Genomic DNA, 71,564 nt, shown 5'->3' with positions numbered 1-71,564 from the left:
ATGGCCCAATAACATCCCCTTTCTACTATCTTCTGTCAATAAGTCTGCTTCATCTAGAACTTTAAATATAGGGCTACCAACTGCCTAGAGGGGGAAAAATCCTGACTCTTTAATAGATACTTGATGGGATATTATTTACCGCTATTCCATTAACAGCTGCAGCTAATTATTTCCACACATCAAGCCTCTATTGAAGGGATAGCACATTTTTCTCCAGGCCTCTTGGCAACCCTATTTCTAGGTCTTCTCAAAATATCGATCCACTTCCTCCTGTTTCATCTTTCAAGATCTTCCTTCTGCCTACGCGATTCAGCTCATGGCTCCTTGTGACCTAATCCCAAATCCATTTCAGTTCCTATAGCATGTGAATTAACAATAAGGAATTCTGTTCCTTTTGAGCAAGTGGTGTTTCCCCCTTACTACAGAGTAACCACAGCTAGCTTCCAACCTACGCATTGGGGATTAGGCAACAGGTTTGCAGGCAGGGTTGCCAACAGGCTTAACAGGGGGAAAAAAGTCTCACCCCTTAATAGAAGCTTACTGTGTGGAAAGCTTTTCAAGGCATAAAGGTAGTGTGTTGCCAGCTCCGGGTTGGGAAATACCTGGAGATTTTTGGGGTGGAGCCTGAGGAGGCCCAAAGGGGCCATTTTCTCCAGGTGAACTGATCTCTATCGGCTGAAGATCAGCTGTAATAACAGGAGATCTCCACCCACCACCTGGAGGTTGGCAACCCTACATAAAGGGAAAGGACATTTTTTTCCTCCAGCCCAGTTGGCAACTCTGTTTCCAGGGCAGATTTGGACTGGAAATTTCTCATTTTGGAAATTAAACATGAATCAAAGTTATCCCACGATTGCGTTTTTTCTCTCCGCATTAACAATACCATGGTTTAAAGCGCACATATCCTAGAAACCTAAGTGGACTTGGATCAGACCAAAGGTTCATCTTATCCAGTATCCTGTTCCCCACAACTAGATACCTCCAAGGAGCTATAAACAGGTTACGAAGGCAGCAGCATACCACTGATATTTGGAGGTATACTGACTCTGAACATGGAAGTTCCATTTAGCCATCATGACTCATAGCGGATGATAGATCTGCCTTCCACGAATTTTTTAGTCTTCTTTTAAAGCTATCATTGCTAGTGGGTCAGCGCCTTGTCTTGGGGCAGCCACATGTTTCAGGAGTTCAAAGTATTTTATACAAATTGCTTCAGTGCCTGTCTCAATAAACCAGACCAGTTTTATTGCATGCATTTTGGCACTTGGCTGAGAAAATAACGACTTAGGGCGTTCTTAGGTCATTTTCACATAAGAGGTTTAACCTGTCCTTGAGCACCTTTTATGTGCTGTTTACGTTAATGATTAATTCATTCAGTACATTTTTCTCTCCACCTTTTCTCCAATGAACTCAGGAAATTAATTTTCAAAACTCAGGGGAGTGCACATGGTTCCCCGCTCTTCCATTTTATCCTTTCAACCACCCCATGAGAGCTAGTGTGGTGTAGTGGTCAGAGTAGTGGACTAGGATCTGGGAGACCCAGGTTCAAATCCCTAATTCTAACATGGAAGCTTGTTGGGTAACCTTACACCAGTCACACATTCTCACCCTAACCTATAGGGTTGCCAGGTCCCTCTTTGCCACCGGCAGGAGGTTTTCAGGGCAGAGCCTGAGGAGGGCGGGGTGTGCGGAGGGGAGGGACTTCAATGCCATAGAGTCCAATTGCCAAAGTGGCCATTTTCTCCAGGGGAACTGATCTCTATTGGCTGGAGATCAGTTGTAATAGCAGGAGATCTCCAGCTAGTACCTGGAGGTTGGCAACCCTACTAGCCAACCTCATACGGTTGTTGTGAGGATAAAATGGAGAAGGAGAGAATGGCATAAGCCACACTGGATCCCCACTGGGGTAAAAAGTGGGGTATAAATGAAGACGAAGAAGAGTTGGTTTTTATATGCCGACTTTCTCTACCACTTAAGGGAGATTCGAACCGGCTTACAATCACCTTCCCTTCCCCTCCCCATAACAGACACCTTGTGAGGTAGGTGGAACTGAGAGAGCTCTAAGAGAGCTGTGACTGGCCCAAGGTCACCCAGCTGGCTTCACGTGTAGGAGTGGGGAAACAAACCCAGTTCACCAGATTAGCCTCCGAGGCTCATGTGGAGGAGTGGGGAATCAAACCTGGTTCTCCAAATCAGAGTCCACAGCTCCAAATCACCACTCTTAACCACTACACCACACTGGCTCTGTAAGTAAATACAGAGTTTTGTTAGACCAAGAGAGAATGACGGGCCTCAGGCCCCCCAGCAAGCCTTCCATGGAAGATTGGGGATTCGAACCTGGGTCTCCCAGATCTCAGTGCTCGACACTCTAACCATTTACACTATGCTAGCTGTCAGGTATGTCATCTGTGCAGAAAAGAAACCCAAGAGAGCTATTTATAATGTGAATAAGCATTCTGGCTAGCGTCGGCACATTTTAGCAAGTGATGGTGGGGCAAGAACAATCTCCAGCCTATTGAGTGAAAATGCCCTCAACCACTGGTTGTGTCACTCATACCAGTCCACCTACCCACATGTAAGAACATAAGAACATAAGAAAGGCCCTACTGGATCAGACCAAGGTCCATGATGTCCAGCAGTCTGTTCACACAGTGGCCAACCAGGTGCCTCTAGGAAGCCCACAAACAAGACGACTGCAGCAGCATTGTCCTGCCTGTGTTCCCAAGCACCTAATATAATAGGCATGCTCCTCCGATACTAGAGAGAATAAGTCTTCTCCGGGTGTGTATATGTGAGTGAGTGCGAGAGATGCCAGGGTTCAAATCTTTCAAAGTTACGTCCTCTAACCTAGGTCCAGAGCAACCAGTCGGGGGGGGGGGAATCCTGTTCCTTCAATGGGGGTTTAATGTGTAGAAATGGGCGGCTGACACTTTTCACGGCATGAAGTTCAATAACGTCCCCTGCTTACAGATCAAACTGATGTTAAAGAGATAGCTGGAGCGACTAGTTTAAAAGTGGGCAGCCCTACTCATTGGACAGAGCAAGAGACAAGAGAACTCTGCATGTGCTCAGACGCACTCTTATGGGCGCTCTCACACATGCTGAATAATCCACTTTCAACGCACTTTACGGCTGGATTTTACCATGCGAAACGGCAAGATCCACTTGCAAACGATCGTTAAAGTGCGTTGAAAGTGGATTGAAAGTGCATTATTCAGCATGTGCGAAAGCACCCTGTTATAACAACTTCATATGGCCAAGCTTGGGCCCCGTTGCTAAAAACGGGGTTTGGCAGCAAAGCCCCCCCTAGTCAGCCCAGCCTTTCGTCTTCCAAGCACATCCTCTTCTATATCTCCTCTATCAGGCTTTCCCACAACATTCCCTTCCACCTCCCCTTGCTCACATACCTCATTGCTGCTCGGCTCCTTTAACTGCCCAGCACTCGAGCCTCTTTCTAAAGCTTTATGAGCCTTTCCATGTGGAAGCGGGACTCATTTTTTCCTCTCCTTTGATGTGCTCAGTCAGGTTTAGGGTGTGCGGAAAAAAGCTGTTGGTTGGCTGCGGAAGTGGCCTGGGTGGGGGAATCCCAGGACTGAGGAGGAAGCCAGCTAAGGTAAGTACCCAGATGAGAACTGAAACAAAAACTTCGGTAAAGTGTAACTTTTGGCCAAGTTATTCTAGCGATCGTAGACTGTACGAGTGGACACCTCTGGATGAGTTAGTCTGAAAAATTATCGTTAGCTATTGCAGAGGACAGGCAGGGCTGCCAACCCCCAGGTGGGACCTAGAGTTCTCCTGATATTACCAAGTATCTCCAGACTAGAGAGATCAGTTCCCCTGGAGAAGATGACAGCTCCATGGTAGACCATAGATTCTAGGTGAAATCCCTCCCCCAAATCCCCTTCCTCCACAGGCACTGCTTGCAAATCTCCAGGAATTTCCCAGGCAAGAGTTGGCAGCCGTACAGGGCTTCCCACATAGGGTTGCCAACCTCCAGGTGGTTATGCCAATAACTCACTCTACTGTAAATAGTAATGATGCAAATAAAACAGTAGTAGGCAAAATTGAATGAGGCAATAGGCAATGGACAGCAGGCAGCAAAACAGCCGAGGCTGTAACTATATTACAAAGAAATTAATATCCAAATAAAGCTAAGCAACAAGGGTTACAAAGCAAGGAAATAACAACGTCAAGAAAAAAATCAGCTGGAGTTGCTGATAATGAGTGCGAAAAGGTTCATATAAGACATAGAGTCATATTATAGTCAATTTCAATGTCAATGTGTCTTCAGGCAACGGAGATACAGATGGTAACGTGGCTCCGGACGTATTCCAGCGTTTTCACTACAAAAGTAGCTTCATCAGCCAAAAGGCTTAATATTACTATTCCTAGGATTAAAGTGGAGCTCCCTGACGGGCTACTATCTCATTATCAGCAACTCCAGCTGATTTTTTTCTTGACGTTGTTATTTCCTTGCTTTGTAACCCTTGTTGCTCATTCAATTTAACCTCCAGGTGGTGGCTGGTAATTTCCCGCTATTACAACTGATCTCCAGCCAACAGAGATCAGTTCACCTGGAGAAAATGACCGCTTTGGCAATTGGACTCTATGGCATTGAAGTCCCCCCCCTTCTCCAAACCCCGTACTCCTCAGGCTCTCCCCCCAAATCTCCAGGTATTTCCCAACCTGGACCTGACAACCCTATTCCCACAACCTTCCCCAGCACCTGTGAGATCACACCCATTTTATTCCAAAAAAACATGAATGTGGAGAAAATACCGGCTACTCCAGTGAACATATGGTGCTGCCATAGACCTAGCATTGGTCCCTATATCTTATTGAATGGCAGAAGCTCACCAGCATCTCCAGCCTTTTCCCCACACCTTCTCCCTGAGATTGGCAACCCTAAACTGGACCCTGTAGCTGTGCTTTTAACACGACAACCCGCAGGCGTCAAATGCTGATTTCCGTGCTGTGAAAAGCACCGCATTTTGATTTGTGACTGTCAAGCAGGCCTTGAAACCACAACAGCGGGTCAAGCTAGATTTGTCCTCATCCCTTGGCAGTAGAGTTGCCAGGTCCCACCTGGCAACCGGTGGGAGGTTTTAGGGGCGGAGCTTGAGGAGGGCGGGGTTTGGGGAGGGGAGGGACTTCAACGCCATAGAGTCCAATTGGCAAAGTGGCCACTTTCTCCAGGGGAACTGATCTCTATCGGCTGGAGATCAGTTGTAATAGCAGGAGATCTCCAGCTAGTACCTGGAGGTTGGCAACCCTACTGACCTGTGTTTCTTCCACTCACACACACCCTGTAATGTCCTGACCTCAAATAAAGGCCTCGAAGCGAAGTTATTCACGAAAATAGGCAGGCGTCCCATAAAGAAAAGAACGTACTTTATGGGCATCTCTGCATGCCTCAACACAGAAGGCTACCAAACGGAATCAGCCAGCAAACGACATCAGCTCAGTGCCGAGAAATTATTGAGATAATAAATACTGTACAGGTATGCTGAGAGATGGCCTTTACCTAAAGAGACATTGCATCGCACACCCCACCTTCCGAGCTGGCTACCTTGATAAAAATATGCATTAAACACCTAGAGGACTGTTTTCTGTGGGTGCCTTGTACAGCCTGCGGTTGGAAGAAGCAGAACGAGACAGTCGCTGGTGGTGAATTTCACAAGCTGCCTCGTCCTCCCGTGCTGTACTGTGGCGTCATATGAACCAGTGGGACTCCCCATCCTGGCCAATTGCAAATTTCCAGGCACTACTAAAAACGTCTAATTTTCTAATGAACCGTGGAGAGATGCTCTCAACCACAGTGTGGTGGAAGTGGTGGTGATAGTGATGGTGATGGTGATGGTGACTTCATTCCAGCTCTGAAGTCACAGCCCACTGGAGCATCAAAGAGTTGCTTGTGCCGCTTTCTAGGACAGTGCATTTCAGATTATACTTCACACTTAGGGTTGCCAACCTCCAGGCAGCAGCTGGCGATCTCCTGATATTACAACTGATCTCCAGCTGACAGAGCTCAGTTCACCTGGAGAAAATGGCTGCTTTGGCCATTGGACTCTATGGCATCGAAGTCCCCTCCCCAAATCCCGCCCTCCTCAGGCTCCGCTCCCAAAACCTCCCACCGGTGGTGAAGAGGGACCTGGCAGCCCTATTCATACCCCAGAACCAGACCCATGGAAGTTCATATGTGCAGTGGCAGGTATTCCCAGGATCTCTGAGAGGCTGACAGAGGTCTGGGCCTCTTCCACCTTTTGAGGCCTCCAGTATATTAAAAAATGCTGTCAGCAGAGGAGGATAATACCACAACCACAAGTTTGAAGTTGTATGATGAATTTCTTCTTCTTTCAATCCTGTCAGGGCATCTCTGCGACGGTAGGCATAACCTCATTTGGAGATAATGCCAAATTTGGATAAGTCCAAATTTGAGATCCTGTGTGAATGTGAGGCCTTGGCCAAACGGTCCTCATGCGCAGTAGGCCCTGGGTAGGACCTGTTGCCAACCTCCAGGTACTGGCTGGAGCAAAAAAGGCACGTTTACTATAAAAGTCAAGCTGAGAGAAAGTATAGTAAGGGCTCTATAAATGACATACAAACTCTTATTCTATAAGCCAGTGAATTTAGTGACAAAAGTGAAAAAATTACATACAATCTAATAAAGGAAACTTATGAAAATAACTATGAGTACATGTGAGGCAATACAATACAATACAAAAATACAAAAATATATTTTTTGGGGGGTTATCTCATTCAATGACTTATTAGTCTCTTAGAATTTTGTACTGTTCATATGCTTATTGTTCCCTCAGGAACCGGGAGAAAGATGACAGACGATAGGTAGGGAGGAACGCCGTCCGGATGCTTTGCGTTTTCACTACCCCGTGAGCAGCTTCATCAGCTCTCCTTTCAATTGGAGTCAAAGCTCCTTCAATAAGTTACCATATTCATATAATCTCTCTGAGGTTAGAAGTTTCACGCGCCCACTGGGCTGCTCTGCTCTTAGCTGCTTAGCTGCTTAGAATAAGAGTTTCTATGTCATTTATAGAGCCCTTACTATACTTTCTCTCAACCTCCAGGTACTAGCTGGAGATCTCCTGCTATTAAAATTGATCTCCAGCCGATAGACATCCGTTCCCCTGGAGAAAAGGGCCGCTTTGGCAATTGGACTCTATGGCATTGAAGTCCCTCCCCTCCCCAAACCCCGCCCTCCTCAGGCTCTGCCCCCCAAACCTCCCACTGGTGGCGAAAAAGGGACCTGGCAACCCTAGCTGCCAGCCAGAGCACACAACACTCTGCTACATGGACCAGTGGTATAAAGCAGCTTCATACGTTCCTGTAAGAAAAAAACACACCACCCACTAGTGTTAGGCTAGAGGTCCGCCCACAGAAACTCTTCCTGTTTCTCCTGCTTAACGCTGCAAGACACGATAGTTCTCTCATTTCCTGTTATTGCCACCGTTTCCCTTAAGAACAGACATAATTTACTTTGTCCAGAAAAGACAAAGTCAGTAGCATTCCCATTAAGGCTGCCTGGTCCCCCCCTGGCCACCGGTGCGGGATTGGGGGTAGGGTTGCCAGATCCAGGTTGTGAAACCCTTGGAAATTTGGGAATGGAGCCCGGGCAGGACAGGGAACTCAGTGGGTTACAATGCCATAGAGTCCATCCTCCAAAGCATCCCTTTTCTCCAGGTGAACTGATCTCTGTAGTTGGGAGATTAGGTGTAATTTTGGGGGATCCCAGGTCCCACCTGGAGGCTGGCATCCCTAAAAGGGTGATTCATTACAGAAAAGTGGCATGTATTAGTACTTTACCATATCAAATTGGCTCTTGCCGTCAGAAGATGCTCAAAGCACACCCAAACAAAAAGTTCAAAATTGCCACTAAAAATACCTCTCAGTATTGTTCATCTCGAGCTATATAGATGGTATGAGGCAAACACGCATGATTGACCTCGGCAACGATGGATACAGAGTTAAGGGCAAGGATCAGCGGCGGAGCATCTGGTTTGTGTGCAGAAGGTCCCAGGTTTGATCCCCAAATATCCAGTTAAAAGGATCCAATAGCAGGTCACATGAAAGACCTCACCCTGATACCTGCTTTTTTTGATCTGCCCTCTGGGGCCATAGTCAGAACTAGATATAGATTGGCTATAGGGCAGCTGGAAGAATCGCCGTGATAATATATGCAAAGGGCTTTTAACACCGAAGGTTCTTTGAGCGCCTCGGGAGAGGATGGAATAGAAATGGGTCACGGGGCAAGTTTATTTATATTTTTTGTGAAGGCATAAGTACGTGCCCTAGCAAAACTAGCTAGAGAGCCAGCATGGTGTAGTGGTTAAGAGCAGCGGACTCTAATCTGGAGAACCGGGTTCGTTTCCCCACTCCTGTGAAGCCTACTGGGTGAGCTTGGGCTAGTCACAGCTCTCTCAGGAGACTCTCAGCCTCACCTATCTGATAAGGTGTCTGTTGTGGAGAGAGGAAGGGAAGGAGGTTGTAAGCCGGTTTGATTCTCCTTAAAAGGTAGAGAAAATCAGCATATAAAAACCAACTCTTCTTCTTCTGCACGTATGGGGTATGTGTGGATGACTGGATGCAACAGAGACGTTGGCAAGTATACAACAAGGATGACCTTGGACCAATGCACACCCTTTCAGTTTCGCCTCCAGCACAGGGTGGTTGTGAGGATAAAATGTAGGGAAGGAGAACAGTGTAAGCTGCTTTGGGTCCCCGTTGAGGAGAAAGGCCGAGCATCACTGAGGTGAATCAATCCGTACTTTTTCAAAACTTGGAGGGTAAATTTTCTAGAAATGTAATGCACATGGTTGCATTTCTCGTCTGTCGTGACACCGAGCATTGCAATGCACATTGCATTACCATGTAATGGCCCTGAAGCTTTAGTGCCGTGAACGGTGTACGATGTAGTTATTAAACTAAATTAGTAAATACAAGGCGACCCCCATCATTACATGGGAACTGCAGTGAGCCTCTTCACGCTGTACTTGTTTTGCCACACAGAAGTGATGAAATGCCGAGTGACCCGGAGTGATAGGGTTGCCAGGTCCCTCTTTGCCACCGGCGGGAGGTTTTAGGGGCGGAGCCTGAGGAGGGCGGGGTTTGGGGAGGGGAGGGACTTCAAGGCCATAGAGTCCAATTGCCAAAGCGGCCATTTTCTCCAGGGGAACTGATCTCTATCGGATGGAGATCAGTTGTAATAGCAGGAGACTTCCAGCTGGTACCTGGAGGTTGGCAACCCTACTGAGTGACCAAGTTAGAATGGCACCCCCCACCCCCAGGACTTTCTCCTGGCACTTTTTAGCTGCAAGAAATGTCCTCATGGCTGACTTTAGGAAGCCCCGAGGGGAAACCGATAACACTCAACACAGTTTTCCACTGCCCACGTGTTTCCTGTACTTCTCCTTTAGAAAAAGCCAGTGTGCAGTTTGGGACTTTTCAGCCTCAGTCAGTTATTGGTATACTGCGAGTGAGTAAAAGGGAAGTGAACGGGCTGAGCATTACTGTCACTCGGCCCACTTGGTGCCATAGCAGCCTTCCTAGTTGGTAGCTCGTGGCAAGTTGTCTGCTGGGCACGTTCTGTGTACTCATGTTAAACTAACCACATGAAACTCAATGTTGGCTATTATAACTGGCAGACAGGGTTGCCAACCTCCAGGTGCTTAGCAAATACAAAATAGCAGAAAAACAACATTCAATAAATGCAAAGTATGTCTTTGTTCAATTTGGGCATATAGTTAACATACAATGATATAATCATTGGCTGTGCAATATTATGCAGGATAAATCATAAAAAACTTGTAATTACAAATGTCTGAATCCCATTCAAAGAGTCTTTGTGCGAATATCTCGCCAAACTAATATTGCACAGACAATGATTTTATACACACACACACACACACACACACTTTGCATTTATTGAATGCTTGTTTTTCTGCTATTTTGTATTTGCTAACTAACTGTATAGCAGGCTAACCTTTATTTAATGAAACCTCCAGGTACTAGCTGGAGATCTCCTGCTATTACAACTGATCTCTAGCCGATAGAGATCAGTTCCCCGGGAGAAAATGGCCGCTTTGGCAATTTGACTCTATGGGATCAAAGTCCCACCCCTCCCCAAACTCCGCCCTCCTCAGGCTCCACCCCAAAAACCTCCCGCAGGTAGTGAAGACCGACCTGGCAACCCTAATGGCAGAGTATTAGAAATCAAATTTCCATTTTATTATTGTTCCAGGGTATCCAAATCTGGATACAGTGACAAACTAAGGCCTTTTATGCAGGGGTGTTTCCCCGTGGTCACCCTCGCCGACTGCTTCGGGGCGTCCTTTGGATTATGCGTGCCTTTTCCGCCCGTCAGAGGTTGCCTCGTGCTGCCTGTGCGTTTTGCCCACATATTACAGATTTTGGCTTAAACAGCATCTGGAAAACATGGGCAAAATGCACGGGGAGTGCTAGGTGACCTCTGACGGGCGGAAAAAGCATGCACAATCAAAAGGAAGCCCCGAAGCAGTTGGCGGGGGTGACCGGGGAAACGTCCCAGCATAAAAGGCCGAAGTTTACCAGTTTCAGTTCGGGTACCTTTACTGACATAACAAACATTTTGCTAAATACAGTAAAACACATAGAAAAGCTGTTATAAGGCAGAACGGACTGCAATCATACCAACAAGAAAGTTAGCCTCAGTTTCGATAATATTAGGGTCCTGATCGTTAAGAAGAGTGAGAACCATTAAATAATTAGGAAATTCCTCAATCTGAGTCAAGATAGGATTTAAAAGTTTTAAATGTAACGTTTGATAGAAGGGGCACCGGAAGAAAACATGTTGGATAGTTTCAACCTCTTTGTTGGAGCAATGGCACAATCGATCAGAGAGGGGAACACCAAGATAACGACCAGTTAATAGAGCTGACGGTAATACATCAAATCTGGCTAAGGAAAAAGCCCTGGCGTAAAGCTGGAGTATACAGTTGATGTAAATACAGGGCAATTTCACCAGACTTCGGAAAAAATCCATGATAAAGAGGTGAACAAGTCTTAGTGGCAGCCTCATATAACAGGTGCCTCTCAAAACGAAGTAGATCAGCTCAGATTCAGAAGCCAAAAGAAGGGAGTCTATGGTAATATCCAAGGACCTAACTTTAGATTCTATAAGGGAAATGCAATTCGATTCATTTGAGTCTAAAAGAAATGGAAAGAGATAACTAGAGGAATCTGAGTGAAACAGGAGGCGAAGCTAGTATTTAATGGCCACACTTTAGTTATCATCAGATTTTGACCACTTTCTAAACCAGGAGTGGGGAACCTTTTTCCTGCCAAGGGCCATTTGCACATTTATAACATCATTCGGGGGCCATACCAGGTGTAGATCTCCTGGCGGGGGGGGGAGAGGCTAGGGCTGCCAGGTCTCCAGCCACCACCTGGAGGTTGGCAACCCCAGGGGAGGCCACACAGAGAAGGCCTGCAGGGCGCCCCCCCTGCCCTCCTCCCAGGCGGGAGGGCAGCCAGCGGTGGGCCCCAGCAAACAAGGCGCCAGGGGGGCGCAGCTCGCAGTTGATTGGCAAAGGAGGAAGGGAGGAAGGAAAACAGAGAAAGAGGGAAAGGGAAGGAGGGAGAAAGAGAAAGGGAGAAAGAAATGGAGAGAGGGGGAGAAAGAAAGAAAAGGACAAAGGGAGACAAAGAAAGAGACAGAAAAAGAGGGAGAAAGAGAGGGAGAGAAAGGAGAGTGACAGAAAAAGAGGAAGAAAAGAGAGAAACCCCCCCACACACACGCCCGCTGGCCTCGCATGACGGCCCCAGCCTCCCCGCCTCCCCCCACACATGGTAATGCATGGAGCCCTGCGTGACCGGGCCCCAGTCTCCATGCCCTCCCCCCCCAGAGTCCACAAAAGCCCCCCCACAAAGCCCGGTTGGCTCCCACACGCATGCTCTGCCGCCGGGAGCCGCCGGCCTCTCCTCTTGCCGCTCAACAGCCGACAGGCAGTGAGAGGGGCTTACAACGTGCTGCGGAGTTCCTGCATGCCGCAGCTCTAGGGGGCAGCCTTGGGGGAAGCATCCCTCCCCTCTTCTCTCACCGACCAACAGCCGACAGTCGGTGAGAGGAGGTCCGAAGGGCGCCGCAGCGGCCCTGTAAGCCGCGGCCCCAGGAACACCCTCGGGGAGGGACGCCCTGCGCCCCGCCTCCACAGCAGGGCCCCGGAGCTCCCGAGGGCCACAAAAAATGTCCTCGGGGGCCGCGTACGGCCCTCAGGCCGGAGGTTCCCCATCCCTGTTCTAAACAGAGAGCAGCATAGGGGCACACATGTTGGAAAACCAAATGTTTTCCTCAAAAAAAAATGACTGAGGCTGTTCTAGAGACTTGTCAGGTGCCTGAATCCAGATAGGGGCACCATAAAATAGTTGGGACCCTACTTTGGCACTGAAGACTTTTAGAGCTGCCGGGATGACCTAAGTTTACCAACCCAGAACTGGCAACCCTAGCCCAGGATCACCCAGCAGGCTTTCAATTTTTTTTTTAAAAAAAAATCATGTAAAAAATAAGGAAGAACAAAACCCAAGCTGCGGGCACTTTGAATTTATTATATTATTGTTTCTACATTTTCCTCAGTATACATGGCATGTTACAGCATAACAGGAGGAAGGGGAGAGAAGGAATGAGAGAGAGAACAGGAAGAGCAAGTGGAGAGGTGGGTATGAAGACAGACAGTTCAAACATGACTGGGCATCTTTGTGGTCGAGGAGGAGGACTTCAAGGAAGGCAGCTGAAGGAGGTGAGCCAGAGGAAGCAGGAGGCTTTGCCGTTTTTGGGGTGGTTGAAGATGGTACAGTTGAGGGAGCAAAGGGAGAGGCATGCTAGAGAGGCATACAGGGAGCCGAGGCAACAGAAACTTTTGCGGATGAATGGGGAGAAGGTTTCTGGATCGTTGTGCCGAGGCGGAAGCGGCATCAGACGATGACTGCATAAACGGTGGTGACATCTGGAGTCTGAATGGAGGGGTATTTCCTTGGAGGAAGCCGCAGTTGAGCGTAATGAAGGGAGGCAGTTGTCTGGAAGGAGAAGGCAACATGAATTGAATTAAAAAAACAAAACAAAAAGGAGACTCTCTTTCTCCTTTGCCATGATCTCCCCCAGGAATGGCTCGGCCACTCTTTACCTCTTCCAGATCCTCCCTTTCCGGTATCTCCTCGTTCTGTCGCAGGAGAACGCCAGCTGGACTTCTCAGAGAAGCGTGATCTTGGGGGTCACAATGTCATGATGAGTGGAATTTTTTTTTAAAAAAATAGCAAGTTAAAAGGTTACGGTAATCTAGGAACAAAGAGACATGGCAGGCAGCTGTGCAGAATCTCAAAAGCTTTGAGCGAAGGGAGTGTAGTGGGACCACTCTGGAAGAGCCCTCAGCATGTGTGTGTGTGTGTGTGTGTGTGTGTAAAGTGCCGTCAAGTCCCAGCCGAATTATGGCGACCCCTTTTTGGGGTTTTCATGGCAAGAGACTAACAGAGGGGGTTTGCCAGCGCCTTCCTCTGCGCAGCAACATTCAGTGCCAAATGCATCTTCTCTTTTGCAAGGTCAAGCTCTGAACCTCCTGCAGCTGCAGCAAACACTGATTGGCTAGTACCTGTAACGACACCAAGACCCCGCAAATCCTAGAACAGTTTTGCAACTATGGGGGTTTCCGCACTTGTATTCCCAGCGATGTATTAAGAGTTTGAAAACGTTATAAAAAATACTGTTCGCACTTTGTTCGGCCCCTTTAGCTGTGAAGACGTCTTCCAACCATTTATAAGCCGTGTTATCCAAAAACCCTTTTAAAGCGATGTTTTTTATAACATTTTCAAACTCTTAATACATCGCTGGGAATGCAAAGTGCGGTAACCCTAAATGTTTCATATGTTTTTAGGGTTTGAAAAGGTGGAAGATCAACCTACAAACCTTGATGAAATGGATGTTTCATACATAAGGTTGCCATCCCCCTGTGGGTGGCGGGGGAGTCCCCTGCTCTGAACTCCCTCCCTCTGGCACCGTTCAGCTAGGGGGCAGGAGGACTTACTAGGTATAAATGGAGGCCAGCACCGACGTGTTGATGTCACTTTCTAAAGTGACATCATCATGTTGCTGACGACCATGGGGGCGCTCTGGTATACGATAAAGGGAAAAGATAATGGATTTGTAAGTATAATCTTTGGGACACACTTGGAACTCCCTGCCACATGAGATATATGAGTTATATGGGGCCATAAAGCCTTAGTGACCGGGCAAGAAGGAAATGTTTTCCTTCATTCCTTACCCATTTGCTTCTTTCTTCTTTTGTTTTTCCTAGAAAGAAATAGCAAAATTGTCTTAGGACAGAACTGTAAGTTTTGATTGACATGAGGACGCTGCCCAAAACAACACCCTATATTAAACCCTCCCCATCTGTACCGTAGCACATAAGCGTTTGTTGTGATATAGTTGTGAGGCATATTTCCCCACCCAATGATGTGCAGCAAGAAACGTCACATGAGGACATTACAACATGGGTGCCGTTTTCAGTGTAGTGGAGTCAGGTGTCCCACTTTGGTGTGGACCTTTTGTTCTGGACCCTTGGAGTCCTGTAAAATGGGAGGAAAAACTGGCATTGTGCCAATGCTGCAACACCCACTTCTGGTACAAACGTGGAAGTGACCTCATTGTGTCAAGGCAATGCTCTAGGATTCACCAGAAACACCTGCAGCATTTCCCCACCATAGTGATGCCACTTCTGTGCTCAGAAATGATGGTGCAGCGTTGGGTTGGGAAAACTGGAAGTGGCTTCATGATGTCAGGGGAGCTCTAAGATTTGCAAAAACTCTGCTGTTAAAACACAGAGTTTTGGGCAAATCCTAGAGCGCCTCCCCCCCCCCCAACATCAGCACACTGGCACAATGCTGCCGTGTACCCCCATTTCCCCCCCAGTTTCCTCCCACAAGTTTTTCAGCTACTGGTAAGCAACAACCATCCAGGGTTTGCAACCCTAGTCTGTACTTCACCCCTTACATCTCCCAGGGGTTGCCAGGAAATCCTATTTCAGTGGCATCTCTGTGTTGACCATATAAAGTAGTTTGGCCCACAGCTACCACAACACAGGACGTGTGTTAGTATAGAACTGTACGGGAAACTGCTGCTTTATGCCGAGTCAGACCATCTGTCCATTTAAGCATAGGGTTCTCCTCCTCGATTGGAATCGCTCTCCAGGTCCTTAGGCAGAAGTCTTCTGCTGCCCTGCTACCAGATATCCTTTTAACTTGAGTCGGTAAGGAAAGAAACAGAGACTGGCATGAAGACCATGTGCTCTACCATTAAGGTCTCAGAAATCAGGGCTGCCAAGAACAACCATGAGTCTCCTCTCCAGCAAAGGTTTTCTGTGCCCTTCTCTCCAGAAGAATGTACACAAGATGATTACCGCATGTCTGCTGCTATGCCCAGAACACCTGAGTTTTGAACATCTAGTTCCTAGGGTTGTCAGCACTGGGTTTGGGGAAATACCTGGCGATTTTTGGGGTGGAGCATGAGGAGGGTGGGGTTTGGGGAGGGGAGGGACTTCGAAGGGGTATAACGCCATAGAATCCCCCTTCCGAAGTGGCTATTTTTACAGGCAAACTAATCTCTATCGGCTGGAGATCAGTTGTAATCCTGGGAGATCTCCAGCTAGCACCTGGAGATTGGCAACCCTACTAATTGGCAACCCTACAAGCAGCCATGACTGAAACAGAGCTGAAGCCAGAAGTAGCTTCAGTGTGAAGACTCAACACCAAAGTAGATGTATGAATCTCCTACATCACGTCAGCGTTGACACCCAGTGTGGTAGAGTAGGGGTGGGTGGGGAGAAGGAGGAAGAAGGAGGTTGGTTTTTATATGCTGACTTTATCACTTAAGGAAGAATCAAACCGGCTTACAATCACCCTCCCTTCCCCTCCCCACAACAGACACCCCCGTGAGAAAGGGGGGAGCTGAGAGAGCTCTAAGAGAGCTGTGACGAGGCCAAGGTTGCCCAGCTGGCTTCATGTGGACGAGTGGGGAAACCAACATGGTTCACCAGATTAGAGTCCGCCGCTCATTTGGAGGAGTGGGGACTCAAACCCGGTTCTCCAGATTAGAGTCCACTGCTCTTAACCACTACACCACGCTGGCTAGAGTGTTAGACTAGGATCTAAGAGACCCAGGTTTGAATCCCCACTCTGCCACGGAAGCTTGTTGGTCAACAACTTGGGCAAGAAGAACCACTGCCATTCTGAGACACTATTGACTTTGATGGACCAAGGGTCTGATTCACTAGAAGGCAGCTTCATGTCTTCACCCCATTTTCCTCTCCCTAAACCCCATCACCGAAAGCACCTTGGCTCACCTGCCTGCTGATCTCCTCTTCCAGATGCACGCAACTAGGCCGAGAACTGGTACCAGAGCCAGTCCAGCCACAAGCAGCGCCCATATCCAGACTTTAGCCCATTTGGCATCCGGCCCTCCAGGTGCGGCTGCTGCAGTCCAAGAAGTGGTAGGATGGAACCAACTGGGGGAAGCTAAAGAGGTATAATTAGCAGAGAGGAATCTTCACGAAGGATTCGGAAGCTGATTTGAAATTAGAAATAAGAGGCACTTTCCTATCCCCCCCCCAACCTATTTGAAAAGAATAATATGTTTTTTTAAAACAAACAGACGAATAATCACTTTCCTGAGCAATACATTATCCAAAGAGATTCAAAGAGATAATTAGGGGAAGGGCCGTGGCTCAGTGGTAGAGCATCTGCTCGACTTGCAGAAGGTCCCAAGTTCTCCAGCATCTCCAGTTAAAGGAACTAGGCAAGCAGGTGATGTGAAAGACCTCCGCCTGAGACCCTGGAGAGCTGCTGCCAGTCTAAGTAGAGTAGACAGTACTGACTTTGATAGACCAAGGGTCTGGTTCAGTATAAGGCAGCTTCATGTGAGATGAATCGAATGACAATAACCCAGAAATGTGTATGCTGGTGAGGTGCCATGATTTCAGAGTATAAGAAAAGCTCATTTCAGAGCACAAGAAAAGGGTGGGATAGAAATTGAAAAAACTAACAAATAAATGAATAATGTTCAGGTCCAAGAGCCGCACAACAGACACAGTTCCATCTAGCAAAGCTTCTGCCATCGCTTACGCATCGAGTCACAATTGATGCCACACTCAGTAACGCAGTTACAACATGAGAACAGGCTAGTGAGCAGTCCATGTTGTTCCTGAGGAAGATTTCCCATAATCAAAACAGGTGGAAATACCGGATCCCTGTAGTGTTATTTATCTGCATACAGAGGACAGGAACCACGTTCGTCGTGCTCCAGATGTTCTACAAGTCATCGCTACTTGCTTTCTATATGGAGCACATTACAATATTTCCAGTGAATTTTGGAGCCATTGGCTCTATCGGGACATTAGACATTAGTCCTCTCTCTCTCATGGACTTGTTGCTCAGTTTATGTAGATTTATTTCGTATTGTTTTGTGTGACTACACTTTATAAATATTGGCTGTTTGGCATATTGCTGTTATTCTTCCACAACTCTTCTGTGCAGCTCTTAAAATACAGGGCCTGGCCTAAAACTAAGATTACCAACCTCCAGGTGGTAGCCGGAGATCTCCTGCTATTACAACTGATCTCCAGGTTTTAGAAATCAGCTCTCCCGGAGAAAATGGCCGCTTTGGCCATTGGACTCTATGGCATTGAAGTCCCTCCCCTCTCCAAACCCCATCCTCCTCAGGCTCTGCCCCCAAAAATGTCCAGGTATTTCCCAACCCGGAGCTGGCTACCCTACCTACAACCCAACAACATGAGTCACAACTTTACCTGCATCTTCCCTTGTGTGTGGCTTCAAGCAAATTTCAGAGACCCAAGTGGGATTGGCAATGGAACGACACTCCCAGCGTCCCCAAATGACTGGTCGGATGGGATGCAAAGTGATGTAAGAACCATAGTGACTCTTCTGAGCCCAGCGCCGCCTGCCCAGCCTCTCGGAGTCCAGCGTCCAATAAAAGCCACCTGCCGCCTTCACTGATAACTGGCAGGGATGGCAGCTGAGTTGCAAAGAGGACTGGTTGAGCCACTGTGAGGAAACAGTGAGATTGTTGTGGCATCCTGAGGGGGAAAAATGGGGAAAGGGAACTGTTACTAGGATTGCTTGGCTGTGAGTAGGGTTGCCAACCTCCATCTGCTCTTGTGGTGAGAGGAACGTAACCTCTCACCACAAGAGCAGATATAGTAGCTGCCTTGGATATTTTCTGATGAAGACAAGGGTCGAAACAGGGCGGTACCCGGACCTCTGTAAATTGTACACATCGGACTACACGGTTCGTGGAACCCAAGCTTTATGCAGCAGGATTGTGCATTAATCGGGATATTATTCCACGCATGCACCAGACAGCGAGTGGTGTACTTATATGACTCTGGACTTATTACCATGTTTGAATATGGACAATGACTCCAAGAAAAAAAACATGATGTCATAGGTAGCAATTTATTGTATGTTGTGGTTTGTTGTTAATGTGACTGTTCGCTTGTATATAAAAATATAGCACTCTTCGTATTGTGAATATTGGGCTTAGTTCTGCTGTTTGAATAAGTGTAACCTCCATGTACTAGCTGGAGATTTCCTGCTATTACAACTGACCTCCCGCTGATAGAGATCAGTTCCCCGGGAGAAAATGGCCGCTTTGGCAGTTAGACTCTATGGCCTTGAAGTCCCTCCCCTCCCCAAACCCTGCCCTCCTCAGGCTCCGCCCCAAAAACCTCCCACCGGTGGCAAAGAGGGACCTGGCAACCCTAGCTGTGAGAGAGCGGTTTCGCCAAAAACAGCAACTTCCTGTCTTGGCACCATAACATCTAGTGCTAAAAAAGCATGACGTGGCATCACTGTGTCCAGAATTTCTCCTCTCTGCACAACTGGATGTTGTTTGTTAAAAACTTGCAATGTGATGATATCAGACAGCGTGGTATAGTGGTTAGACCATCGGGCTAGGATATGGGAGATCCCTGTTGCAATCCCCACTCTACCATGGAAGCTCATGGGCCAACCTTGGCCGGTCACTGTCTCTCAGGCTAGGGTTTCTCCCAGGGTTTTTGTTGTGGGGATAAAATAAGGGAGAACTACGCTGGCAAACTGTTTTGGGTCCCACTGGGAATAGAAGTGGGGCATTATATTTTTCCCCCTATATCAAACTGGGACTTTATTCCATCTGCTCGCCTAGTTGTAGTTTTTATGCTTTCCACTCTAGAGGCACCTTGGGGAATTTAGGTTACTTGTTCTATGTGACTTTTTGTAGGGCTATTTCAAATGACGTTTTAATGGATTTTGTTGACTTAATGGGATATATTCTTCGTAAGCCGCTCTGAGCCTGGTCTTGGCCGGGAAGTGCGGGGTAATACGATAAATAAATAAATAATTAGGGTTGCCAACCTCCTGGTGGTGGCTTGAGATCTGCTAGTACAACTGACCTCCAGGCGATGGAGATCAGTCCTCCTGGAGAAAATGGCCACCTTGGCAATTGGACTCTATGGCATTGGAGTCCCTCCCCTTCCCAACCCCCCTTCTCAGGCTCCACCCCCAAAATCTCCAGGCATTTCCCAGTTTGGAGCTGGCAACCCTAATCATAATCTCTTAGGCCATTTACGCTTGGTAATTAGCAGGGCGTTCCAGGCTGAAGTGCCCCGCATATTTTTTTTATTTCTTCCCGCTGAACCGTCATTCCAGCCTCACTGCGAAGCCGGCACATACCTGCTTCGCATTTCTTAAGAGCCCCTTTAACGTGACCTTTCCTATTTGCTCTGCCCCCGCAATGAAGCATTTACTGAAGGAACCTTGAAAAATCACAGTCCTTGTCAATGGCTATACAAATGAAGGAGCAGGAAAGTGCGTGGGTGGTGGTGGTGGAGTTTCTCCTTTTTGCGTCGGGACCGTGAATAGGCCTTTTAAAGGTTGCATTAAAAAAAGAGAGCTTTGAGCGAGCATCAAAACTGACCCTGCATAAAGGGCCTTAGATACATACCTGTTGTCACTTCCAGGATGGTGCGAGTTTCTGAGCCGTTGGGGAGACGGCAGACATAGGAACCCTCATCGCTTGTAACCAGATTCTTGAGGACCAGTGAGCCTGGAGACTGGTATACCAGGCGCTGGTTGAACCGAATAGGGGTCACATTGTATTTGGTAGGGTCCCAGGTTATTTCCACACTCTCCCCACTGATGTTGGCACACCTGGGAGTCAGAGGGAACCAAAACCAACGTGTGTAAGGGCCGTCTTTCCCACAGGGAAGTAAGACCTGTTCCCCGGGAGCACGAATTATCCTCTCTTGGTGAGCAGCTGATGGAGAAGAGAAACAGAAATTAATAGGTCCTCAGCCCCCCCAAGCCCCGTTGACCCCTATCCGCTTTGAGTTTCACCATCGTGCCTGATTTTTTTCTGAGAGTCATCAGTTTTGCCGCCTCATACTCGTAGCCTTCTCTGTGCCCTGCTTGGCACTGGATTACTCCAGGCTAGTAATCTTCAATTTCCTCAGATCCAGGGCTGACTTTATCCTCAACCTCCAGAATAAGACCCATTAAAAAAAACATATCTGTGTCTCTCCACTCTGACATCCTGAGCCTTTCTCTTTATCTCGCTCAAATTTTAAAAATCCAAAACTCACACATAGAAAAAGAAAATAGTGACAACCGGAGCATTGGTTGGTTTGATCTACTTGTGGGTCCTCACCCATGAAGTGAAAATCTACTTCTGGGTCCACTTTAAAAAAAACAAAAACCTTTAAACCTCCAATCATCCCAATTTTTGGTCTCTTCAGTCTGAGTTATCGTACACCCTTGACCGAAGAACGGTACTCTCCTATCTGGGATGGGCGTCCTCTTCCACCGAGTGCACTGCTTCGGGAGGGACGCACATGGAGCGGTGAGGGAGGTAGGGGTCACCGGATCAGCCGAATCAGCCCTGGCGATCAATGGGGTGACAGATGTCACAGCCAGATCGCCCTCACATCCGTTCAGTCTGAGTTCATAAAGATCATTATTACCATGCCCTTTCTTCGTGGCAAATAAGTCCATCAGAACGCCGAGCAGACAAAGCGCCATGTTCTTCCACTTTCTATTGGTTCCTCACTATTCATTTTTCAAGAAATGACACTGCTCCTAGAAGAACCACATTTTTTTTGAACACCGAGCCAGAGTAATTCGTGAGGAAGTGTCTCTGGTTAGAATTTTTAAAGTCTCCATCAACAGAGTTGTTTTTTAAAGGAAAGACCTGTTTCTAATCGCTTCCCACCAGACAGAGAGGAATGGGATGTGGGACCTAATGGGGGAGAAACTCAAAGCTGATTCACAGACCACAGGATTATTTTTGTCTATGGCGTCTCTCGCTTCTAGGAACGGCAGGAAAACTGTGCTCCCTTCCCCAAGATATTCAAGGGACTACTCTGATGGAATCCTGCCCCAAACCGCGACACGGGTCCAAAATTTGTGACCAGTTTGAAGGTACCTACTGCACCAGTTGGAGAATACTCCCCTCCCCAAGGAAACATGATTAGAAGTTCCTTAACCAAAGGATTGTGTCCATGTAGCGAAATTAGGCTGATTGAAAGTTCCCACAATAGCAAGTAAAGGGGTTTTTTTTGCAAAGCTCCTGTGGGGACATTTTTTTGGGGGGTAGAGGTCCCAAATTTTCAGGGTAGCTTTCAGGGACTCTCCTTGCACACACCCCAAAATTTGGTGATGACCGGGTCGGGGGTCCGGTGTTATGGGCCCTGGAGAGGTCGCCCCCTCCCTCCTCCAGACAAGCATTAGCCGATTAGTGTACGAACTGAGAATCTGACTCACTCTTACCTTGTGTATGGAGGTGGGAGGAGGGTGACCTCTTCCAGACTCCATAACTTTGGACCCCGCGACCAAACCTTCACCAAACTTGGGGGGACTTGCAAGGAGAGTCTGCAAGCTATCCTGCAAGTTTGGGGCTCTACCTCAAAAATGCCCCCGCCCCCAGGATCTTCACCATGCCTGGGGAAAACCCCCCAAAAGCCGGAAAATTACCCATTTTTTCAGGAATGGTCAATTCAGCTTTGGCTTTCCCCCCAGGCTTTGGAATTCGGTAACTCTGAACCTGAAATTTACCGAAATGGCTTTCCCCCCTTATTTTGCTTCGGGTTTATGCACAGCCCTACTCTTGAGTGATAAACATTACAGTATGTGGGGCAGTTAACTTTAAAAAAAATCAATTTTAATTTTTTTTTTACTCCAAAGCATTTATGGCTCCTTCTTTCTTATCAGAGCACTTAAAATTTGTGCACGAGAATGAAAAAGTGAAAATTCTGTTGTAAAGGAGGGAAGGGGGTGGAGTGGAGCAAGACAGAATTAAAAGTCTTTTCATTATCGAAAGCTTTCCAGGGAACACTGATGGTGCTCAGTTTTATTACTACATGCATTTCATTATGCACATGGATGTTTTATTGCACTTAATTGATCTACTGGCTGTTAAGGCCCCAGAAAATTGCCTTACTAGATCAGATGAATGTTCGCCTAGCCTGGCACTTTGTTTCCACCAGCAGACAGTCAAGTGCCTCTAGGGGCGGACAAACTGGGCATGAAGACCACTCAACTGCAGGGTATTTTCTAGAAACATATATACAAGGCCTCCCAACACAGGAGCACAGACACATTTCCACCAGCACCCATTTTCCTTCATTTTTCAGCCCTTTACCTGTACTGTGTGTGTGTAAAGTGCCTTCAAGTCGCAGCCGACTTATGGCGACCCCTTTTGGGGTTTTCATGTCAAGAGACTAACAGAGGTGGTTTGCCAGTGCCTTCCTCTGCACAGCAACCCTGGTATTCCTTGGTGGTCTCCCATCCAAATACTAACCAGGGCTGACCCTGCTTAGCTTCTGAGATCTGACGAGATCAGGCTAGCCTGGGCCATCCAGGTCAGGGCTGTACCTGTACTAGCTAGCCGTAAGCACTTTCTTCTTAGCTCTCTGCTTATTTTGCCCATTTCCCTTCAGTAACCCAGTCTCATGGGATTTCTCCTCATCTGGTTTCTCAGAAGGCAGTGTGTCTAATGACAGAGTCACTTGCAAAATTTAGTGTTCCCTCACAGAAGTAGGCCAGCAGGTAGACCGGTTCAGAGAGGCGGGTTTGATTCCCCTCTCCTCCACATGCAGCCTGCTGGGTGACTTGGGCAAGTCACAGTTCTCTCAGAACTCTCTCAGCCCCACCTACCTCTCAAGGTGTCTGTTGTGGGGAGGGGAAGGCGATCGTAAGCCGCTTTGAGACTCCTCAAAGGTAGAGAAAAGTGGGGTATAAAAACCAATTCTTCTTCTTCTAGCACTTTACCAGTTTCCTTTGCCATGAGCAGCAAGAATGTTTGTGAGCATTCCAAGGTAACCCAAGCTCAGTCTGTTCACAAGGAATGTTTAGCTTCATACTGTCCACCTAAAGATGAAACCCAAATCTGCCTATCTCTAGAAGTCCACACCCACCCACCCCAGGTCATCTCCTTTCAAATGTTATCAGAGAGCAGTTAAAAAGAAAAAGCACACACCACTCAGAAAGTATAAAAAATACCATCTTTTATTTTGAACCCCCTACAACTATGGGGGGAAGGGTTCCTGGGATTAGAGGATAAATATTACAGGGGAGAGGATGCAGATTTACAGCGTGCAGGTGGGAGTAGAAGAGGTGGAGGTCCGACATACACACACACAGACACGCAAGGAAAGCAAATGCACTAGCCGGAAGGAAAGACATCAATGCCAACAGAGAAAGCTATGAGTGCGGCGTGGAGAAGTGGGGGGCAGTACTGCTATAAATGCCATGGGAGGTGAAAGTCATGGGGAGGAAGTGGAGCGCAGTGGGTCGCTTCAAAGTTCTGGAGGTGCTTCCGGGCCTGTGGGTAAAAGAAAAAAAAAAGGGGGGGGGAGATTTAAAAATGCCTTTATTTCACTGCAGGAAGTAACAACAGTAGCAGAAGAAGAGTTGGTTTTTATTTGCTGACTTCCTCTACCACTTCAGGAAGAATCAAACCGGCTTCCAATCACCTTCCCTACAACAGACACCTGTGAGGTAGGTGGCGCTGAGAGAGTTTGGAGAGAACAGTGACAAGCCCAAGGTCACCCAGCTGGCTTAAAGTGGAGGAGTGGGGAAACAAATCCAGTTCACCAGAATAGCCTCCGTTATTGTATGCTTGTATGATTCATTCCTCAGATCCCCCTGAGAAGGCGCATGTGAAGCGCGTAGGGGCAATTTAATTATTAAATGTTTTCCCCCTTGATGCCTTTTGTCTCTGTTTGGTTTGGTGCGGCCCTCTTTTCTTTTGTTTATTTCACAATGGCAATCAAATGTATTGAGGGTCTCTGTGTGTGTGAATCAAGGTGGAGAAACAGCTGATTTAAAAAAGGACAGACCTCCACCACTGCCCAAACCCACATAAGCGGTTAGTGGGAGAACCTGGAGGTGCTCTTGCTCCAGCGTGGTGTACTGGAACGGTGGACTCTAATCTGGAGAACTGAGTTTGATTCCCCCACTCCTCCACATGAAGCCAGCTGTCTCTCAGCCCCACCTGCCTCACAGGGTGTCTGTTGGGAGGGGAAGGGAAGGAGATTGTGAGCCGGTTTGATTCCTCCTTAAGTGGTAGAGAAAGTCAGCATATAAAAACCAACTCTTCTTCTACTTCCCTGGGCAGACTCCAGTTTCAGCCCACATGAAGTTACTTTCCAGCTAATGATTTCTTGTGGTGGGAAGCTGATGCTCACTACACACTGGGCAAAGAGCACATGAAGCGGGTTCCTAGCTAGTCTCCTGCAAGCGCTCCTCCTAGGAAGGGAAGAAATCAAATACTGGCAGTGGTGGTGATGACCTGTGTGTGTGTAGCAGATCAAAAGGATCTCCTAGTACAGAACCCCGTGTCAAACAGGGACCAACCAGAAGAAGGCCGTGGCTCAGTGATAGAGCAACTGCTTGGCATGCAGAAGGTCCCAGGTTCAATCCCTGGCATCTCCAGTTAAAGGGACCAAGCAAGTAGGTGATGTGAAAGACCTCTGCTTGAGGCCCTGGAGAGCGGCTGCCAGTCTGAGTAGATAATACTGACTTGGATGGACCAAGGGTCTGATTCAGTATAAGGCAGCTTCATGTGTTCAAGGCACTGAATACCAGAGCTGGGAAGCAACATCAGGGGAAGGCCTTGGCTTCAGTACCGTTTATTGGCCCTCTGGGGCAACTCACTGGCCACAAGATGTTAGACTAGATGGATCCCTGATCTGATCCAGTTGGGTACCTCTTATGTTCGCAAGAAGCAGAGGCCAAAGATTCCCTCTTCTGTCACTCCTCCCACCACCTGAAACTTGTATTCAGAAGATAATGTGGAAGTTCCTTCTAGCCATGTTTAATACCCACGAACAGGCACCTCCTGAATGAATCTGGTAAACTCTTTTAAAGCTACCTACGCGACTCACCCCATTCATTAAGAATAGCATTGGATGGAATATGGAAACCATGTATGGGGCGTCTTGTTCACAAAAATCACCACTGGGTTTGCAGAGACGGGGAGAGTAACCTGCAGGTGTGAAAGTGACCTCTGGAGCACTCACTTCCAGATGGTTTCAATTATGGCGGACTCCAAGCTTCTACATGGCTTGGGCAAGAGCAGAATATCTCCCTTTCCTTGGACTGAATTCCTTGGACCCCATTCCTGGATTGAATGCTATTGTGGGGGATCTACTGCCTTGGTGGGATTGAGCACCTGGATTAGCCCACGGTGTGCATGGAAAAAAAAATCACACCTTAGTCTAGACTCTTGGTTTCTTTAGCAGGGAATGGGGTGGTCGAATGAACTGGAACTAGAGAGGTAGCAAATGTCAAAGAGGACTCACCAGGAATAGTGCAAGCTGCCGTCTCCCTTCTGGAGTCATGTCATCCCCTGGTTTGGAGAAGAATAAGGGGTGAGATTAGAGGGTTGAAGAGGTAAGGAAGGTGAGTCCTAGAACCCATTCCCCAACACGGCCCCTGCTTGCCCTCTCTATGAAGTTTTGTAATGAGCTGTAGCTACTTCTTCAACTTGTTACCTAATTTGTGTGACCCATCTCCTTTATTCTAGAGACATGTTATCCAATCTGTTCTTCCCAAACTCTTTAAGGCACCAATACCGCTTGCTGATCCTATTTCCTTCTCATTCCTAATGTTATGCTTTCAGTCAACATCTCTCGATAGTATGCTTTCGGTCAACCTTCCCTCCAGACCTGATAATCACATGGCCCAACTGCTCTGTTCAGGACCCTCCAGTCAGTCAAATCCACACATGTCCAACGTTCTAACCACCAAAGAGGCCAATTCTCATCAGAGGCACTGACCACTCAGTCTCTTCCATATCACTTAGCTCCTATCCATCAGAGAGCTCTAACCCATAGTACTCATAGAATCATAGAATTGGAAGGGACCACCAGGGTCATCTAGTCCAACCCCCTGCACAATGCAGGAAATTAACAACTACCTCTCCCCACATCCCCAGTGACCCCAACCCTCCCCCCGCCATGCAGGATCCCACAATCAAAGCACTCCAGACAGATGGCCATCTAGCCTCTGCTTAAAGACCTCCAAAGACAGGGACTCCACCACCCTCCGAGGCAGCCCATTCCACCGTCGAACAGCCCTCACCGTCAGAAAGTTCTTCCTAATGTTTAGGTGGAATCGCTTTACTATTAGTTTAAATCCATTACTCCGTGTCCTAGTCTCTGGAGCAACAGAGAACAAGCTAGTTCCCTCATCAACATGACATCCCTTCAAATATTTAAACATGGGTATCATGTCACCCCTTAACCTTCTCTTCTCCAGACTAAACAAACCCAGCTCCTTAAGTCTCTCCTCATAGGGCATGGATTCCAGACCTTTGACCATTCTGGTCGCCCTCCTCTGGACACGCTCCAACTTGTCAACATCCTTCTTAAATCGTGGAGCCCAAAACTGGACACAGTATTCCATGAGTATATTGGACAAGGTATACTCATAAAAACCATTATTCAAGGAATCCTCTGGCTTCACTGGTCAGCGATGGGAATGGAATTTAGAATGGACCAATCAATGGCAAAAAAAAAATAGAAGGTGAGGAAAAGTTCCTCAACAATAACCAAACTAGATTGATGCTAGTACCCCCCGCATCTTACAGTTTTCACAACCAACAGTTCTCTGATGTTTCCACCAGCCAAAACAAGCCCTGCTGCTCACAAATGTCTACAACCCATTTCCATCCCTCAAGATTCCCTCCGGTTTGCGCCTCTTCCTCCAGCAGGGGGCTCACCAACAGTCCAGGGAAAAGAGTCGCCATGCTCGGCCTTGTAGGACGTCAACACGGATAGACACCAGTCATCTTCCACCTCATAGCTGCTGTAAACGGAGGCTGTGGAGACAAGGGGAGGGGGTTGGCAATGCATCCGCGCCTTGCGAGAACTGATTGGCTTGAATGCCACTGGTGGGGGGAGTGGCACTTGGTAACCATGTGGGCAAATTACCCCAACCACAAGGCACCACGTAAGTGCCTGTGGGGGATTAGGGGTTGTATGCAGGGGAAGGGGTGAAGAGGTGAATAGTAAAATGCTTTCTTGCAGCCAGTGCGGTGTAGGAGAGCCAGCGTGGTGGATTCTAATCTGGAGAACCGGGTTTGATTCCCCACTCCTCCACATGAGCAGTGGACTCTGACCTGGCGAACTGGGTTGGTTTCTCCACTCCTACCCATGAAGCCTGCTGGGTAACCTTGGGCAAAGTCACAGCTCTCTTAGAGCTCTCTCAGCCCCACCTAGCTCACAGGGTGTCTGTTGTGGGGAGGGGAAGGTGATTGGAAGCCAGTTTGATTCTTAAGGAAGTGGTAGAGAAAGTCAGCATATAAAAACCCTTCTTCTGTTGGTTATGGTTCAGTAGCCCCCTCTTTTCCTCCTTTAGACCCACCCTCTGAGCACTGCCTTGACCTGGATGGCCCAGGCCAGTCTGATTTCACCAGATCTTGGAAGCTCAGCAGGGTCAGCCTTGGTTAGTACTGGGAGAGGAGACCACCAAGGAAGTCCAGGGCTACTACGCAGAGGCAGGCAATGGCAAACCACCTCTGAGCATCTCTTGCCTTGAAAACCCAATGAGGGGTCATCATAAGTTGGCTGCAACCCGATAGCACTTTCCACCACCACTGAACACCGTCCGTCCACCTCAGGTCAAAGCAGTTTCTCGAGAAACCTATATGACGTAATATTACACCACCCAATGTTCTCTGAGCATGTTCTAAGTGCCTTTTGCCACGCCACTGTAGCCTGTCCTCAAATTCAGAATTAAGGGGCAGATTTCTTTCTGGGGTCTCTGGTCAGGCTTCCTTCACAAGCTTAAAGTCTAGCTTGCGTTACATAAAACATGCCTCGCTCCAGTTCCCTTGGCAGTTGTCTGGGAAAACAGTTTCACTGAAAGCAGAGGTGTTGAACTCATTTGTTATGAGGGCCTAATATCACATAGATGTCATTTGGTCGGGCCTTGTGTACCAGCCCAGATTGGCCATGTGTACCAGTCCGTAGCCTGCTCACCAGCCCAGATCGGGAGTGTGTGTGTGTGTGTGGTTTCCTCAGCTACTGAGCCCAGCACATACAACACCCTCCCCAGCAGCCCCCGAATTGGGGGGCGGTGGGGAAGGGCAATCTATGCACTGGCCTGGAGGCCCCGCCTTCCGATCCCCGCTGCCTCAGATCCCCATGTGGTGGTACCAGCCGGCGAGTGGTGTGGATTAGAAGACCCCCCACAACCCAGAATCCAGTGTGTGTGTGTGTGTGTGTGTGTGTGTGTGTGTGTGGCTGGCTTGGCCTGTGGGCCAGATAACAGCGCTCAACGGGCCGGATCCGGCTTGTGGGCCTTATCTTTGACACCCTTGCTTGAAAGCTTATGGTGGCACCGCTGTTCAACTGCACACTGTACTTGGGCCTGTAATTCAATATCACCAGAGAAAAGGAATGTGTGTAGGCTTTACCCTCCTCCATGGGCGTAGAAGCTTCCAGCCATTCCCGTACGACTCTCACCCCCTCCTCGGCCATGACTTTGGGATACCTGGGGTAAAGAAAATGCATTGAAAGAGATGCCTGTCAACTATTCCTCTCTCTCCAGTCAAGTTGGGATGCTCGCTGTTGGCCTCCTAGAAGACAGATTGTAAATTAACCTGGTGTATACCCATGGCAAGGCAACTGAGCAATGAATCACAAAGTCCTTGATTCAAAATCCTGACTCTTCTAACAGCTCCCCGGGTAGGCTCATGCAAGACACTTTCTCAGTGGTCCCCCTTTAGCTACCAAACGTGGATAAAAAATACTGATCTACCTTATGAGTTAAGGGTTATTACTGGATAAAGGCTTGGCTCTGACTTAGTTTTTCCACCAGCAAGTACTTCTACTTGTGAAGGGTGATTTTTCTGCTTATCTCCTCCTGCACCAGCCCCAAATGCTCCCCCAAACCTGTTTCTTGTTATCCTATTCCCCCTCCGCCCCCCTCCCCGGGACAGGATTTCCGAAGGCGTTTCAGGCTGTTGCTGAAGAGGAGAGGTGGGAAAAGAATGGCCTGCAAGTGGAAATCCTTGTGCCCATGGAAATACCAGCCAGGATCTAACCTGAAATGTATGAAGCATTCCGAACACTTTGGAAGCGCTAAACAAATTCTGTGTTTCTGTGATTGTCATTAAACTGGCCTCTCTTCAAGATACCAAGCCCAGGTCCAAAATGGGCACTCTATGTGCTTGGCTCTAGAAAAACTATCATGTATAAAATAAAACATCTAATACCATAAAATAAAGACTCACACAATATTAAAAAACAGATGGCGCACCAACTAATGCAGTGCCCTCTGCTACCTAATAAGTGTCAACGCCAAATAGGCAAAAAAAACCCTTACAGAATCCAGATGTAAAAAGAAAAAAAGGGGGGGGTGAATGAGAGGTTATTCATGCTTACAGAGGTTATTTGACTGGAAGAAAGCCAAGTCAAAAATAAACACAGGAGCCAACCCCCGCTCCAGCCCCACCCTATCACTGTTCTCTTCCTTTTGTCCTGTTGTTTTGTAAGGGCATGACCTGGACCGGATCAGGCTAAGTCACATCCAGTTTCATCCGGCAATAGCTTCGTACGTTTACCTGAACTGTAGTAACTTCAGAAGCAAGTCGTTCCCTCTGTTGGACATAATATCTTCAGGAACCCTAAAAATTCAGGAGAAGGAAGATTATGCAATGTTAGGTGTATTGTATCTAATGCGTTGTGGTTAGCGGACCTGGATTCAAATCCACACTCAGCCATGAGCTCACTGAATAACCTTGGCCCGTTACCCCGTTTAGTCTACCTCACAGGGTTCTTGTGAGGAAAAGTGGTGTGAAATCTATAAATGCGATGAGACAAAATTCACCTGCATCATCCATGCTGGCCCTCATCTAAAAGTAACCCCCCCCAAATATTCTTATTGTTTCTACTAGGACACATTCAGCTTAGCAATGTGTGCTGGGTACTTCGCTCAACCGTCAGTTTACTCACGTTGTGGTAATGATCTCGTCTTTGGTTCTGCGCACCAGCAACACGGGACCCTGGTACCTGAAGAGGAGACCACGATAAGATTCATGCTCGCGTCTGAAGGCACTCCACAGCTTTACACGCCCAAACCTGCTTAAGCTTAGCAGTAAGCTGCCTGGATAGAAAACTTGGGCTGGGTTATCAGACATAATCTGCCCTGAGCCCTTCGGTGGACGTGCATGACATCAGGAAATAAAAGTATCATATGTTAAAGCAGATAACTCAAGTACTAGTCTTCATTTAAGCACTCACTGGTTACCACTAGGAAGGCTTGGACCTGATTCCAGAGAAGGGCTGAGAATTCTTGTCATGTTTGCAGTAAAACTGGGGCAAGTTGCCAAGTTTTAAACACAAACAGTCTGAAAACTCCCTCAGAAAGCTTAACTTTGGTTTCAAAGAGGATGACGTTTCTAATCCTTGGCGGCTCCAATAGAAAGCGTAAACAACTATGAGAGTGCTGTAAGATAAAAACGGGCCTCGCGAAATGGAAGCCAGGGAGAGTCTCCAGGACAGACTGCAATCCATGAGGCGAAGTGGCCATAGGTTGCATGCCTAGTACGCTAAACTGCAAGTACCTCTTTTAATTCTTTTGCTACGTATGGTGCAAGCTGTTTCCCCTCACAGCGCTGGCCAAGCCCTAGGCCTACCTGACTGCCTCAATTTAAAACTACACCACCCTCAACTGCTGGTCACTGGAAAATGCCCCCAATGTGCCATAAGTCAATTTTTTTTGCAAAGCGCATCTCATTCTCTTCCTCCCTCTGCTCAATGATCAAAAGATAATTACAGCAATTGGAGATTATTCTGAAAGGCCCTGTTCAAAATCGAGCGAGGGTTTCTCAGCTGATTTTTTCCCCTGATGTGCATTAAAAACGTTGTATTCTCTACATATAACAATATTACTTTGTGCTAATCTCGTGTTAGCTTTGCCCCTCAGAATCCAGCAACCTCTAATCCACCCCCTTGCCCGTCCTTACAGGCCAATGTTTTTCAACATCTGAGACTGGGGGTGTCAAACATAAGGCCAGAGGGCCAGATATGGCCCCTTGAGAAACCTTATCAGGCCAGCGAGCCTGAGACCGCCACCCCTCCCCTCCGACCCATTCGCAATCTGGGCTGGCGAGGCATGGCCTGGCCCGACCAAGTGACATTTATGTCATATCCGGCCCTCGTAACAATTGAGTTCGACACCCCTGTCTTAGACCATCTGCTGCAACCCCCCCTTTTTTTTTGCTTACTTGCAAAGCTGTTCTCCGTTGTTAAGGTTCAAATGCAATCTCACTGTCCTGGTCACCAAACCCCCTGCGGAGAGAAAACAAATTATATCAGCTTGGTCTCCAGTCAGTGTGTCCTTAAACCGAGTCCATCTCACAGCTGTCAAAATAATCCCCTTCCGCAGCCTTGCAGGATATCCCGCTTAGCTGCTCCCAAAGTACACATTGCGGAGCTGAGGTGGCAAGAGGCCCAGGCGCTGACGGGAGGCCAAGCGTACCTACGGACAGCCAGCAGCGACCGACCAGCTGATCAGCCACCTTGAACGTGCTTCCGCGCAACACCCATGATAAGCGAGGGGGGACAGGTGCTGGGGTGGCGCTCAAATGAGTTTCACCCTGTCTAAGCTGGGCAGGTGTGGACATCATGAAAAAGATGCAACCCAATCCTAACAATAACAACTTGGCAGCAACGGGGAACAACGGGGATCGCAGCTCAGGTACAGAGCACAGGTTTCGAACACAGGTACCCCTAGGTTCACTCTCTGGCACCTGGTTATGGGCACTAACCAGAGACATGGCATTTTCGGTGGTGGCATCCCCACCCTTTGGAATGCCCTTCCCCATGAAGTTTCAAAGCCAGGTCTCCCAGATCCTGCTCCAACACTCTAGTCACTACCCCACACTGGCTCTTAGAGAGCCAGCGTGGTGTAGTGGTTAAGAGCGATGGTTTGGAGCAGTAGACTCTGATCTGGAGAACTGGGTTTGATTCCCCACTCCTCCACATAAGCGGCGGAGCCTAATCTGGTGAACTGGATTTGTTTCCCCACTCCTCCACACGAAGTCAGCTGGGTGACCTTCGGCAAGTTATAGCTCTGTTAGAGCTCCCTCAGTCCCACCTACCTCACAGGGTGTCTATTGTGGGGAGGGGAAAGGGAAGGTGATTGTAAGCTGGTTTGAGTCTCCCTTAAGCGGTAGAGAAAGTCGGCATATAAAAGCCAACTCTACTTCTTCTTCTTGTGCTTTTATGCCCTGGCTTTTCAAACTGGCTTGGCTTCTTTTTTATTGATGGATTGTTAATTTATTCATTCTACGGGATTGGCTTGTTTTATTTCGAGATTTGTTTTATTGTCTTGTTGTTATGGTCTTGATTGGGTTTTATTGTGTTTCAGTTCTGAGCCACCTTGAACAGATTTAGAGGAGCAACATGCAAAATTCCTAAATAAATAAATCTCCATTTACAAGATTGCAGGTAGGCGGTACTGGGGAAGACATTCGCCCAAGGCCAGGTAGACCGCAGCTCGGATATTACCCAGCATCTAAGGAGAGAGGGGACTGGACACATCTCAACAGATGTGCTGCTGACCAACAGTACCCTTTCCCAGGTAGTTCTAAACTCCAGAGTTTGCATGAGGTGTCAGCCAAAGGACAAGAACCAAAGGGTTTTGGTACTTAGCTGCTGCCCTGTTGCTTGTGCTGCCCCTGCCTTTTAAATCACCTTTAAATTTAGGAAGGTATCCAAGGTTGTCACAGCTACAGCCAATATACTGAACTATCTTGGAGAAGTAGGTACAAAATGTATCTGGGGACTTTGTTAACCAAGGAACTCCGTTTGCTGCTTTGGGTGCCGTTGACCTCCTTAGCCCATTACCTGTCCCGTGAATACACTGAGCAGTCTTGTGCTAGCCACTGTCTATCTGTATCACACACACACACAGGACCACGAAGCCTATTCTGAAAGGCTACTTTTCAAGGTCATTGCACAGATCAGGACCATGTGCAAGCAGCAGCTTGAGAGCCTCGTGAAAAGCACGATATTAAGGATCGGTCCTCTCATACGTTGCAAAGTTTGGGTAGATTTTTGTTTTTTTAAAAAAGACCCTCGGCAAATCGACCCTGCAAAGGCGCGTGCATTTTGCGCTTCCCCTTACTCCAGCTTTCCGGCATGACCTTGAGGGCGAGAGGGACGAGGTCGTCAAAGGAGGCGTCCAAAATAAGGGCGCTGATGTCTGGGTATGACATGGCTGCCCAGGTGGCTGTTGGTTAAAGGTAAAAAAAAAAAAAAAAGAAAGAAATGGAAAAGTTACTACGTGATGTTATTTATTTAAAAGACTGTGATTATTCAGAAGACCGTCCAAGGCATCTAATCCATTTCTTCTTAGAGAAAAGTCTTTACAAACACTTGCTACCTAAGAATCTTTGACTACAGAAGCCAGGGACTGAACCCACGACCTTTTGCCTGAAAGGAACGTGTTTTATATGTGGCCCCTCTAATTTCTTGAATACCCCTGGCTTGGAGCTCATTGTTTGTGCCTGTTCGGAGCAAAAGTCTTGTTTAGAATCACAGAGTTGGAAGGTACCACCAGGGTCATCCAGTCCAACCTCCTGCACAATGCAGGAAATTCACAACTACCTCCCCCTCACAACCCCAGTGATCCCATACTCTACGCCCAGAAGATGGCAAAAACAAACAAACAAACAAAACCCCTCCAGGATCCCTAACCAATCTGGCCTGGAGGAAAAATTACTTCCTGACCCCAAAGTGGCGATCGGCACTACCCTGGGCATGCAAGAAAGGGCCACGAGAGTCAAACACTGATGCAAACCTTCCTGCCCTCCCTCTCATGAACATGTCATGTTTAATACTTTATGCCTCGGTTTCATATTTCTGCAATCCTAGTCCTATTACATTGCTTATTAAACGTCTCTTCGTATTGCTGACTGTACTGATTTGCACTATGTAACCCACCTTGAGTCTCGATGAGAATGGAGGACTACAAATAACATAAACAAATAAGAACACCCCAGAAGACTAGGTTCCATAATAATTAGAGCAGTGGTTCTCAACCAGTGGTATGGGTAGATGTCCTCCTTAGAAAAAGTGGGCCTTTTATTTCTATCCAGGGGAACCCAGGTCCTTTGACAGAGTGACTGGCGGGATGTAAAATAGGACAGGTTGAGAAGCACTGAATTAGAGGGTACAGGAGAATTCGGTGGTTTCTCTGCCTTGGACTCCAAAATGGCCACAGCCATACCAGCTTCCAGATCTGCGATTCCAAAGAGGGAGCCCTGCTTTCCTCCAAATGATCACATGTGTGTGTGTGTGTGTGTGTGTGCGTGTGTAAAGTGCCGCCAAGTTGCAGCCGAACTATGGCATTCCCTTATGGAATTTTCAAGGCAAGAGACTAACTGAACATGTATAATTTTATTATAAGCTTTATACACTTGATGTATTTTATACATTTTAGGCATCTATGTGCTGTATGTATATGCTTATGACTTCGTTAATGAGCAATAAACATATACAGACATGCAGGAGACTAACAGAGGTGGTTTGCCAGTGCCTTCCTCTGCACAGCAACCCTGGCATTCCTTGGTGGTCTCCCATCCAAGTACTAACCAGGGCTGACCCTGCTTAACTTCCGAAATCTGAGGCGATCGGGCCATATTGTGCTGCTTTCCCTCACCTGCTCCATTCTACACCCCCCAAATATAAAATGAGTCGCTTCTCGCATTCACAGCCACACCATCTCCATCTACTACCTGCGCCAAAGTTGCCAACAGGCCTGGAGAAAGACGTCCTGACCCTTTAAAAGCGGCTTAATATGTGGATATGGGCAGCTGAAGCTTTCCAAGGGGCACATGTAAATAACATCCTACTCTACCTACATCCTCCCAACACTGCCAGCCCCCATCTTTTAAAAACGAACAAGCTTCATTTTGGTACCTGTAAAGCCCCCAATGGACCAGGCGTAGAGGATGATGTCTTCTGGGAGGAAACCCAAGCGGTGGATGGCATACTGCACCACCACATCCATGGCGTTGGCTTCGTTCTGCGGCAGCGGCGCTCCCTGAGACGAAGGGGAAAGCGGTCAGAGCAAGGAGAACAGAGAAGCAGATGCCCTCGGGAAAGGGAGGAGGTTCGCTAGTGCCTCTGATCTCGGAGACCCTATCTTCCTCTGCTTCCCTAGGAGAGTCTGTCTCCAAACAAAGGTTTTTACGGGGTGGGGCTGTGGCTCAGTGGAAAAGAACTCGCCTTGCACACGGCAGGCCCCGGGTTCAATCCCTGGCATCTTAGACAAAAGGATGAGGTACATAAGAAAAGCCATGCTGGATCAGACCAAGGTCCATCAAGTCCAGCAGTCTGTTCACACAGTGGCCAACCAGGTGCCTCTAGGAAGCCCACAAACAAGACAACTGCAGCAGCATTATCCTGCCTGTGTTCCATAGCACCTAATATAATAGGAATGCTCCTCTGATCCTGAAGAGGTATGCATCATGACTACTATCCATTTTGACTAGTAGCCATGAGTAGCCCTCTCCTCCATGAACATGTCCACTCCCCTCTTAAAGGTATAGGGGTATCCCCAAACCTCCTCCTTCTTTGGAATTAGCAGAAATGGCCAAATTGACTGCTTTGATTAGAAAAAATAACTTATCTAAGATTGTAGTAAATTGGAAACCCTTTTACTGACTTTCTGTGTAATATGGAAAAAGATGAATGGATGATTTGTGGGTTTGAAGATCAGAATAAGAATTTAGGCATGATGGAGAAAAGTTCGATTTTTAGTTGTAAGAATAATAAATATATATATATTTGTAACTAGAAAACAGGTAGTAACTCTTTAATTAGATTCATATTCGATACAAACGAAAACAGAATTATCCTTATATATGTTTGTTTGTACTTTTATATTTTTAATATATTTTTTCGTCTCTTTTCCTTTTCTTTATCTTGTGTATTGGTTTTCTGTAGATTTGTTAATAATAAACTTAATAAAATTCTTTTTTTAAAAAAAGGGAGGGTGGTTGTAAAATTGCACAGAATGGCTTGGGGTGGGGGAACCCAGATGTCAAGCGTTCCAGGCAACCCTGATTAAACTTCTGGAAGGAGAGTGGAGGAAATACACGTGGGTGCAACCTTAGCTGAGCGTCAAACACAGTGAAGGTTTCTTGCAGAGCAAAACTGAAGAGAGCCACTAACTCAACAGTCCTGGCTTCAGTAGCACAAACTCTCTGAACAGCTTTGCGTCAGATCTGGGCTTTAAACTATAATACGATTTAATGAGTTTATTAGTAATACTTGACTTGGCTGGCTTTAAGCATTTGCGTGCTGGAAGACTTTAACGTCTGCAGCGGGCCTCCTATAAGCTCCCGGCAAATCCTCAAAAAGTAGTTATTCCTGGAATTATTAGCACAAATCGAGGATTTAGTGTGCTCGGATGGTTAGGAGATCTGTACCACATGGGGAGTGAGTGACTTTGGAGCACGGAAGGCAACGGCAGCAATTGGAAATCCAGCTGACACGCTTACCCCTGGACTGGAAAAATGTTGTTAGGAAAACGTCTCAAACTCCATTCTGAAATGAAGGAAGAGCTGGAAAACATGCTGAAACTGGTAACCAAGATGATGGTGTACCTTCCTAACGTGAAAGGCTAATGAGTTGGTTCAGAAATAAAGTTGGTTCAGAAATGAAGTCAACTTGGGGAGGTCATAAGAGGTTTATAAAAGAAATTGCCGTTGTGGTGTAGTGGTTAAGAACGGTGGTTCTAAGCGATGGACTCTGATCTGGAGAGCCGAGTTTGATTCCCCACTCCTCCACATGAACCGCGGAGGCTAATCTGGTGAACCGGCTTTGTTTCCCCCACTCCTCCACACAAAACCTGCTGGGTGACCTTGGGCTAGTCACAGTTCTCTTAGAGCTCTCTCAGCCACACCTACCTCACAGGGTGTCTGTTGTGGGGAAGGGAAGGAGATTGTAAGCCGGTTTGATTCTGCCGTAAGTGGTAGAGAAAGTTGGCATATAAAAACCAATTCTTCTTCTTCTACTACTATATGTGGGGGAAGGGAAACTTTTTCTCCCCCACCCAAATAATTGAACTCTGAGGCACCCTATGAACTTTATGGGCAGCAGGTACAGGACTGAGAGAAGTATTTATTTATTTAGATGTTTATACCCTTATTTTCTCCCCAATGGGGATACAAAGCGACTTACAACACCATTCGTTTGTTCTCCATTTTACCCTCACAGCAACCACCTCGGGAAGTAGCTTACAGCTGAGAATGACTGGCCAAGGCGACCCAGCATCCATCCACGGCAGATCTCCCAGATCTTACTCTGACACTCTGACCACTACTCCGTGCTGGTTGTATGCATAATTAATTTGTGGAACGCATGGTGGGATGTGGCGACGCTCGCTGGAACACTTACCGTGCTGCCTGCGAAACCGGGGTGGTTCCATCCCAGCACAGAATATCCAGCTACAAGAGAGACACAGGAGAGTCACGATTACCACACGGTATCTCATTTTCGGAAGCGCTTCGTGCCCCACACTCTACAAGGTTTCTGAGAAAAAGCAGCAACTTGGTACATGAGCAGGCCAGAAGAATCTTCCCTGAGGAAAGAGAAGCTTGGAAAAACGAAAGACGGACGCCCTGATAGACCGAGATTGGTAGCAGGATTGGATACATTTGACATCACACCCTTTCCTTCATGGAACTGTGAGAAGCAACCTTGGTCTCTCAACTGCTTCCACCACAACTCAAGTGGGAAGAGTGCCATACACTGGTTCAATTCAGGCTCCCTACAAGGGCAGCGGGAAGGATCTTGCTATAGACCAAAACACACATTTTTAAAACCTCTGTTTCAGCACAACTGGACACAAGCCATTTCCTCCCAAACCCAGCTACAAGGTGGGGTTCCAGTGTTGCAGTCCCCCCCAAAAAACGGTTTCATCCCTCAGAAGAACCTTCCATCATGAGAGGAAGTCTTTTGAGTCATGCAGCTAAGATGGACCATACCGTCCAAGGGAGTGGAGAGGCAGCCAACTTCATAGAATCCTGCGTTGCCTTCACAGCAAATCACCTGCAGAGACAAAAGCAAGGGGGATTTCAGAAGGGGCAGCTCATCATTCAAAGCTGTAGAGGGGCCACCTGCAAGAATCCTGCAAGAATCTTGCCCCTCCTGCTCTCAAAAAAACAACAATACCATGGGCTTCATAACTGAAAAGTGGGTCATCCTTGTTGGGAAATGTTGCATGAGCAAGAACAGAAAAACAACTCCATTGTGAACAGAGGTTTCCAGAACTTTATGCATAACTAAGATAATCAAAAGGTGGCTTCATATGACCTGAAGTTTTTGTTCAAACTATGGCCCTCTCACAGCTTTTAAAACTCTATCTGAATTCCACTTGGAATAGGATGTGTGTATGTGTGTTTTTGCCATCAAGTCATAGCTGACTTATGGCGACCCTGTAGGGTTTTCGAGGCAAGAGACGTCAGAGGTCTCTACCACTTAAGGAAGAATGAAACCGGCTTCCAATCACTCATTCTCTCCAGGATCAGAGGGGCATGCCTATTATAGTAGGTGCTGTGGAACATAGGCAGGACGCTGCTGCTGCAGACATCTTGTTTGTGGGCTTCCTAGAGGCACCAGGTTGGCCACTGTGTGAACAGACTGCTGGACTTGATGGGCCTTGGTCTGATCCAGCATGGCTTTTCTTATGTTCATATGTTCTTACAGGTGGTTTTGCCATTGCCTGCCTTCATGTAGGCTGAGAGTCCTGAGAGAACTGTGACTGGCCCAAAGTCACCCAGCAGGCTGCATGTGGAGGAGTGGGGAAACAAACCTGGTTCACCAGATTAGAGTCTGCCGCTCATGTGGAGGAGTGGGGAATCAAACCCGGTTCTCCAGATTAGAGTCCGCCGCTCTTAACCACTGCACCACACTAGCTCCTTGGAACAGGATATTTATTTATGTATTTGTTTATTCATATACTGCTTCCCTCCACAATGGGGACCCAAAATGGCTTATACTGTTCTCCTTGCCTCCATTTTCTCCTCACAACATCCACCCTGTGAGAAAAGCCAAGCTGTGAGATGGTGAATGACCCAAGGTCACCCAGCGAGCTTCCATGGCAGAGTGGGAATTTGAACACATCCCAGTTTGATACTCTGACCATTATGGAATGCTGGCTCACCAAACCCACCTTCCCTATTCCGTTTCGCCAAATAAGCTCCAACAGCCTTCTGCATGGTGGGAAACCACATTTTCTGCTCAATAATGTTACTTCAGTGGAGTATAATGTATACAATGAGATTCTAAAACGAAATGTTATTGTAGGTATGAAATAATAAAAGCTACTTAATAAATCTGGTTTTACAAGACTAGGTCTCCTTACTATTTTTTAGCTTAGAAGGCTAGATATAATTATTTAGACTATTTACCATTTGTATTACATGACTTTCATTATTCTTATTATACAACTTTTGACAGGTCGAAATTTTTAACACTAGATCTATAAAATAACCATCATGTACTGCTATCTATTAAGGACATACAGATATTCAATGTAGCACATCTTCTAGAATTATGTACTGCTATCGATGTAGGTCACATTATGAGAAGACAAGAGTCACTGGAAAAGACAATCATGCTAGGAAAAGTTGAGGGCAGCAGGAAAAGAGGAAGACCCAACAAGAGATGGATTGACTCTATAAAGGAAGCCGCAGCCCTCAATTTGCAAGACCTGAGCAAGGCTGTCAAAGATAGGACATTTTGGAGGACTTTCATTCATAGGGTTGCTATGAGTCGGAAGCGACTTGACAGCACTTCATACACACACAAACACATCGATTTAGGTCATACGTATATCGAATACAGTATAGTCACTAGAATAATAGCAATTAAATATCATTACCTATTTATACAGTGGAAGGCAGGAGAATATGCCTAGGTCTCTCTCTCCCTTTTAAAGGTTTGTTTTACTTCAGATGTACAAATAAACAAGTAGGCTTGGTATGATTCAGGCCCACTCCAAAAAGTAGCTGATGGGTATTTTGTAATAGGTACATAGTCGTGTTTATGTGTAATGTGTATATGTTGTATGATTTGTCTGTTTTGTTTCATGTTGTTTTGAAAATAAAAAATAGTATTTAAAAATGCTTTACTTCACAAGCATTATGACTGAGAAGGTCAAAAGGTCAAGTTCTAAGGAAATGGAAAAGACAATGGGAAAAAGACCTAGAAGGGTGGTGGGGACAAGACAGTGCATCACTCATTTGATTGATACACACCCACTCCCTCCACCAACGACGTACCTCCCTCTGACGAAAGAAGCTGGAGTCCAAGATCCGCTCTTGACAGACTGATATTGCTCCAGAGTCGTTGCACTATCTTTATAATGCTATTCATTTTAATCCCACACTCTCCCGCCCACAAAAGATTTAACTGGAACCCTAAATGCAGATCAGTATTATCCTCACAACAATACTGCGAGGTAGGTTAAGTCGAGAAAAGCGCTAACACAAAGTCACCTGGGAACCTTCAGAGGATTTGAACCGGTTCCACGGACACAGCAGCATCTGACAACAAGCCTACAGGTGACTTTAAGCCCCTGGAACAAAGCTAAGAGGCAGGAGATGGGGGATTCTTGGGGACAACCAGGACAATCAGCGCCTTCATAAATAAACCTGAGAACAGCAGCCCAAGTTGATTTGTCGACAGATGCCTGAGATTAAAATTATCTTCCGGGGACCACTCACCAGCTTCTTGCCTTGGGGCTCCGAGGTATCTCTCCGGTCCATGAACATGGTGTCAACTTCATTTCCATCGCAAGCAGTGAGCTTGGCTCGTTTCCCATGGTACTGTGATCACAAAGACAGAGGAATCAGGGTTTTGGCTGCCCGATCCCCCAGTTTCTCTGGGTGCGGTGGAGTGGATATAAGCAGGAACACTAGAATTTTGCCAAGCCCATAGGAAAAACATCGGAAGAGGAGGGGTCTGGGAGCCGGGGCTCTCGGTTAGCGTTACTCACTTCCTCCACCAGTCGGGCCTGTCCTTGAAGCAACATGGGCATCAGGGCTTTCTGCAGCAGATACACTGAGCCTGGATAGAGCATACGCCGACCGATGGTGTGAGCCACTATGTAGCTACAGGGAGAGAAGGGGGCCGTGAGAAAAGGGACTGGCGTCTCAGCGGTACGGTACCTGCCCTGCCTAGATCTGCACCAGAGATGCCAACGTCATGGATGGGGGAAAAACTGTGAATGGAAAGCCAGCATGGCTCTCATCCCCCTGCCAATCAGCAAGCAGGGCGATGAAGCCGACCCTCCCGCCGCTGCCAAGGAGGAAGCCGTCCCTCCGATTCTTCTGCAAACCCATCGCTTCTCATTGGTCAACAAACAGCCTTCATCCCAAGCACTCCAGCCAACCAGCAACCTCCCCTTCCCAAAATTCTAAGTTCGGTCCACCAATCGCCAGCTAAGTCCATTCGACCAATTGCCAGGTAAGTTCCGTCGACCCATCGCCAACTAGGTGCCTGCCTCTTCCTAACACCACAAACGATTCTTTCCCTGCCACACGTATGCTTATACGAACAAATACGAATATGAAACCTTTATTAGCATTAGTGATACAACAATAGATTCCTTTGAAGTGTGGTGTTGGAGGAGAGTGTTACGGATACCGCGGACTGCCAAAAAAACAAATCCGTGGGTTATAGATCAAATCAAGCCTGAACTGACCCTAGAAGCTAAAATGACTAAACTGAGGCTGTCGTACTTTGGTCACATTATGAGAAGACAAGAGTCACCGGAAAAGACAGTCATGCTAGGAAAAGTTGAGGGCAGCAGGAAAAGAGGAAGACCCAACAAGAGATGGACTGACTCTATAAAGGAAGCCACAGCCCTCAGTTTGCAAGACCTGAGCAAGGCTGTCAAAGACAGGACATTTTGGAGGACTTTGATTCATAGGGTCGCCATGAATCTCCCAAGCAGCATGGCAGATGGGAGAACATTTAGTCTAGCCAGCATATAGACTCTTCTTTGGTTAGGATCGGTTAGGCACAAGAAATATTGAGGTATAGAGTGACTACTGCTTATAAAGATTCCGCCTCCTTATCTCCCATCAGCCAAGCAAAACCTAGAATCTCCAGCTTAATATATCCAAAGCAGCCATCTGTTACCCCATGCAGCCATGACCCTGGCCTCTCCAGTAACCTTCCCTTCTCATGATCTGTGGCCAAGCGCTCAACACTAAAGAACAATGCTTGACCAGTTATCCTCTTGGGTTCTATCTCCCCCCCCCCCCCATGCACATATTCATCAGTAGTGCGCCAGTGAGCACCTCTGGGTCCTAAGAGGAGGAATCCTTGCTCCCTGGACCGGTTATCCAGTGTCCTTCCTTCTTACCAATCCTCTTTTTCTATGGACCCTTCAAGGACTGAGGTGAGATTTCAGGAAGCCAGAGTGTTTCCCTTTCTAACAGTCTTTAAAACTGTGCTGTCAGCAAGCCAGACCTTAAGCTCCTTTAAGGAGGGTAGGGGGGGGGGGAACAGGACAGGGACAGATGTACATAGTGCATCAGCACGCAGACTTGTTTGTGAAAGTAGAAAAAGAGCAGAAGTCCAGTAGCATCTTAAAGAATAACAAAATTTCTGGCACGGTATGAGCTTTCGTGAGCCATCGCTCACTTCTTCACATACAGCTAGAATGTGCGTCCATCTGTCTTTAAGTAGAGACAGAGGATTCAGAAAGGCAATAGCATGTAAATGTCAACAGCAGGTTGGATTCCTGTCTTATTACCAATGCTGATTTCTCCACGCCTACTACCCCTCTGCATATCACACCTGATCCAATCAAGCCTGCTAATGTAATTTACCTACGATTGACATTTACATGCTATTGCCATTGGGTGTCAGAATTCACTGTTCCCTACTTAAGGGCAGAGGGACTCACATTCTAGCTGTATCTGAAGAAGTGAGCTGTGGCTCACAAAAGCTCATACCCTGCCAGAAATTTTTGTTAGTCTTTAAGGCATTACGTGACTCTTGCTCTTTTCTACTGCTACAGACAGACTAAGATGGCAACCCATCATGATCTATCATTTGTTCAAGCTTACCCAAGCCTACATCAACTTGTCAACCCAGCTAATACACATTACCCTCTGTCGCAAAGGACAATGTGTGTATGAGCAAAAGCTGTACCTGGCAATCTGGCAAGGTAGCTTTTTGATTGCGTGCAGGAAACCGTTGACTGCGCTTCGGTGCTTCGGTTCTGCCCGCAACAGGGGAACGCTGCGTGAATCTGACCTGTAGGGGTTGTAGATCGAGAGTTGGAAGGAGCCCCCAGGCCAACTTATCTCAGAGGGCAGAATGGAATGTGTGTGTCGGTCCAAGTGGAATGGAGAATGTACTTAAAATCAGCTATTGTGGCACCCCCCCACCCAAGAACATGGCCCTGCGGGCAGACAAAGAATTAGGAACGTTGGCTGTATAGCATGCCTGACTCTCGAGTCATATTGGAGGATGCAAGGATTACATGTTTTAACTGATGTTTAATGGTTTTTATGTATTTTAGTGGTTGTTACCCACCCTGAGGCCAGCCTGGCTGGGAATGAGGGTGGGCTATAAATTTGAAAACATAAAATTTGAGTTGTGGCTCAGTTTGTACAGCATCTGATTGGCATGCAGAAGGTCCCAGGTTCAATGCCCAGCATCTCCAGTTAAAGGGACTGAGCAAGTAAGTGATGTGAAAGACCTCCACCTGAGACCCTGGAGAGCCGTTGCTGGTCTGAGTAGACAGTACTGACTTTGATGGACCAAGGGTCTGATTCAGTGTAAGGCAACTTCATGTGTTCAATTATAAGCACTGGGCAGTGAAATGTGCAAATGCTCCCAGGGAATAATAGGCATAAGGACCGGAAAATATGTGAAATTACCTTGCTGGTGACCAGGTGTTCAGCACATTCCCTGACATCATTCTCAGATGACACACAATAACTAGACGACATGCAAAATCCTCTGCTGGGTGCTGCTAATATACACACTGGAGGGAGGGATTGTGGCTGAATGAGAGAGCATCTGCTTGGCCTGCAGAAGGCCCCAGGTTCAATCCCTGGCATCTCCAATTAAAAGAATCAGGTTAACAGGTGATGTGCAAGACCTCTACCTGAGACCCTGGCGAGCCATCGCCAGTCTGAGTAGACCAGACTGACACCGATAGACCGAGGGCCTTTGTCAATATGATGCAGCTTTGTGTGTTCATACATATCCACTATTATGCACTTGTGTGTGTGTGTTTTCTCTGGTCAGCTGCTGTAGATGGCAACATAATGCTGTTACAGGGAACCTGGACAGCAGCTTTTCCTGGGCTTCACTAGGGAGGGGCCATGGCTCAGAGGCAGAACACAGGCTTTGCACGCAGAAGGCCATGGGTCCAACCCCCAGCATTGCCCATTAAGCAACCTCCGCTCACTGGTGTTAGAAAACACCTTCTTCAATCTGAAACTCTACTGGAGGGTGACCGGTAATTATGGGCTAGATGCAAGAAGTGGTGTATTCAGTCCAAACCAGCTTCCTATGTACCCTAGAGAGAGGTTCTGGGGAAACAGGGGAGGGGAGATGCAACTTCCAAACATGTCCTTTTTTCCCCTACCTACCGGCTTGTAGCCTCATCCCACCGAAAGTCCACAGGCCAACTTCTGAAGTCAAAATTGTAAAGGGAAAGCTTCTTCTGCAGGGCACAGAAAGAAAGAGAAAAGGACGAGAAAACATGAAGTAGCCGCTGGATCGGAATAGCTCCCAGTGCAAAGTCCTTTCCTCTCAGCTAAGACGCAAGATAAAAAGCTCACTTTGCTCCTCCCCTCCAAAAATGCAGGAAACAGGTAAAGCAGCGGTGCTCCCGGCCAGTGTGTTTCCTGGCAACCTCTTTTCTTCTTCCCCAAAGGAAAGAGCCAACGCTGGCTTTCCTCCACCTCATTTGAAAGAGGAGGTGCTCCAGAAGAACGCAAGAGGCATAACTTGTATGTCTGCAGGGAGCACCCGTTGAGAAACAGCTGCCTTCCTCATGGGAGGACGCTTGGCTTGCCAACTCCTGAAACTGTGTGATGGGCCCCACGGCAGCCATTTTGGGGTGGTGCCCACTCCGTGCCCTCAGCATTCCAAAAGTGCCCAGAGGCTTGACAAGGATGGGGACCCCTCAATTAAAGCAACTCTTATTTTAACAACTAAAGCCCCACAGAGGGCAAGGAATACACATAAACAAATGACTGGCAGAGTTGGAGGCTGAGGAACAAGATGGGCAGCAACGCCCCGAACAAAAACATCTCACATATAGGAAGACATAAAGGAGCTGATGTTTATGAAACAAAACAATCCACTTAGCCTAACCCTGTCTATCCTGACAGGCCACAGCCTTCCAGAGATCTTTCCCAGTCCAGCTACCTAAGATCTTTTCATAAATCATGGAGTTGGAAGGGGCCATTCAGGCCATCTAGTCCAACCCCCTGCTCAATGCAGGATCAGCCTAGAGCATCCCTGACAAGTGCTTGTCCAGCCTCTGCTTAAAGACTGCCAGTGAGGGGGAGCTCACCACCTCCCTAGGCAGCCGATTCCACTGTCGAACAACTCTTACTGTGAAGCTTTCCCCCGTAATATCCAGCCGATACCTTTCCTCCCGCAATTTAAACCCATTATTGCGATTCCTATCCAACAGGAATAGCTCCCTGCCCTCCTCTAAGTGACAGCCCTTCAAAAAGTTTAAGAGTGCAATGAAGTCTCCCCTCAGCCTCCTCTCCTCCAGACTAAATATTCCCAACTCCCTCAGCCTTTCCTCACAGGGCTTGGTCTCCAGGCCCCTGCAGTTGGTGTTAGGTTAAGCAGTGAACTTCATACATGGAAAACCTTTTATTTTGCCATTAAACTACATCTCACATATAGGAAGACATAAAGGAGCTGATGTTTATGAAACAAAACGATCCACTTAGCCTAGCCCTGTCTATCCTGACCATGGCCATGACCTTCCAGATATCTTTCCTGGCCTAGCTACTGGAGATCTTTTCACTGCAGAAGGTAAAAGTTAACCAGTGAAGGAGTTGGTTTTTATACGCTGACTTTCTCCACCACTTAAAGAATCAAACCGGTTTACAATCACCTTCCCTTCCCCTTCCCACAACAGACACCCTGTGAGGTGGGTGGGGCTGAGAGAGCTGTGACTAGCCCAAGGTCACCCAGCTGGCTTCATGCATAGGAGCAGGGAAACCAACCCGGTTCACCAGATTAGCCTCCGCTGCTCATGTGGAGTGGAGAATCAAACCCGGTTCTCCAGATCGGAGTCCACCACTCCAAACCACTGCTCTTAACCACTACACCACGCTGGCTCCCTCATACATGGAAAGCATTTTTTTTGCCATTAAGCTACAGCCCCTTGTAATTATGGGAGGCTCGCCACTGGAGGCCCAACCTCAACACTCTCGTTTCAGGTGCCCCCAAGCACAGCTAAGGCCCCATCCCCACAGGACTGTGCCCTGGGAGTCGCAGCCACCCTCACCTTGTCTTCAGGCTTGCTGTACCGGTGCGCGTCCTCAAGGACAGAGATGAACTGGATGTACTGAGGATTCGTCCAGCGACCGATGCCTGAGGAAGAGTCCACGTTTTCAGTGAAGGGATCCAAAAGGTGGCGGCGCTTTGCTGCCCCTTCTGCCTGGGACACGCTCCGAGAACGCCGACACGGGTGGCCGCCTCTCACCCCTCTCACCCAGCGACCCCCAAAGCAGTGCTTGTGGATGCTGTGCCACGTTTCCTTCCTTCCTGGCACCCACTTCCTGCTTCCCCATGGCAAAGAGCCAATCCTGCCTTTCCCCCTCCCCTCACTGGAAAGAGGAGGTGCTTCGGAAATGCCCAGGGAGCGTCACCTTTGCGTCTGCTAAGAGAACCATCTTAGGAAGAGGCTTGGCTTGGAACCTCCTGATGTTTTGTAGAGTATCCTAATGTAATCGGCAATCAGACCGAGATCCTTGGGGCAGCCATTTTGCAATTGCTTCCTACCCCGCCAAGAGCAGCCATTTTGGGGAGCCCATGACCTGTTCCCAAAATCCCCCAAAGCGTCTACGGGTTCACCAAGTCTGGGTACGCCTGCATTAATCGTTCCAACACCCCCAACAAACAACCCCTCCAAGACCGAACAAAATACCCTGAACCACCCCCCCCCCCCGTTTTCCAGAAGCTTTGGGGCATAACCTCTCAGTCCTCAACTACAAGAGAAACTAATTCTAATTACTCATAAGAAGAAGAGTTGGTTTTTATATGCCGACTTTCTCTACCACTTAAGGAAGAATCAAACAGGCTTACAATCACCTTCCCTTCCCCTCCCCATAACAGACACCCTGTGAGGTAGGTGGAGCTGAGAGAGCTGTGACTAGCCCAAGGTCACCCAGCTGGCATCAAGTGGAGGAAGGGGAAACAAATCCAGTTCACCAGATTAGCCTCTGCTGCTCTTATGGAGGTGTGGGGAATCAAACCCGGTTCTCCAGACCGCCGTTCTTAACCATTACACCACGCTGGCTCTCTGTACAACCGAAGTTGTACATATTCCCGTCTCTTAACTTCCATTCCCCTGGTCGCCTCTTCTGGTAAAATTTAGACTGGAAGCTCCCTGGGGCCAGGACTAAAGTTGATATTCCCCTGTACGTCAGGTACGTCGATGGCACTTTGTAACTGTTGAGCTCCAGGGCCCAAAATCCAGGGGGATCTGTAGCTTCCCAGTCCCTGAACTCTGACAGCCATCTTCTCCTTTGGATCCCCCAAACCGCTCACCTCTGAGACAGGCAATCCCAGCCAACAACAACAGCATCGTCCCGGCATAGTGAGAGATGGCGACCACCTTCGACATCGTTAAATAGCCTAGGAAGCGAGTGAAAAGGGGAGAGGCAGTCAGGACAAAAGATTTAGGATCTCAAAGGTCGCTTCACCCAGGACGTTCCCCTCCACCTCCAGAAACACCTGAGTTTATTTAAAAAAAATATGGCATCAGAACATTTATATCTGTATGGCAAAAGGCAGCTGACGCACTAAGAAGAGCTGGTTTTTATACCCCGCTTTTTCTCTACCTTTAAGGAGTCACATAGTAGTTTCCCTACAACAGATACCTTGTAAGGTAGGTGGGGCTGAGAGAGTTCGGAGAGAACCGTGACTGGCTCAAGGACATCCCAACTGGCTTCATGTGGAGGAGTGGGGAATCGAAGTCCACCACTCTTAACCACTACACCACGCTGGCTCTTTATTAAGTACCTCCTTTAGCCATGCTGATTGAAATTTATCCTGCACTAACAGGGGTAGCCTCCCTGACCTGGATGGCCCAGGCTAGCCTGATCTGGTCAGATCTCAGAAGCTAAGCAGGGTCAGCCCTGGTTAGTATTTGGATGGGAGACCACCAAGGAATACCAGGGTTGATGTGCAGAGGAAGGCAATGGCAAGCTACCTCTGTTAGTCTCTCGCCATGAAAACCCCAAAAAGGGGTCACCATAAGTCGGCTGCGACTTGAGGGAACTTTACACACACAACGGAGTAGCCAGCCTTGGGGGTTAAGATTCAGCTTCAGCCATGAAGTGATAGAAGCCATGCAAACCCTTGCCTCCACCCTCACCAATCCCGCCTCCAACCTAGCTGAGGCATTTAACACCCAACAAGGTAGGCGTAGGGCAGCTCTCAAGAATTTGGATTGGACCCGTTCCAGAGGGACAAAGATGGATGAGGGAAAGATGGATGAGGGTGGCCCAAGTATGGTCCTTGCAAGAAGACTGACTGGCAGCGATCGGAGAGGCCAAAACCACCCATTCAGGTTTTGACAGGTGTGATGTTGTACCCTGTCATTACAAGACAGTCATGCAATTTAGGGTGCGTGTGTTACAATCCTTTTGTTTTGTTGTTGTGAACGCTGTGTGCAATTTCAGTCGGGTAAGCCACCTCAAGTGTGTCAACAGATACAGGGCCTTTGAACAGGTATTTACTTCATTTGCGCTCCACCTTTTCCCCCAGCTGGGACCCAAAGCGGTTTACATCATCGTCTTCACCCCTTCTGCGTCTCCACTACAGCCTCCTAACCCTGGGTATAAACTAGGGGCTGAGGGAAGGACTTGTGATCTTTGGGATCCAACTCACTTCACTGGATCCAACTCACTTTAATGTTTTGAGAACCTGACATGCGTTAGGCAAAACACTGTTAGCACATACAGATGGAACTCAAAAATAAGCACCTTAAGTTTGGTACCTAAAGCTCCAAAAGCTGTCTTTTCTATGTGTTCTAAAAATAGATGACAAACATTAGTAATATGCAAAAATACCCAACATCTAATGTTCATTCTTCTCCAGAAACATTTCTTCTTGATGTATCTATGCCAATTTGATCGATAGCACAATAACACTTTAAGTTTGTTCAAACAGATCTGCAAAGATACCCAATACTACACACACACATACACACACACACACACACAGAATGTGCACTGCAAATTTCTGCCTCATACGATCCCTAAGCACATAAGTTTCTTTTTGCCCAGAGGTAGGAAAAAAATAAAAGTAGAAAAGAGAACCTATCAATTTTGTGGTGAACAACAGAAGATTCTGAAATAGTCTTTACAAAATCCCAGTGGATAATTCACAGTGGGTAGCCATGTTAGTCTGTCTGCAGTAGTAGAAAAGAGAAAGAGTCCAGTAGCACCTTTGTTAGTCTTTTTTTTTTTTTTTTGTTAGTCTTTAAAATCCCAGTGGTAAGGTCTGTCAGCAGATTTGGATATTAAGGTAAAACGTAAAGGTCCCCTGTGCAAGCACCGGGTCATTCCTGACCCATGGGGGTGACGTCACATCCCGACATTTCCTAGGCAGACTTTGTTTGCGGGGCGGTTTGCCAGTACCTTCCCCAGTCATCTTCCTTTTACCTCCAGCAAGCTGGGTCCTCATTTGACCGACCTCGGAAGGATGGAAGGCTGAGCCAACCTTGAGCCGGCTACCTGAACCCAACTTCCGTCGGGATCAAACTCAGGTCATGAGCAGAGCTTGGACTGCGGTACAGCAGCTTACCACTCTGTGCCACGGGGCTCCTAGATTTGGATATTGAGCTACGCTTAACCACCTTGAATACACTGACCTCCTCAATAGTGTATTATCAACACTATTATTAATAGTGTTATTAATAGTATTAATTCGTCACAGACAAACAAACCAGCCCTTGAAAACATACTACCTTTGTTTACCGCCATTAAACCGCTCGTCTCCGGCCATTCTTGCTGCCAACAGTGACTCAAGATGGCCTAAAAGCCCAAAAACACAAGCACCGTGTGACAGATTTAAAACCCTGACAGGAAATGATCCACTCCAGACAGACAACCGACTAGGCCCGGCCCCCCTCCAGCTTTACAGCCCCTGCAGAGATCCATTCGCCCACGATCGAGACCCCTTCGAAAGAAGACTGTCTTGCCTGGCCGTTGGAACGGGGACCAAGCCGTCTGGACCTCTGCGGGGAGGCCGCACTGGAGCACTGATGCCCCAGCTGGGAAAGTCCAAATTTGGGCTGGCCCAGATTGGAACGCCGAGGGAGGGGGGAACAGACGGAAGGCAGGAGCTCGGCAGACACACGAGATGATTCCTTCGCGCAGGAACGACTGCTATCAAATGGCGTTGATTGTCTTACAGAGATAGCGTCACGCCGCACAGTTCTCGGAAGGCACTTTCGAGGAAAACCATGCCTCAAAAAGCATTCCACTCATTCCAAGAGAATGAGCTTTTTAAAAAATGTTCCCCAAATATTGTTGTTTGAAAAAACTGAGAAACATTCACAAAGAACCCCCCCTACACACACACACGTGTTTTTTTTTTGTTCCACAAGGTTAATGCAGGGCACCCAGCAATTAGAAGAAAAGGACAGGCCACCGGCCACCGTTGGAAGCATAGAATCATAGAGTTGGAAGGGACCACCAGGGTCATCTAGTCCAACCCCTTGCCCAATGCAAGAAATTCACAACTACCTCCCCCCCACACCCCCAGTGACCCCTACTCCATGCCCAGAAAATGGCCAAGATGCCCTCCCTCTCATCATCAGCTTAAGGTTATAGAATCAGCATTGCTGACAGATGGCCATCTAGCCTCTTCTTAAAAACCTCCAGGGAAGGAGAGCTCACCACCTCCCAAGGAAGCCTGTTTCACTGAGGAACCGCTCTAACTGTTAGAAAATTCTTCCTAATGTTCCCATTAGAATATCTTTCTATCGATATACCCTTGTAACAACAGGTGTAGCAAATTCTCTGAATTCTCTTTTTAAAAAAGAAAGAAAGAAAAGAAAGCGAAGTCTCTAGTCCCTTCCTTTGCAAAGATATATTTTCCCTTACATCTCTGAAAAGGAAGAGATTAGAGACTTACTTTTAAAAGAATGCAAGTGGAGAATCTAGAGAACTTGCTATATCTGTTTTTATAATGGTAAATCAATATTCTACTACTGATTTTTCAAAAAACTAAAAAGCCACATGCAGCGAGGGGGGGGAATGGCTGCCACGGGGACAAGGTCAGGGAAAAGGGCTGCCACGTGGGCCAGTAAATCCGAATTTCCCAACCTACACAACAGCCATTCAGGTTTTGCTGCGATCTTTCCCAAAACTCTGGAGCAAAGCAAGTGTGGGAAAGTTTAGAGAAAAGCCAGGGAAACCCCCCAGAGGTGCCCGAATTGCACAATTCTGCAGTAAAACAGAAGGAAAAAAAACCCACTTCCCAAAAGCTTTGAACTCGGGGCAGACAACCTGTGCGGAAGACATCAAAGATTATGCCTCCAGAGAGCAGGGAGAAAGCCAGGACCAGCTCTTTGCTCGGTCAAAGCAGCAAAGAGCACCACGAAACATTCTGGCGGGAACCACATTGGGGAATCATTGCTCTATATACATGCCAAGCGTGCTATGAAACAGAAACAAGTAACAAACGAAGGCGAGAATAAAGTCAAAGCCATCTGCTTCTTGGCTGGCTACTGAGTTCTGTGAACAATGAGACTTCTGGGGAGGAAAATGCAGGCCAGGGATGGAGCATTCCAATTAAAATTCACACTTGCCTCGCCCCTAACAATTGCACCCCATTGTGATTTTGACACATTCATTACGTATCCCTAACAAGGGACCTTTTGTCAGGCGCCGGAGATGCAGCTGCTGCTCCATTATACGGGGAAAGAATACCCCTCTTCTCTAAGCACCCTCCTTAAAGGGAGAGTCAGCCTCCATACGACCCCCAAGTATCTGAAAGCCAACATGGTGTATGGGATAGTCTCGAACTGGGGCCAGAGTGACCTGAGTTCTAATCCCTTCCCCTCGGCACGAATCGGCGTCCTTTGGCTGTTCATTCCCTCAGCCTCAAGACCACCTTGTGATAAGATCGAGGTGGGGAGAACAATGTACGTTACCCTGAGATCCTTGGAGGAAAGGGGACCTGAAAATCTACTAGCTCTGATAGCTGAGGCACACCTTCCCCCTGAATTAATATTAGAGGCACACACCCCTTAATCCACAACTTTTAGAATGTGCAACAATAGCAATTAAAATTTCTTGAGGCTCTACTTTTGCCTTCTTGAACAGGACCTCGAAGGGATGCCTGGGTGGTAATCCTGCTGTTCTTTCTATTTGGAGTGGCTGAGCGAGCCAATCCCACTCAACATAATCAACATCACAACATGCAGAGATGCAGCAGGCAGCCTCCTTTGTGAACGGGGACTGCTTTTGGGCTCACTGGAGATTAACATAATACCCCACACTGCCGAGCCCTCTTGCGGCACACTGCCGAGCCCTCTGTGACAATCGCCAATGTTAGAACCTCTCGAATGTGATACCGGAGCCAAAACATCTGGCCCAGGGATTCACCTGTCAGCAGCCCATACCTTTTCTGTACAGGTAAAATGCAGCAAACGGAGAGGAGTAATAGGAAATGGACCACAGTACGGAAGCCTGCAAGGACAGAGGAAAGGAAGGGTGTCAGTAACACAGAGAGAACCTCCGTTTCCAGGACTCTTTTGCGGCTGCGGGTTGGGGTTAAGCGGCAGGAGGAGAGAGAGCCAAAGTACCCAGGGAGAGTCTATTGGTTAGGGCGACCAAGAGAAAACAAAGCTGAGAACTGCCTTGGAGAGGAGGTACCCATGACGACCGGCTAAAGCCACAGGGGACAGGGCCGTAAGTACACACGAGGACTCCTTAAGGTCCCGCAGAGCCCCCGACGTCACCAGGGAGACTATTCCACGAGGCCGGGGCCAGGGCCGAGAAAGCTTCTCCCTTCCTGAGGACACGTCAGCCAAATTAGGCCTTGGTGTGTGATGGCTGAGGCCTGGGTTCCTACAGTGGGCATGCCATGTTGAAATAACTGCACATGCAGCAAACTGGCCTGGAGAGAAAGGTTCCATGGAGCCCTCTCTCTTTCCCCTTCCCATTGCATTCAGGGAAGGAGGGAGGGTTTTTTCCTCTAACACAGGCAAAGTATTCAACCACACAACCTGCCTCCTCCTTACCATTTGGAGGGCTAGGGTCACCTCATTCCGTAAAACCTGTGCCCGATCTACAGGGATGGTAGAATGAGCTGCACCCACTTCAGGCTGCCCTGGAAGGCAACTGGGAAATTTCCCGCCAGTGCAGGGAGAAGAAACCTGGAAGTTGCTGCAGTTGCCAAATTGCCCTGACGTTAAGAATGTTGCCTTAGCTGCCCCTTTGTTTCTGAATTCAATTCAAGATGTTGGCGAATACCTATACAGCCCTTCATGGTGGTCTAGGACCAGACCATCTAGAGCAGGGGTGTCGAACTCAATCGTTACGAGGGCTGGATATGACATAATTGTCACTTGGTTGGGCCAGGCCTCACCAGTCCAGATCAAGGGGGGGCAGATGGCTGCCTCAGCCGGCTCGCAGGCTGGTTGAAAGCTCTCAAGGGGCCAGATTCAGCCCCCGAGCCCTATGTTTGACACCCCTGATCTAGAGGCTGCCTCTCCCTGTACGCTCCTGAGCGACCAATTTGCTCCGCTGATCGTAAGAACATAAGAAAGGCCCTGCTGCATCAGACTAAGGCCCATCAAGTCCAGCAGTCTGTTCACACAGTGGCCAACCAGGTGCCTCTAGGAAGCCACTAACAAGACGACTGCAGCAGCATTGTCCCACCTGTGTTCCAGAGCACCCAATACATTAGGCATGCTCCTCAGATCTTGGACAGAATAGGGTAATTTCATTCATTGATAAGAACATAAGGAAAGCCCTGCTGGATCAGACCAAGGCCCATCAAGTCCAGCAGTCTGTTCACACAGTGGCCAACCAGGTGCCTCTAGGAAGCCACTAACAAGACGACTGCAGCAGCACCATCCTGCCTGTGTTCCACCACACCCAAAATAATAGGTGCGGTGGAACACAAGACCTGCTTATTGAGAGCGCTGTCCAGCAAGCCGGTCAGAAGAGTTTCTGCCCGTTCCAGGGCTCTTTTGGTGGTAGCCCCTGATCCAGGGCATGGCCTTCCCAAGCGGTTCAAGCGGGCCCCTGCTTTGTTAGCATTCCAAAAATTGTGCAAAACTGAGCTGTTCTGAAAGACTTTCTCTCAGAAGAGATCTGAGGGGGCTGGATGCTGGTGGCCTCGTCAGTGGGTTCCATGCTGGGATCCTGACGTTTTGTGGATATTATAGCATTAAATTGTTCATGGAGGAGCGGGGTATTCATGGCTACTAGTCAAAATGGAGACTAGCCACGTTGAATGCCTGTTCTCTCCAGGATCAGAGGGGCATGCCTATTATATTGGGTGCTGTGGAATACAGGCAGGATGGTGCTGCTGCAGTTGTCTTGTTTGTGGGTTCCTAGTGGCACCTGGTTGGCCACTGTGTGAACAGACTGCTGGACTTGATGGGCCTTGGTCTGTTCCAGGGCTCTTTTGGTGGTAGCCCCTGATCCAGGGCCTTGGTCTGATCCAGCAGGGCCTTCCTTATGTTACGTTCTTATGTTATTTTTTATTATTATTACTGTCTATTTGTTTTAACAAAAAAGAAGAAGTGAAGGACAAATATAGGGTAAAAATGTGGGATATGAATAAACAAATAAAACAAACACAGCAGGGAACAGAGTGGACTTTCCCCAGTGTTTTACTTGTGGGGACTTTTCCATGAGGGACCTGACTGAAGAATGGCATCTCTCGCCTGCAGCCAAAAATGGTACAGTTTGTTCTACCACTTCCGAATTCAACCTCTGCATGCTGTAAGAGCAAAGAGAGTTGGAGAGGTGCTCACCAGTGCGAGGATGCTGTCGGCATGCTTTTCGAGAGTCCGGGGCTGGTAATACGACTCCTGTGGAAAGAAACGGGACATTTGAAGAGTCTGGAGTTCAACTATTAACTTAGACGATGGGCTAAGAGGGACGGCTTTATCGGGAGAGTGGGGAAACCCTGGCTTCAAGGGGAGTTTTTCTTCCCTGTACTTTTCCAGCCTCTAGAGATGAAAATCTTTTCCTGAGGCTGACTGGAAAATGACACCCAAAGACTGCACTGACCCAGCCATTTTAATGGCTCCTTCCAAGTTTAGGCCGAAGCCACTGTTTCTAAGGAGAGAAGCACCTGTCAATTCAATTCCAGTTATTATTTGGTCACCACAGGACCAAATGGTGTAAATACCGGTATTTGTTGGGATACAAGGGGGTGGGGGGAGAGCCAGCATGGTGTAGTGGTTAAGAGTGGTGGACTCTAATCTAAACCGGGTTTGACTCCCCACTCCTCCACGGGAAGCCTGCTGACTGACCTTGGGCCAGTCACAGTTCTCTTTGAGCTCTCTCAGCCCCACCTACCTCACAAGGTGTCTGTTGTGGGGAGAGAAAGGGAAAGAGATTGTAAGCTGGCTTGATTCTCTTTAAAAAGGTAGAGAAGGTCGGCATATAAAAACCAACTCTTATTATTATTATTCCATTTATTTATTGAATAATGCATGAAAAAAGAAACTCATCTTCCAAACTTACGGCAGTTTAGTTTTTTAAAAATTATGTATGTGTGTGTATATACATATATATAAAGATAAAGGTCCCCTGTGCAAGCATCGGGTCATTCCTGACCCATGGGGTGACATCACATCCCAACATTTACTAGGCAGACTTTGTTTACGGGGTGGTTTGCCAGTGCCTTCCCCAGTCATCTTCCCTTTACCCCCAGAAAGCTGGGTACTCATTTTACCGACCTTGGAAAGATGGAAGGCTGAGTCACCCTTGAGCTGGCTACCTGACACCACCTTCCATTGGGATCAAACTAAGGTCGTAAGCAGAACTTGGACTGCAGTACTGCAGCTTACCACTCTGTGCCACGGGGCTCTTCTCATATATATGTGTGTGTGTGTGTGTGTGTGTGTATACACACACACACACACACACACACACGTGTCTGTGTTTGCCTTCAAGTGTATAAGAAGCTCCAGCCAGCTTCCTGGTGACATGCTACTATGGATTTTCTTTAAGGAGCAAGTATACATAGTACTGTATTCAGAAAGGGGGCACAAAATTTAGACCTTCCCTCAAGCAGAAGGATTTATCATGAGCTAATCCTCTTCTTGAGGAATTCCTATCTGTAGCCCTCGGTTTGCGACAGTGGGCTAGGTGTGCTGTGTGCTTTAAGAGACCAGTTAATGTACTGAAGCTTGGTGAAGCACACAAGTCCCAGGGCTGACTCTCAGCGAAACCCTGGCTCAAGCGATGCCTCGAGGAGGCAAAATGCAGCCATCCAGCCTGCACTAGGAAGACCAGTGGCCATTTTCAAGGGTGCCGTTTCCAAAGCCGTCCAGTGAGCTGATGCCGAACAGCATGCCTTTTGCGTGGGTGGTGACGGGATGCCACGATAGCCATCAGGGCACGTGAGCAGGCTGTTTTTGCAGCATCTGCTGGCAGGCCTCCAAAATTTTGTAAAGCATTCTCAAGGGTAAGGCAAGCACTCTGCCTTGGCCTTCTGAAAGGAAGGGCAGTCGTTCATAAATAAACATACATTTCCCGGCAAAGCACTTTTTCACATGGTGCAAATTTGATTTCACTCCTGTGCCATGTGACACTTGCGCAAAATTTAATTTCAGATTCAGAGAGGCAGACAATAGAGATTTGCCTGGATGATATTTATTGATTTTCGGATATTCGTACCCTCCTTTTGTGCAAAACGTGGACCCAAAGGGTCTTATGACATTGTCCTCCCCGCCTCTATTTTATCCCCACAACCACCATCTTGCGAGGTAGGTTAGGCTGAGGGAGAATGAGAAGAAGAAGAGTTGGTTTTTATATTCCGACTTTCTCTACCACTTAAGGAAGAGTCAAACCGGCTTACAATCACCTTCCCTTCCCTACAACAGACACCCTGTGAGGTAGGTGAGGCTGGGAGAGTGTGACTAGCCCAAGGTCACCCAGCTGGCTTCATGTGTAGGAGTGGGGGAAACAAATCCAGTTCAACAGATTAGCCTCTGCCGCTCATGCGGAAGAGTGGGGAACCAAACTTAGTTCTCCAGATCAGAGTCCACTGTTCCAAACCACTGCTCTTAACCACTACACCATGCTGGCCTGAGGTCACCCAGTGAGCTTTCAAGGCAGATTCGGAATTTATACCTGGGTCTCCCAGATCATGGCCTAATACTTTAAACCACTACAACACACAGGATCACTTTTAGGTATGAAATTGACAGGGGGAAAATACCATTATGCTGGGCAGGTTTTGCATCACAAGCAAACGGAACAAAGTAAGAAAACTGGTACCCTTTGAAAGGCATATGGTGATCATTTTGCTGTTGGTGTGCTACCTTGGTCTCAAATTAAATAATGCCTTTGGATAGAAATATGGCAAGTATTTTGAAGATTCCCCATTAAAAAATGAAATTTACCTGGCAACCACTGTGATTGGCGTGGGCTTGCCTTTACAGAGGGGAGTGAGGTTAACCGTGACCTCTCCGCAATACTGAACTAAAGGTGTGTCCCCCTAGATCAGTGGTTCCCAAAGTGGGCAGTCACACCCCCTGGGGGGCGGTGGGATTACCTAGGGGGGCATTAAGAGGCAAGGGGGCAGCAGGGGGGCGCTTGAGGTGGGCCCCTTCAACTGTGTTGTTGGATAGGGTAGGGGGCACTGGGGTTGAGTTTGTGGGGGCAGAGGCCTAAAACGTTTGGGAACCACTGCCCTAGATTAACATATAAAGCTCTGACACTGTAGATGCAGCATAACTGTGCCGAACCAGAGACACCGATCTCTCACACTGAGGTTTCACTAGTACCACCCCTTATTCTTCACGTTGTACCCATGACAATGGAAATAACTGCAATAGCATGTGGAAGATACGATACTGTTTTATCCTGGGTCACACACGTAAAGTTGCCTTACATTGAATCAGACCATAAAAGCCAGTACTGTCTACACAGAATAGCAGAGGCTCTCCATGGTCTAAGGTAGAGATCTTTCACAACACCTAATACCAGATCCTTTTAACTGGAGGTGCCGGGAATTGAACCTGGGACATTCTGCATGCAAAGCAGAAACTCTTCCACTGAACTACAGCCCCTTCGTTCTCCGGGTCGATCCAGTTGGCCTAATCCCATCCACTCTGGTGGCAGCTCTCCAAGGCTGCACAGCTGGACATGCTCCTCACCAAGACCATGTGAAGCTGCTAACGAATCAGAATAGACCAGGGTCCCCAACCTTTTTGAGCCTGCGGGCACATTTGGATTTCTGACTCAGCATGGTGGGCGCAGCAACAAAATGGCTGCTGCAGGAGGCAGAGACAGCAACAAACTGATTGCCACTACTTAACTCCAGTGAGACAGTGTAGATCCTTGTGCTGTTGGGGCAGCTGCTGCCAAAGCAACATTTTTTTAAAAATCTGCACGGCCAATCATATGTCCATTAATCAATCAGAAGCCTTGCTAGGCAAAAGCCCTACCTGGCCCCACCTACCTCCTAAAAACACTGGCCAGGCGCCAGAAAAAGTGGGGATGGGCCGTCACTCAGTGGTACAGCATCTGCTTGGCATGCATAAGGTCCCAGGTTCAATGCCCGGCATCTCCAGTTAAAGGGACTAGGCAGGTAGGTGATGTGAAAGACCCCTGCCTGAGACCCTGGAAAGATGCTGCCAGTCTGAGTAGACAATACTGACTTTGATGGACCAAGGGTCTGATTCAGTACAGGCCAGCTTCTTGTGTTCATGTGTCAGTGGGTGCCATGGCATCCATGGGCACCACATTGGGAACCCCTGATATAGACAATAATAGACTCAGGCAGGGACCTTTGCCTGTCACACTACCCAAGATCTCTTATCTGGAGACACCTGGCATTGAAATTGAGATGGCACACTAAGCATGTTCTCTAGCACCAAGCTGTGCTGTAACAGGAGATGCACCAGAATCCTCATTATCAATTCTCCCATGAACCCAGGTTGACGTTTGTAAGAAACCATTTCAGGTACTGAGTAGAGACGCTTCTAGCAGAATGCATCTGCCAGGAAGGATATAGAAACTGCAGGGGAGAGTTACCTGGAAAAAACAAACCCTAGTATCCTCCTCTACTGCGTCTCTAACTAAAGCAATAAACGCACACATTCAGAGACACCACTATCAGCGGGAGAGCAACCTGATCTTTCCATGTCTCACACTGCAAGCTGTGTGTGCCAATAGATTGGACCACTTTTTTCCTCCTAATTTTTCCTAGGACAATATCCGTGCTGAACTGGGACAGCAGTGTTCAAACTGAGTTCTGTTGAATCCCTGGGACCCTGAAAGTTTAGCGGGGCTTTCTCAGGGAGATAATCAATCAGAGCAGACGGGCTTGCCCTCCACCACCAGTCTTTCCTGGCAATAATGCTAGAAGCCCCACGGCTTTGTAAAGGGACACACGCTACATGATCATCGTGTTGTTCTCAGAATGACAGCGTTAGTTCTGCAGGATAACAAACAGGTCAGCCCTGGTTAGTATTTGGATGGGAGACCACCAAGGAATCCCAGGGTTGCTGTGCAGAGGAAGGCACTGGCAAACCACCTCTGATAGTCTCTTGCCATGAAAACCCCAAAAGGGGTTGCCATAAGTCGGCTGCGACTTGAAGGCACTTTACACACACACACACACACAACAAACTGAAGCAGTGCCTTGTGCGAACCAAGGAATGCAACCTAGGAAATGCCCACAGTGCACTGAGTTTTGTAATACATGCTCCGGAGAGGGATTTTTTTTTGGTGGGGGGGGGGGAGGCAGGCAAGCAAATGTGAAAAATATTCCCTGAAGGTTAAAAAAAAACCAGAGAAATAATTCTGCTCAGAGGCGGGGAAACACGACTGCTAGCTTTTTATCCCCGAGGCCTTTGATAAACACAGAGGCAGGCTTCCCCGTGGTTGCACTGTCACGCTGAAGAAAAGCTACACCTGTTGGAACGTTGCCTTCCGTGCCAACGCCAGAAGCACAGAACCTGGAAGGGAATAGGCAGCGAAGCTATTTGGGGTGTGTGTGTGTGTGTCGGGGAGTAGAAAAGAAATACGGCACGGCAGATAAAAGAAAGCAAAGAGCAGCAACATCCCAGAAAATATTTTTGTTAGTCTTTAAGGTGCTACTAGACTCTTGCCCTTTTCTACTATCCCAGTTTCGGTTTCCTAAATAAACTTCTCTTTCCCCACCTCGATGCCCCCCTTCCAAAAGTTGGAGATGTCCATTTCCCAGTGTTTGCCAACACCGCCACGACCCTGGATCTTAGGAAATGGTCCAAATACCTAACAATGGCATTGTCCACAGTGGGTGTGTTCTACGTTAGCTAAGGAAACCAGCTCGGGTCTTCCCATGTCTCTCCCCAGCCCCCCCACTTTTAATCTGAATGGTATCAGTCAACAGCATCAATCAATAGATTAGGACAAAAGGGCAAGAGTCCAGTAGCGCCTTAAAGACTAACAAAAATATTTTCTGGTAGGGTATGAGCTCATACCCTACCAGAGAATATTTTTGTTAAGTCTTTAAGGTGCTACTGGACTCTTGCCCTTTTCTGCTAGAAAATATTTTTGTTAAGTCTTTAAGGTGCTCCTGGACTCTGGCCCTTTTCTACTAGAAAATATTTTTGTTAAGTCTTTAAGGTGCTCCTGGACTCTGGCCCTTTTCTACTAGAAAATATTTTTGTTAAGTCTTTAAGGTGCTCCTGGACTCTTGCCCTTTTCTACTACTGCAGACAGACTAACCCGGCTACCCACTGCAGATCAGGACCACCACCTGCTGTCCGGCGGGACTGTCTCCCCCTCTCCCCCGAATGGATCCACCCCAAGTCCCCATACAGATAAAGGCAAAGGTGGAAGATACCAAGTTGACGAGGGGGGTGGTGGTGGAAGCAAAGGCGGGGCTTACCCAAGAAGGTTCAAGAGCGCCTTGGGAAGACTCGATCGCCTCGGGCCGGGGGCGACGCGATCCGTTAGAGCCTCGATCCCGATAAACCCGGTAGAGCCGCGGGCCCAAAATGCAGCTGAGCAGCTTCGCCATTTTGGGACAGGACTAAACGCCGGCAGGAGGTGGGGGGGGGACCGAGGAGGAGCGATATTTCCGGGTTTCGTACGGGCGGCCAAAGGGGACAAACGCCTTCAGGTTTGACTAGAGCGCGGCGCTGAGATCGCCCTTTCTGCGTCCGCTTCAGGCAGACTGCGGGCGCTTTCGCACAGGCCAAAGAGCGCGCTCTCAGTCCGCTTTCAGTGCACCTGAACGCTCGTTTGCAAGTGGATTTGGTCAGTTCACACTGTAAAGTCCACCTTCAAAGTGCATTGAAAGCGGATTGAAAGAGCATTATTTGGGCTGTGCGGAAAAAAATGCAACACATGTCCAGTGGCGCCTTACAAGCTGATGTTTTCTCTAGCATGAGCTTTGGGCGCTCAGTGCTCACTTGAATCCACCTTCAAAGTGCATTGAAAGTGCATTGAAAGCATTATTTGGGCTGTGCAGAAAAAAAATGCAACACGTCCAGTGGCGCCTTACCAGCTGATGTTTTCTCTAGCATGAGCTTTGGGAGCTCAGCGCTCACTTGAATCCACCTTCAAAGTGCATTGAAAGTGCATTGAAAGAGCATTATTTGGGCTGTGCGAAATAAAATGCAACACATGTCCAGTGGCGCCTTACCAGCTGATGTTTTCTCTAGCATAAGCTTTGGGCGCTCAGAGCTCACTTGTTCAGATGGAGCTGCTTCCCTTTTTTTTTTTTTTTAACAAGGGAGCAAATCCAACTGAGTTCACATGTATATTTAACCTTGCAAACTACACTTCGTCATGTTCATTCTAAAGCTGCCAAGTACATTTGCGCAGAATGACAGCATGAAAGAGTTGTCTGTTTTTCCAAATCAGTGTTATTCCTTCTTAATTTTCAGGCGGCCTCCACCCAATAATCATACATAAGACACTGCAGTCTCACACTAGGGTTGCCAACTCTGGGTTGGGAAATACCTGGAGATTTTGGGGGCAAAGCCTGAGGAGGGCAGGGTTTGGGGAGGGGAGGGACGTAAATGCCATAGAGTCCACCTTCCAAAGTGGCCATTTTCTCCAGGTGAACTGATCTCTATTGGCAGGAGATCAGTTGTAATAGTGGGAGATCTCCAGCCAGCACCTGGAGGTTGGCAACCCTATCTCCCATGCCTGTATTATCATCCTTTGCAGGGTTAGGTTAACATTTTCCTGAGTCAATGGGATTTCTCAAACAAATGCACATCTCCGCTGACTGACTTCCATTACTAGAGCTGGCCTATGAGAAAATGCCAAAATCAATAAATTGCCAAAAATGCCACCAGGCCTGGTGTGTGTGTGTGTGTGTGTGTGTGTGTGTGTGTGTGTGTGTGAGAGAGAGAGAGAGAGAGAGAGAGAGAGAGAGAGAGAGAGAGAGAGAGAGAGAGAGAGAGAGAGAAATGGCCCTTTAATAGAGGTTTAATGTGTGCAAAACTGCATTTGAAGCTTTTCATGGCATGGAAGCAAATAGCATCACCTAGTAAATAAACGTACCATTAAACGTCTACTAAAGGGACAGCCCTCAATTTGTAGGGTTCCCAGGTCCCTCTCTGCCACCAGCGGGAGGTTTTTTTGGGTGGAGCCTGAGGAGGGCGGGGTTTGGGGAGGGACTTCAATGTCATAGAGTCCAGTTGCCAAAGTGGTCATTTTCTCCAGGTGAACTTATCCGTATTGGCTGGGGATCAGTTGTAATAGCAGGAGATCTCCAGCTACTACCTGGAGGTTACAACCAAACTATCAATAAACCAAGTGCTGTAATACTAGTAGTTAGGAAATAAACAGCACATAAGCTCAATATTATTCACAAAACTCTTAGGTTTATAAATTAAATTTTCACCAAATGTTCATACAGTATAAATGTTCACTATTCTTATATTTACACACTCATATATATTTCTTCTTAAACTGTGGCATTGTCCATAAGACAAAAGAGATCGCAATATACCGGTTCCAAATCAAGTTGGTTATTATAAGTTCAAACAGGACGCTGGAGGCAAGAGCAATCGGGTCAATAAGGATCCCAGTTTTTCCAATGCTGACAGAGATCGCATTTTGAAAGTGATGTCCTCCTTACAGAATACTGAGAATTGTGATACTAAGGATTTTGGAAAATTGTGGAACATTAGCAAGAAAAAAAATCAGGACAGAATTGCATGGAGCTTCTATGACAGATTATGCAAAGGCTAATATTATACCTAGGGGTCTTAGGATCCACATTTGGTGAAAATTTAATTTATAAACGTAAGAGTTTTGTGAATAATATTGAGCTTATGTGCTGTTTATTTCCTTACTACCTGGAGGTTGGCAACCCTATCAGTTTGGAGGATCTGAGTAAGGCCGTTAAGGATAGGACGCTTTGGAGGACATTGATTAATAGGGTCACCATGAGTTGGAAGTGACTTGGGGGCACTTCACACACACACACACAATACATATTTTTCCAGCCCTGTTAGCAAACCTACTTACAGGGTGGCTGGGATGATAAAATGGAGGAAGGGAGAGACAGGTGCGCCCCTCTGAGCTTGTTGGAGGAAGGGTGGGATTAAAATGCACTAAATAAATGTGTAGAAGGCAGTTTCTGTAAGCATATCACCAGCTGGATAAGAAAGCACATGCCTAATGAGATGATGTACACGAGACACATCCAGAAGTCAGGAGATGGATGGCAGAGCCTTAGGGTTGCCAACCTCCAGGTACTAGCTGGAGATCTCCCGCTATTACAACTGATCTCCAGCCGAGAGATCAGTCCCCCTGGAGAAAATGGCCACTTTGGCAATTGGACTCTATGGCACTGAAGTCCCTCCCCTCCCCAAACCCTGCCCTCCTCAGGCTCCGCCAGAAAAACCTCCCACTGGTGGCGAAGAGGGACCTGGCAACCTTAATGGCAGAGCCTGGATGGAGTCCTTCTATTTCCTTTATCAAGCAAATAAACTGGACGTGTTTTTATTTTTATTTTTTTAAAGAACCATCTGCATGTCATCCTTTTTAATCAAGGTATACACAGGAGAGTTAATGCTTGTTTCAGATGCAGTTCTGATGTGATGTGTCTTAATTGTATCCTACTCTATTTTATTATATCACTGTGGGTGCCTTTTAAATTTGCATGAGCTTCCTTAGGAGCCTTTGAATTAAAAGGTAGGATAAACTGTTGAGGGCTCTCTAAAAATTATGATGATGATTTACATAACAATGCCTTGGAGAGATGCACTCACTAAATGAACAATTTGCAAAACGGCAATACAGAAATTAAAAACAAACATTTCAAGGTCCAAACACAGTAAATTAAATAAGCGCACCATCTCTCCTTTCCATCTCACCCCAAGGAGGTAGTGGAAATACTGACTCACTCATTGGAGACAGTGAGAATTTCCTGCATTGTGCAAGGGGTTGGACTAGATGACCCTGGTGGTCCCTTCTACCCTACTGGCAATCCTATCAGACACTTTGATGAAACAAAGGCAGAGTCTCCAAAATCTTCTATCTTTGGTTCCACAAAGATCCAGACGGGTTATAGGATTGCCACCTGTTTTGGGAAATACTTGGAGAATTTGGGGGTGGAGCCTGAGGAGGGTGGGCTTTGGGGAGGGGTGGGACATCAGTGGGGTATAAAGCCATAGAGTCCACCTTCCAAAGTGGCCAAAGGTGAGTTGGTCTGTGTCGCCTGGAGATCAGTTGTAATCACAGATCTCCAGCCACTGCATGGAGGTTGGCAACCCTAGTTAGCAACCAAGGTTGCCATCCTCCAGCCTGGGACTTGGAGATCTCCCAGAATTACAACGGATCTCCAGGCTGCAGAGACCAGTTCCCTTGGAGAAAAGGCAGCTTTGGGAGGTGAGCTCCATGGTATTATACCCAGGGTTGCTCTTTGCCACTGGCGGGAGGTTTTTGGGGTGGAGCCTGAGGAGCGTGGGGTTTGAGTAGGGGAGGGACTTCAATGCCATAGAGTCCAACTGGTGAAGCGGCCATTTTCTCCTGGTGAACTGATCTCTATCAGATGGAGATCAGTTGTAATAGCAGGAGATCTCCAGCTAGTACCTGGCGGTTGGCAAGCCTAATTATACCCCACTGGGTCGCTCCCTCTTCCCTCCCCACACCTTCCCCAGAGTCCATCACCAAATCTCCCCAAAAAAATTCAATCTGGAGTTGGCAGCCCTATTAGCAACAACATCCAGTGATTCAGTCCTGTACTGGGGTTGGTTGTTTTAGTTCTAGTCAGATAAACTAGTTCTCCTTGCTCCTGCAACATGGACCTCGGAAGAGTCCCTCAAGAGCCAACACTCTCCAAAGGAATGCAAGATGTTTGCGGTTGGCAGAGTGAGGCTTTGCTCATAAAGAACCGCACTGCAAGGCAGACCCACCCAAGTTTGAAGAGGCCAAAGCGTTTAAGCAGGAAGAAGCAAGACTGAGAGTTGCATCCTAGGAGGAAAGACCATTTAGCAGATTTTTTTTTTTAAGATGGCCCTCCTGTCTGTATCTGACTAGCTTTCCCATTCACTGCCCTCTTTTGTACACTTGAGGTTGTATATTTCCAACAGTTTCAGTTCAACAGGGCCTGGCACATGTTGATAGGTTATGCATAACCATTGCATGTCCTGATAAGCCAACCTCAGGACATGCTGGCTGCCGATATATCTTGCTTTCGACATTCTTTTTCCTTCCTGTCCTATTGAGTTTTCCCTCCTTTCTTTTAAAGAAATAAACACGAACATAACCTAATAAACCCGACACTGTCCTCTCACTTCTGAAATGTGTGGCGTTCCACGCAGCTTCGTGACTGCCGCTGGTGCTCTAGCCGTCTTCTTCTTGTCTTTGCAGCTCTGCGTGGCAAAAAGTAAGAACGAAACCTTTGGGCGTTCGTTGTACTTGATGGGGTGGGGTCAAATGAACATCTATAAAGGGAGCCTTATGGGTTTATGCTCATGACACCTAATTTGTAAAGTTCCACAACACACTTATGATTGCAGAGGGTGATTTAGGGTTGCCAACTACAGGTTGGGAAATCCCTGGAGATATGGGGGATGGAGCCTGGGAAACGTGGGCTTTGGGGAGGAGAGGGAGCTCAGTGGGGTGTAATGCCATATAGTCCACCCTTCAAAGATGCCATTTTCTCCAGGGTAACTATTCTTTGTAGTCTGGAGATCAGTTGTAATTCTAGGAAATCTTCATGTCCCACCTGGAGGTTGGCATCCCTAGGGAGACTGGAAATAAGTTCTATTCCTAGTGTGGCCAGGTTTTCGTATTTTACATGCCCTATCAGATGTAGATATTTTAGATTTTGCGGCCTTCTGTCTGGCAAATTTTAAGCAGAACGATTGTATTTATGCCATTAAGGGTTTTGTATTGTATTGAGTGGCCAGGCAGGTACCCTATCGATCAACTCTGAAATCTTTAAATGTCCTAATACAGCAGGAAATGGAGCAGTTGTACCTTCCTGCCTGCCCCTTCTGAGGTCCCATGAGAGTTGCCAACCTCCAGGTACGAACTGGAGATCTCCTGCTATTACAACTGATCTCCAGATGATAGAGATCAGTTCACCTGGAGAAAATGGCTGTTTTGGCCATTGGACTCTATGGCATTGAAGTCCCTCCCCTCCCCAAACCCCGCCCTCCTTAGGCTCCACCCCCAAAAACCCACCATTGGCGGAGAGGGACCTGGTAACCCTAGGTCCCATCATGGTCTCTTTCTCTGCTTGTTAAAACAACCATTGTTCCAGCTGTGCTGTATAGGAGGCAGGGGTGGAAGTCTAGAATAAGGGAAGGGATAAACAGAGAAGCCACAGCTTCACTGGGGGACTTTCAAGGTACAACACCATTCTCTGGCTTGGAATTTGGCAACCCTAAATATCCCCTTAACACTAATGGCAATCTATTATTATTGTAAGGAAAGCAGGAATTCCTGTTCCTTTAATAATTGGTACCTTTAATCACTGGAGAAACATTCTACCTGTTGAAAGGTCCTTTTCAATTTTACTACGGTATCCATTTGGCAGAGGGGTGGAGAAATCCTGTCTCTTTAATAGAAGTTTACATGCAAAAATAGACTGTGGGAGCTTTTAGTAAATCACATCACCTGATATTTGGAGGTAAATCACATCCCCTGATATTTGCTGCGGATCAAACTGATATTAAAGGGACCAGTTTAAAAGTTGACAACCCTAGAGGTTACTATTAAACTGGATCCTTTCCCTCCTGTACATGGGGTCACCACATCATTACTTGGGAGGAATGGTAAGAACTAGGATTGCCAGCTCCGGGTTGGGAAATACCTGGAGATTTTGGGGGCAGAGCCTGAGGAGGGTGGGGTTTGGGGTCTTCAGAGTTCAACTCTTCTACGGATTCTCTGCCCAAGGCATTGATTCCGCAAACACAGGATTGGATGCTGTGTTCAAGGATGAAAGCTTTGGGATTCCCCCCCACCCCCACCACATTTATTTATTTAGAAAATAAATATATACGTTGCCTCTCCAGAGACCTAAAACAGGCTTTGGCTAAATCTGCCTGTAATGCAAAGGCATTTGTGGTGGAAGGCAGAGATTTGCCCTAGATTGCATAATAAACCTTTGCACACAAACACCTAGTCACATTGGCAACACTGCCCCAGTGTTCAAAATAACTTCCATCTGACAACTGTTAATGCTTAAGCTTGCCATTCCAGTTTTGATGGATGAGGTCCTGGGGTCTTGCCTCATGCAAAAGTCTAAAAGTAATCCAGCATCCTGTTTCACAACATCCCAAAGTGTGTGTGTGACACACAGGGTGGCCAGCTCTGGGTTGGGAAATACCTGGAGATTTGGGGGGTAGAGCCTGGGAGGGCGGGGTGTGAGGAGGGGAGGGACCTCAGCAGGGTATAATGATGTAGAGTCCACATGCCAAAGCAAGCTACATAGGCGGAGTGGTGGAATACCTTGAACTTTATAAATAAACGTTATTATAAATAACAAATAAATAATTATAGCAAATAAAAAATTATAAATAAATGTTTGTATCTTATTGACAAATGCAGTCTTGGGCTGCATCAACAGAAATATAGTGTCCAGATCACGGGAAGTGATGGTATGCGCTTTACTCTGCTCTGATTCGACCTCACCTAGAGTACTTTGTTCAGTTTTGGGCACCACAATTTAAGAAAGATGTAGACAAGCTGGAACATGTCCAGAGGAGGGCAACAAAGATGGTGAGGGGTCTGGAGATCAAGTCCTATGAGGAAAGGTTGAAGGAGCTGGGTATGTTGAGCCTGAAGAGGAGAAGACTGAAAGGGGGTGATGATAACTATGTTCAAGTACTTGAGGGGCTGTCATATAGAAGATGGTGCTGAGTTGTTTTCTGTTGCCCAAGAAGGTCGGACCAGAACCAACGGGTTGAAATTAAATCAAAAGAGTTTCTGTCTAGACATTAGGAAGAATTTTCTAACAGAGTGGTTCCTCAGTGGAACAGGCTTCCTCAGGAGGTGGTGAGCTCTCCTTCCCTGGAGGTTTTTAAGAAGAGGTTAGATGGCCATCTGTCAGCAATGCTGATTCTGTGATTTTAGGAAGATGATGAGAGGGAGGGTATCTTGGCCATCTTCTGGTCACTAGGGGTTTGGGGGGGGGAGGTAGTTGTGAATTCCCTGCATTGTGCAGGGGGTTAGACTTGATGACCCTGGTGGTCCCTTCCAACTCTATGATTCTATGATTCTACCACAAGAGCCAAAGTGGTGTAGTGGTTAAGAGCAGCAGACGATAATCTGGAGAACCAGGTTCGATTCCACATTCCTCCACATGAGTGGCGGATTTCAATCTGGTGAACCAGTTTAGATTCCCCACTCCACCACATGAAGCCTGCTGGGTGACCTTGGGCTAGTCACAGTTCTCTCCGAACTCTCTCAGCCCCACCAGCAGCGGCTCTTGCACGCCCCATGCGTGTGACTTTTTGAAATTGAGATTAAAAGACATGTGACTACACACGGACAAAAATCAGAGAAAGGAGCCATGCGTTAATGGCCATAGTTGCAACTGTGCTCATCTCCCAGTATCTCCCAGTTAATTTCTCATGCCCCATCGGTTTCAGGTAGCCAGCTCAAGGTTGACTCAACCTTCCATCCTTCCGAGGGTGATAAAATGAGTACCCAGTTTGCTGGGGGTAAAGACGGGGGAAGGCAGTGGCAAACCACCCTGTAAACATTGGCTGCCTATAAAACATTGTGATGTGACATCACCCCTTGAGTCAGTAATGACCTGGTGCTCCTATACTTTACATGTCTAACTGCACCACAACAGCGTAGAGCATATATGCTTGCCAGGCACTACCCTCCGCCTTGCTATATGGAAAGTTTAATAAAATCCCATTTGCGGAAAGAGTTTGCCCCTACGGGAATGGTGAAATTGAATCCCTTGTGCATGTCCTTTTTAATTGTTGCTTTTATGCTTGGAGCCGATCCCAATTCACCGACCCACTGTTCATAAACAGGGAATGGCTTTCTGGTGAAATCAGGACATCCGATCTTATGAACACACAAAACCCTAAAATAATTGAATCAGTGGCCAAGTTCTTACAGCTAGCAATCAGGTGTTGTGAATGGTGCGTAGCTTTCCTTAATGGCTGATTCGGGATGGTTTTATCCAATTTTATTTATTTGTACTCGGTTTTATCCAAATGTATGTTCTTCCTTTTATATGCCAATAAAGACTTGTGTTGTGTTGTGTTGACCTGGTGCTCGCACAGGGGGCTACCTTGACCTTTTTATCATGAGTGCAATCCCCACTGTGTTTTTTTTTCTGGCCTGACGTTAATGAAGGCTTTTTTTTTTTTGCTCCAAAGTTGTGTATGCAGAGAAAGACTCTTCGGTGGAGCTACCATGTCCCTGTCCGCACTGTCCTGAGCAACGCAGAGAAATGAACTGGTACTTTGACCAGAAAGGCACTGCGGCTCTTCTCTTCCGCAAAGCGCAGCGCGATGGCGTGGAGCGTTATCCGGCTGCCTGGGATCGTCTTGAGATGCTTCCGAATTACTCCCTTCACTTTAGCAACGTGACGGACAATGACACCGGTAGATACTGGTGCGAGCTGCAGAATTATTACGATCTGATAATTGTCACAGGTGAGTGAGGGAACATCTAAAATATGTCTAAGACAAACTTGCCAGGCGGGAACCCATCCCTTAGATGTTTAACTCTCCGAATATGCTCAGACAAGGAACAGTTCTCCAAAGGAGTCGAATTCCCCAGCTAGAGACAGGGATCAATCTGAGCCTGATCTTGCTGAGGTTTATGCGCATCTGCTGTTTTCAGACTAGGGATGCCAGCATGATGTAGTGGTTAATGGCGGTGGACTCTAATGGCGGTGATTCCCCACTTCTCCACATGAGCAGCACTCTAATGTGGAGAACGGGGTTCGATTCCCCACTCCTCCACATGAAACCAAGCTGGGTGACCTTGGGCCAGTCACAGTTCTCTTAGAACTCTCTCAGCCCCACCTATCTCACAAGGTGTCTGTTGTGGGGGGCGGGGGGAGGGAAGGCGATTGTAAGCC

The 71,564-nt window shown here is 47.5% G+C and overlaps 2 protein-coding genes across 2 annotated transcripts in view; one reads left to right on the top strand and one right to left on the bottom strand.

The window, feature by feature from the left end:
- Positions 1-23,803: 23,803 nt before the first annotated feature.
- On the bottom strand, positions 23,804-62,076 carry ABHD16A (abhydrolase domain containing 16A, phospholipase). The gene is made up of 20 exons (XM_056853488.1): positions 61,926-62,076; positions 55,843-55,899; positions 53,476-53,542; positions 48,387-48,473; positions 47,122-47,207; positions 45,233-45,306; positions 43,779-43,883; positions 41,611-41,725; positions 41,339-41,440; positions 38,597-38,660; positions 38,007-38,056; positions 35,523-35,646; positions 33,727-33,831; positions 31,823-31,886; positions 30,549-30,605; positions 30,158-30,220; positions 29,009-29,085; positions 27,311-27,409; positions 25,890-25,936; positions 23,804-23,908 (listed from the first exon to the last, which is right to left on the bottom strand). Exons 1-20 carry the CDS (start codon positions 62,055-62,057, stop codon positions 23,825-23,827), a joined length of 1,659 nt encoding a protein of 552 aa, XP_056709466.1. The 5' UTR covers positions 62,058-62,076; the 3' UTR covers positions 23,804-23,824.
- Positions 62,077-66,805: 4,729 nt separating this feature from the next.
- Positions 66,806-71,564, top strand: part of LY6G6F (lymphocyte antigen 6 family member G6F) — an 18,585-nt gene continuing 13,826 nt past the window's right edge. The window contains exons 1-2 of the mRNA XM_056867216.1: positions 66,806-66,890; positions 70,855-71,133. Of these exons, the coding sequence (XP_056723194.1) occupies positions 66,806-66,890; positions 70,855-71,133 (364 nt within the window). The remainder of the gene's footprint in view (positions 66,891-70,854; positions 71,134-71,564) is intronic.

The sequence above is a fragment of the Euleptes europaea genome, chromosome 1 (genome assembly GCF_029931775.1).
Source record: "Euleptes europaea isolate rEulEur1 chromosome 1, rEulEur1.hap1, whole genome shotgun sequence".
In the NCBI taxonomy this organism is placed as follows: Eukaryota; Metazoa; Chordata; class Lepidosauria; order Squamata; family Sphaerodactylidae; genus Euleptes; species Euleptes europaea.
Note: the sequence above shows the minus strand (reverse complement) of the source record. Positions and strands in the feature narration are given on the sequence as shown.

Coding starts and splice junctions, on each gene's coding strand:
- ABHD16A (XM_056853488.1), bottom strand. CDS start 62,057: ATGGCGAAGCTGCTCAGCTGCATTTTGGGCCCGCGGCTCTACCGGGTT. Junction 55,900..61,925: donor GCGCTCTTGAACCTTCTTGG/GTAAGCCCCGCC, acceptor TTCTTTCCACAG/GAGTCGTATTACCAGCCCCG. Junction 38,661..41,338: donor AGCCCCAAGGCAAGAAGCTG/GTGAGTGGTCCC, acceptor TTGTCTCTGCAG/GTGATTTGCTGTGAAGGCAA.